Consider the following 72089-nt stretch of genomic DNA (forward strand, 5'->3'; position numbering starts at 1 on the left):
ATCATAAACATAAAGATATAAATAATAACCACTTTATTATTGCCTCTAGGGCATATCTCCTTCAAAAACGAGGCAAAATTAGACAATTCTGGGCTGGCCGGTCCCTGGCCCGGTCGGACCGGGTCCCTGACCGGATGGTCCGGTGGACCGGGCGGCAACCGGGGTCTGGGCCGGGTCGGCCGGTCACCAGCCCGGTCTGACCGGACATCTGACCGGTCGCGCAGCCTACTATATATTGGGGAAGGGATACCCCTTGGGGTCATCTTCCCCATTGTTCCCCAATCTCCAACCTCCATGGCCGGCGCCCTGACCATCTCCACCACAGCCTAGGTCTTTCCCACCATTAGTTCCTCCCCAAACTTCGCCCAACCGTAGATCGGGGTCTCTCAAGCTTCTTCACCGAGGGATTTGGTCCTTCTCGAGTTCGTTTGGGAGATCTTGGGGATTTGGCCCTCAAGCCCTCTTCACGTGTTCTTCTTGCTCACTTGGGCAACAAGGACAATGTCATCGGGTAAATCTCCCTTCTATTCCCTCTCCTTCTTGCTTTTCCTCTCCCATTGCCTCATGTTGAGGAAATTTGAGAAAACTTAGGGTTAGGGTTAAGATTTGTAAGTCCTCATGCCTTTAGAGTGTCTCACACCACAATGCACTTCTCCACTATATTGCTATAGTCTATATTCAAGTTTATGAGCTTTTGCATGGTTTTGTGGTAGAAAATCTGGGCACAACATCACAAATCGACAGACCCGGTCACCAGCCCGGTCGACCGGCCGCTCAACCGGCCGGCCCGGCGTGCGGCCCGGTCAACCGGTCGCCAACCGGATCGTCCGGTCTGCTGCCCGGTTGGACCGGCCTGTGCGCCGGGTTGCCCAGTTTTCGCACAATCTCATCAATACACTTGGATATATGCTATGCTTTTTGGATTCCCTCTTATTGATGACATGTACACTTACCCCACTGCTATCCTTGCTCTATTTTCTCATTCACAGGTAGTTGGAGTGGTGAGCCACCACGTGGCAGTGTTGCCAAGCGAGGTAGGACGGCTGATCCTCCCCGCCGTTCTAGTAGTCGTGCACCCCCTCAAGCTCATCAAGGAACTGACACTAGCAGCTCAGCTCGGGGTAGAACCAAGTCTGTTGCTACCAAGCACAAGGATAAGCATGTTGCCCAAGAGGATGATGAGGTAGTGCCAACCATCAATGTTGGGGCTGCAAACCGTCTTGAGTGGCAGGAATGGAGGACAGTGAATCCGTATCGCTTTGAGAAGCCAACTTACACTCGTGCGGACAAGGCATTCTGGACCAACACACAAGCAGCTCTCTGGGAGGGTTTCTATGATTCTCATGAGTATATGAAGCATGGTAATATTGTATCACCCAAGGCCATCAATCCTGACGAACTTGCCTTGCATGATGCCACAAAGTATCGTTTTGTGGTTCAAACCTTGAAGAATCTGGGATTGTATGACCTTGTGTGCCTCAAGCCTGATGATACCCAAGATGATCCTACCTTTTGTCCCCTCCTTGTCCGTCAGTTTCACTGCACAGTCTTCTTCCATGATGATGAGGACCGCACCCTCACCTGGATGACCGGCAAGACGAAGTACTCATGCTCCTACTCTGAGTTCCGTGCAGCCATGGGTTGTGGTGATGACAGTAATCCAGGGTACAAGATTCATTCACGGTCCAGGCTTACTAGGGGTGACATCTCTTTCTGCTATCCTGCGAACCCTTCGCCTGGACCTCCCACTATCTCTGGGATGTACTACTCCTATCTGGTACTTGCCAAGCTGTTCCGTGAGAACCTCATCAGCAAGTCTGGCGACCACAGTGAAGTCCGGAACTATCACCTCAACTTGATGTACTATTGTCATCCTGACAGGGTAAGGAAGATTGATGGCTGTGATCTTATCTACTGTGAACTAAAGAGAGCAATTATGGACCGCATGACTCCCAACTACGCCCAGTATGTTCAGCGGCTCATCAACTATATTGTTCCCGCTCCTCGGAACGCTATTGGTGAAAAAGTCATCATGGATCCATTCAGGTTCCCCATTCAGGAGGCCACTCGTTCAGACGTTCCCTCCATGATGCCCACCACTGAGCGCCGTTCCAAGGCACACCATGATCATGATGCTAGCTCCAGTCACTCTCGGCGCTCCCAGCATGGGGCCACTCGATTCTTCACATGCATGTTCCAAATGTGCAAGAACAGCAATGATGTTGCACATCGGACCCTTTCTATGACCCAGGAGACACGGAGGCGCCAGAATGAATTCATGGCCTCAAGGAACCACCCTGTTCCTCCTCCTGGACCTGAGATGGAGCCTGTGATAGCACCTCAGTGGGAGATGCCTCTTCTTACCGATGAGATGCTCCAGAACTTCGACTTCTCCGTGTACGCTCATGGTGCTCTCCCTACTAGGACTGCTCGTGCTCCCACTCCTACTGCTGATGATGCTGATGATGATGCGGGTGATGATGATGCGGGTGATGATGATGCACGCGAGAGCTCCTCCTCGCTTGGGTTTGGTCACTACTGATGGGTGCGATAGCATCTCTCCTCTTTTCTTCGCCTTTTTGTGTTCCGATGCCAAAGGGGGAGAAGAGAGTAGAGTCTAGACCACGGGGTTCTTTGATTGCCACAAGCCATGGGAGTTGCTTTATTTGGATTTTATATGGCTTGTGCTTGTTTACTTTGAGTTTTTCAAGAACCATTTGCTATTTCCAATAATTCGTGTATGGATGTGTATGGACGACTATTTTGTGTGCTACTCTATGTTAGGATGATTATGCTATGCTTATATATCTTGATATGCACATCTCCATACCATGCTTGTTTCCTAAAGATATTGGGGGAGCTTCTCATGTTTCACAAAATGGTGCACTTTGCATTCAAACGCAAATTCTCCAAGTGCACACATTATGGGGGAGCTTTCGTAATATCTTATATGGAATCAAGGTTTAGAGCTTATCATAATATCTATTTGTGACTCTAGCTCGGTTTGTCATCGTATACCAAAAAGGGGGAGATTGTAAGGGTATTTCACCCTTATCCATTATTTTGGTAACGATGACACCGTGCTAAAGTATTTGGCCTAATATGTTCTTAAGGATAATCTCAGGTATTAGGCAATGAGGCATAAATGGTGTATCAAAGGAACAAGAAGGCTAAAGGAGACCCCCCACTTCAACAACAATCGAAAAGGGGTCTACAGCAGAAATCCGGTCTGCAGCCCGGTCCAACCGGGCCAGCAACCGGCCTGTCCGGCGCACAGCTCGGTCAACCGGTCGCCAACCGGGGAAGTCCGGCGCACGACCCGGTCGGCCGGTCGCCAACCGGGCACTTCACCAGAACACTGCAAATCCAGTTGCCGACCGGTCAACCGGCCTACGGACCGGCGAGTCCGGCGCACGGCCCGGTCGACCGGTCGCCAACCGGGCGCCAACCGGCCGCCAACCGGAGGAGCTCCAGGACCAGCAAAAGGTGTCCGGTCACTGGTCCGGTCTGACCGGCCTCACCACCGGGCTGTCCGGTCTGTGGCCCGGTCAGACCGGGTTTGTCGAGGAAAAGCTGAGGTGGCAAGTGGCAACGGCCATATTTCGAAGAACACTATAAATAGCCCTTCTCCTACCTCTAGACAGTTAGGCACTACACTACAAGCTGTTCTTGAGCTCTCTCTCTCTTACTCCATTGCTAGAAACACCAAAAGCCTCAGATCTCCCTCCTCCTCCACCCAAACTCAAATCCCTCCGGGGAATCGTTAGAGGAGGACCCGATCTACCGTTCTACCAAGCCAAATCTCATTCCCCCTTGTATTCATTGAGAAGCTTGCTTCCTAGAGTTCCTTGGAAACCCTAGGTGGGCAAGAGGAGTCCGGAAGCATCCGGGCTGTGGATTTGCTCCGGGCAAGATTGTGAAGGTTTGGAGGCTACCTCAAAGTCTACCACAAGTGAGTGAGCTATTCCTTCGTGGGATAGGCTCCGGAGAATAGGGTGAGCCTTTGTGGCGCGGGGAATCCTTCGTGGGACCTCCACTCCTCCAAACGTGACGTACCTTGTTGCAAAGCAAGGGAATACGGGAATACATCCTCGTCTCCGCGTGCTATCGGTTATCTCTAAACCGAACTCCTTACTTGTGATTTAACTGCCTGTGAGAGCCTTCGTGCTTGAGTTAGTTGTATCCTCATATAGGTTGCCTCACCTAGTTTGCATTAGGCTCACCTTTATATTCCGCAAAGCCTAATATTGCAAAGAAAGAATTAAAATCTGTAGAAACCTATTCACCCCCGCCCCTCTAGGTTTACCATCTCTATACTTTCACTTATCTGACTGTAATTTAGAGGATTTGGGTTTCTCGGGAGATTGTTTCACATGGAAGAGAGGACGAATCCGAGAGAGGCTAGATCGGGCAGTGGCAAATAATGCTTGGTCTTTAATGTTCCCTGGAGCAAAGTTACAACATATGGATTATTGAAAATCTGATCACAGAGCTCTCCTTCTTGATACTGACTTCCAAGATGGAATTGCATCGCAAGGTACTGGTCCAAGAAGATTTGAAGCCCGTTGGCTCCATGAAATTTTTTTCCGTGAGGTGGTCCAGAGGGCCTGGCAGGATGCTTCATCAATGTCAGACGGGGGAGTTCTTGGGAAACTTTACTCCATGCATCGAGCTCTTCATGAATGGGATCAAACAGTCCTAAGGAGACCCAAGAAACGCCTCAGGAAGGCCCAACGTGATTTTGAAAAGGTGGTGTCCGGAGTTATATCGGATGAGAACTAAGCTAAAGCAAAAGAATTGGCTAAATTGATTGAGCTCCTCTTAGAGCAAGATGAAATCCATTGGTTGCAAAGATCACGTGCGAACTGGTTAAAGTTTGGGGATCGGAATACCTCCTTTTTTCATAATTTTGCCACAGCTAGAAGGAAGAAGAATTATATTAAGCGATTAAAAAATAGTTCAAACATTTGGGTGGAAGGTATGGATCAGTTAAAACCCCTAGTCTTTGATTATTTTTCTGAACTGTTTACTTCTGAAGTTCAGGATACAGACCCAATACTTCTAGAAAAAGTGCAACCCCGGGTGACTACTGAAATGAATGCGATGCTTGTTGCGCCATTCACTCCGGAGGATGTTAAGAAGGCTGCATTCAGCATTGGAGATTTTAAAGCCCCTGGCCCCGACGGTATTCATGCCGTTTTTTATAAAAAATTATGGGATATATGTGGTGATGAAATAACTACGGAAGTTCTACAAGCCCTTAACTCGGGTACAATTGCAGAAGGATGGAATGATACAACGGTTGTCATGATACCAAAGATTGATGACCCAGAATTCATAACTCAATTCCGTCCTATTAGTTTATGCAATGTGATCTATAAAATTTTGTCAAAAATGCTAACCATCCATCTCAAGGCTATTTTACCTGAGGTGATTTCCCCAATGCAGAGTGCTTTTGTCCCAGGAAGGCTAATTACTGATAATGTGTTGGTGGCATATGAGAGTATTCATTCTATCAAAAATAAAAAGAATGGGAAGATAGGATCTTGCGCAGTCAAGTTGGACATGCATAAAGCTTATGATCGCGTGGAATGGATTTTCTTGGAGAATATGATGAGGAAAATGGGTTTTGATGAGAGGTGGATTACACAGATGATGGCTTGTGTCAAGTCGGTCAGATATCAGGTTCGCTTCAATTCTAAAGAGACAGAGATGTTTGTCCCTACTAGAGGTCTCCGCCAGGGAGATCCTCTTTCTCCTTATTTGTTTCTGTTGTGTGCTGAAGGTCTCTCTAGTCTGTTGTTGTATGAAGAGGAAGTTGGTGGCATCGATGGGATACGGGTGTGCAGAAATGCACCGTCAGTTTCACACCTTTTATTTGCTGATGATTCCCTTATTCTCATGAGAGCGGATATGACAAATGCAACTTCTCTACAGCAAGTTCTAGATACCTACTGTGCTAATTCAGGACAATTGGTGAGTTTGGCAAAATCTAGTATTTTCTTTTCTCCTAATACCTGATACGCGTTCAACACGCGTCCGTTGGGAACCCCAAGAGGAAGGTGTGATGCGTACAGCGGCAAGTTTCCCTCAGTATGAAACCAAGGTTATCGAACCGAGTAGGAGCCAAGAAGCACGTTGAAGGTTGATGGCGGCGAGATGTAGTGCGGCGCAACACCGGGGATTCGGCGCCAACGTGGAACCTGCACAACACAACCAAAGTACTTTGCCCCAACGAAACGAGTGAGGTTGTCAATCTCACCGGCTTGCTGTAACAAAGGATTAACCGTATTGTGTGGAAGATGATTGTTTGCGAAAAACGAGTAGAACAAGTATTGCAGTAGATTGTATTTCGAGTATAGAGAATTGGACTCGGGGTCCACAGTTCACTAGAGGTGTCTCTCCCATAAGATAAACAGCATGTTGGGTGAACAAATTATAGTTGGGCAATTGACAAATAAAGAGGGCATGACCATGCACATACATATCATGATGAGTATAGTGAGATTTAATTGGGCATTACGACAAAGTACATAGACCGCCATCCAACTGCATCTATGCCTAAAAAGTCCACCTTCGAGGTTATCATCCGAACCCCCTCCAGTATTAAGTTGCAAAGCAACAGACAATTGCATTAAGTATGGTGCGTAATGTAATCAACAACTACATCCTTAGACATAGCATCAATGTTTTATCCCTAGTGGCAACGAGCACAACACAACCTTAGAACTTTACGTCACTCGTCCCGGTGTCAATGCGGGCATGAACCCACTATCGAGCATAAATACTCCCTCTTGGAGTTACAAGCATCTACTTGGCCAGAGCATCTACTAGTAACGGAGAGCATGCAAGATCATAAACAACACATAGATATAACTTTGATAATCAACATAACAAGTATTCTCTATTCATCGGATCCCAACAAACGCAACATATAGAATTACGGATAGATGATCTTGATCATGTTAGGCAGCTCACAAGATCCGACAATGATAGCACAATGGGGAGAAGACAACCATCTAGCTACTGCTATGGACCCATAGTCCAGGGGTAGACTACTCACACATCACACCGGAGGCGACCATGGCGGCGTAGAGTCCTCCGGGAGACGATTCCCCTCTCCGGCAGGGTGCCGAAGGCGATCTCCTGGATCCCCCGAGATGGGATCGGCGGCGGCGGCGTCTCTGGAAGGTTTTCCGTATCGTGGCTCTCGGTACTGGGGTTTTCGTCACGGAGGCTATTTGTAGGCGGATGGGCAGGTCAGGGGGCCACACGAGGGGCCCAGATGACAGGGCCGCGCGGCCAAGACCTAGGCCGCGCCGCCCTGTAGTCTGGCCGCCTCGTGGCCCCACTTCGTCTCCTCTTCGGTCTTCTGGAAGCTTCGTGGCAAAATAGGCCCCTGGGCGTTGATTTCGTCCGATTCCGAGAATATTTCGTTACTACGATTTCTGAAACCAAAAACAGCAGAAAACGACAGAATCGGCACTTCGGCATCTTGTTAATAGGTTAGTTCCGGAAAATGCACGAATATGACATAAAGTGTGCATAAAACATGTAGATAACATCAATAATGTGGCATGGAACATAAGAAATTATCGATACGTCGGAGACGTATCAGCATCCCCAAGCTTAGTTCTCGCTCGTCCCGAAGCGAGTAAAACGATAACACGAGATAATTTACGGAGTGACATGCCATCATAACCTTGATCATACTATTTGTAAAGCATATGTAGTGAATGCAGCGATCAAAACAATGTATATGACATGAGTAAACAAGTGAATCATAAAGCAAAGACTTTTCATGAATAGCACTTCAAGACAAGCATCAATAAGTCTTGCATAAGAGTTAACTCATAAAGCAATAATTCAAAGTAGAGGCATTGAAGCAACACAAAGGAAGATTAAGTTTCAGCGGTTGCTTTCAACTTATAACATGTATATCTCATAGATATTGTCAACATAGAGTAATATAATAAGTGCAATAAGCAAGTATGTAGGAATCAATGCACAGTTCACACAAGTGTTTGCTTCTTGAGGTGGAGAGAAATAGGTGAACTGACTCAACATTGAAAGTAAAAGAATTGTCCTCCATAGAGGAAAAGCATCGATTGCTATATTTGTGCTAGAGCTTTGATTTTGAAAGCATGAAACAATTTTGTCAATGGTAGTAATAAAGCATATGTATCATGTAAGTTATATCTTATAAGTTGCAAGCCTCATGCATAGTATACTAATAGTGCCCGCACCTTGTCCTAATTAGCTTGGACTACCGGATCATCACAATGCACATGTTTTTACCAAGTGTCACAAAGGGGTACCTCTATGCCGCCTCTACAAAGGTCTAAGGAGAAAGCTCGCATTGGATTTCTCGCTATTGATTATTCTTCAACTTAGACATCCATACCGGGACAACATAGACAACAGATAATGGACTCCTCTTTTATGCATAAGCATGTAACAACAATTAATAATTTTCTCATTTGAGATTGAGGATATATGTCCAAAACCGAAACTTCCACCATGGATCATGGCTTTAGTTAGCGGCCCAATGTTCTTCTCTAACAATATGCATGCTTAACCATAGGGTGGTAGATCGCTCTTACTTCGGACAAGACGAACATGCATAGCAACTCACATGAAATTCAACAAAGAATAGTTGATGGCGTCCCCAGGTGAACATGGTTATCGCACAACAAGCAACTTAATAAGAGATAAAGTGCATAATTACATATTCAATACCACAATAGTTTTTAAGCTATTTGTCCCATGAGCTATATATTGCAAAGGCGAATGATGGAATTTTAAAGGTAGCACTCAAGCAATTTACTTTGGAATGGCGGAAAATACCATGTAGTAGGTAGGTATGGTGGACACAAATGGCATAGTGGTTGGCTCAAGTATTTTGGATGCATGAGAAGTATTCCCTCTCGATACAAGGTTTAGGCTAGCAAGGCTTATTTGAAACAAACACAAGGATGAACCGGTGCAGCAAAACTCACATAAAAGACATATTGAAAACATTATAAGACTCTACACCGTCTTCCTTGTTGTTCAAACTCAATACTAGAAATTATCTAGACCTTAGAGAAATAAAATATGCAAACCAAATTTTAGCATACTCTATGTATTTCTTCATTAATGGGTGCAAAGCATATGATGCAAGAGCTTAATCATGAGCACAACAATTGCCAAGTATCACATTACCCAAGAGATTTATAGCAATTACTACATGTATCATTTTCCAATTCCAACCATATAACAATTTAACGAAGAATAAACTTCGCCATGAATACTATGAGTAGAAACCAAGGACATACTTGTTCATATGCTACAGCGGAGCGTGTCTCTCTCCCATAAAGTGAATTCTAGGATCCATTTTATTCAAACAAAACAAAAAAACAAAAACAAACCGACGCTCCAAGAAAAACACATAAGATGTGATGGAATAAAAATATAGTTTCAGGGGAGGAACCTGATAATGTTGTCGATGAAGAAGGGGATGCCTTGGGCATCCCCAAGCTTAGACGCTTGAGTCTTCTTGATATATGCAGGGGTGAACCACCGGGGCATCCCCAAGTTTAGAGCTTTCACTCTCCTTGATCATGTTGCATCATACTCCTCTCTTGATCCTTGAAAACTTCCTCCACACCAAACTCAGAACAACTCATTAGAGGGTTAGTGCACAATAAAAATTAACATATTCAGAGGTGACACAATCATTCTTAACACTTCGGACATTGCATAAAGCTACTGGACATTAATGGATCAAAGAAATTCATCCAACATAGCAAAAGAGGCAATGCGAAATAAAAGGCAGAATCTGTCAAAACAGAACAGTTCGTATTGACGAATTTTAAAATGGCACAGACTTGCTCAAATGAAAATGCTCAAATTGAATGAAAGTTGCGTACATATCTGAGGATCACTCACGTAAATTGGCTTAATTTTCTGAGTTACCTACAGGGGAAAACAGCCCAGATTCGTGACAGCAAAGAAATCTGTTTCTGCGCAGTAATCCAAATCTAGTATGAACTTTTCTATCAACGGCTTTACTTGGCACAACAAAACACCGAACTAAGATAAGGAGAGGTTGCTACAGTAGTAAACAACTTCCAAGACACAAAATAAAAACAAAGTACTGTAGGTAAAAACATGGGTTGTCTCCCATAAGCGCTTTTCTTTAACGCCTTTCGCCTAGGCGCGAAAAGTGTGTATCAAGTATTATCAAGAGACGAAGTGTCAACATCATAATTTGTTCTCATAATAGAATCAAAGGATAACTTCATTCTCTTTCTAGGGAAGTGTTCCATACCTTTCTTGAGAGGAAATTGATATTTTATATTACCTTCCTTCATATCAATGATAGCACCAACAGTTCGAAGAAAAGGTCTTCCCAATATAATGGGACAAGATGCATTGCATTCAATATCCAAGACAACAAAATCAACGGGGACAAGGTTATTGTTAACGGTAATGCGAACATTATCAATTTTCCCCAAAGGTTTCTTTGTAGAATGATCAGCAAGATTAACATCCAAATAACAATTTTTCAGCGGTGGCAAGTCAATCATATTATAAATTTTCTTAGGTATAACAGAAATACTTGCACCAAGATCACATAAAGCATTACAATCAAAATCTTTAACCTTCATCTTAATGATGGGCTCCCAACCATCCTCTAGCTTTTTAGGAATAGAGGCTTCACGCTCTAGTTTCTCTTCTCTAGCTTTTATGAGAGCATTTGTAATATGATGTGTGAAAGCCAAATTTATAGCACTAGCATTAGGACTTTTAGCAAGTTTTTGCAAGAAATTTATAACTTCAGAGATGTGGCAATCATCAAAATTCAAACCATTATAATCTAAAGCAATGGGATCATCATCCCCAATGTTGGAAAAAAATTCAGCAGCTTTATCACAGGCAGTTTCAGCAGTTTTAGCAGTTTCAGGCAGTTTCTCGCGCTTTGCATTAGAAGTGGAAACATTGCTAATGTGACGCCCCGGAACCGGTACCATGAGGATTCCAGCGAACCCGCCGAAATCCGCACGATATCGATTCAGAGACGCCCTCCGACACGACGTGCGCGACGAATCACACACGTGATGCCAGAGGAATTAACACGAGCGATAACATTACAACAGGATTACAATAGAGCCCACAAGATACATATATTACAACAACAACTCCAACGAGTCAAGATACAAATATACAATACAAAGATCCAAATCATACGAGAAGAGCGAATACATCCGAGTACGGACAAGATACAAATTGGACTAAGAGTCCCGAAGATAACCAGATGGCGTCCATAACCCCGCCTGAGGCCAAGCCGGAAGGGTAACCTTGCTAACGTCGTCTTCATCGAACATATCTTCATACCTGCCCGGTTATATCCCGTAGAAGCGACAATAAGTACGGGTTCGTACTTAACAAGACTTCAAGACGTATAAGCATTCGTCAACCGGTCGTCCTTTGTACTTGAGGCACGCAGGGGACTTAGAGGACGCAAGAGGAACGTCATAGGCAATATGGTGGGTTAAGCGGCGACGCGCAAGCACTAAAAACCTATAGAGACACTCTACAACATTCGTCTAATCAGAGAAGATGAGAGAGCGCATAAACTAACAGTTCTATACTCTGCAAACATAACACAGCCAAAGCGTTCCCCCCTCGCAAGGAAGTACTTACAAGGCACTCACACGGTGGACAAGTTTTACCCATTTATTATTGAAGTTGTGCTAACTTACTACACCAGTTATTATGATTGAAACAACAGGTGTAAGTTGTCTATGATCGAGTCATACAGCTCCAAGTCGTCCATAACCGCGGACACGGCTTATCGATAAGATGTAACCTGCGAGGGTGCCCAAATGTGCCCACACGCACGATCAACCCACTTACGACAGGTGGATATCACGACACGCACTCTCCTTCACTACAACAATGTCCAGGAAGCCACCTAACTAAGTTAAACCCGTTCGAAGTCCGCCGTGCTCCGAAGCGGACTCAGCTATGTGCGTCAGCGTACTAGGTGATCAGTGCCCAGCGGGATGACCACTTCGCAGCGGCTCCGCAACCTACGAACGTGCAAGAGACAACGGGGTACAAGGCCCCAAAAGTAACATCATATTATCTGACCACAAAGAAACAAGCTTGCACGCCCGAGAGAAACAAACAAACATCCAAACTAATTGTGGCCACTGGACAAGGCTGTAGATTCCGGCAGTGGTTGAGGGGAGACCCGGTAAGCATACCCACGTGTGGTTAGAGCGCTCAGTCTCGGAACAGATAACAAGAACTCGGGGTCCTAAAATATTTAGGAAACACAAGTGAGCTGTCACAAAACGAGCAGCTGACCCACCGATGCCTCCGCTAAACAATTATCAACAACTAAAGTAACCATGATTATTCCCAGCATATAACCCGATAAGATAGCAGATACTTGATAACGAGATAAAACAGCACTAGCATGCACTACGACTCGCAAGGCAGACTCGATAACCAAACAATAGCCGTAGGAGGTGGTGGTGGCAATATGGGCTGCTTGAGGTAAGAAGTGGAAGGGACACGTGACAAGAACGCAACTTAAGGATAGCATGAGGGAGAAGGCAAAATAAAATAGGTGAGCGACTCCTGCAGGGACAGGAGTATAGGGGAAATGCTTGCCTGTTAAAGCTTGCCGAGGAACATCCGGAGAACTTGTCGTATCTCACCACACCACTTCGCGTTCCTATCCGGGAAGAAGAAAATGCTGGAACAAACGACGCATGCAATTCTTACTACTACGGATAAAGAAGAATCAGCATGAGCAAGATGATATGCATGACATGGCAGATATGGTGCAATGCAACTTATCCATATTAATTGGAATCGGAACCCCGGACAATCAATTAGAGTTGGAGTTGCATTTTCTACCGACAAACTTAAGGGTGGATTAACATAGCAAACATGGCAGGGGTGAGCTACATCAAAGTTAAATGGAACCGGGGCAACATTTATATAATACCCCACATATTCCATATGTTACATATTAGGTGGTAATGCAAACTAGCACGGAATTATATGATGCATGATGCAACAGCAAGAATGGATGGCATATTCATGATCCTCGTGTTTTTCTGATCAACTTTCATATAAATCACTTTTCATTTCGAGTTATGGTTCAAGAGATATGAATTTTGCAAGATATAGACATTTTCTGTAATTTTTCAGATAAAGAAAACAGGCAGGGGACGAACTGGGCTGAACCTGTGCTGTCCTGGGCCGGATCTGGCCTGCTGCTGGCGCAGGATAGTGAAGTGGCGCCGCGAGAGGAAGTTGGGCCAAGGGCCATCCACGGATCTGGAGAGAAACAACAACAAAAAGGTGTGGCTTAATTGCCAGATTTGGGATTTGAACCTTGGTCTCACAGGAATTGGATCAAGGGTAGAACCAGACGGGCTGCTACGTGGATGTTGAACATGATGGGCCGCAGTTGCTCTTGAAGCAGGCGAAACGGAGACCTTGGACAGAACTTCCATGTCTGGGAGGATCTGGTCGAGCACGAGCCCGACGATTCGAGGCGAAGCGGGACAAGGCGCTAGGCGTCGGGGATGCGCGAGAACACAAGGAAGCCGGAGGTGCGCTCGGTTTGGCCGGAGAAGGACGAGGGTGGCCGGAATCGGAGAAGAAACATGAAGTCCGGCGAGAAGAATCGGCGACCTTGCGCTCAACTCGGGGCCTCTCGGGACGATTCCGCGCACCAGGAGGTAGAGGACGACGAGGCGCATCCGCCGGTGCCCTCAGAACGGCGGGGGATGGTGTGTAGCGGCGGCGCCATGGTGAGGTGGGTGGTTACTGTGGGGTTTCTCCTTCGTTGCTTACAGAGAAGAAGAAAAGAGGGGAAGTTGCTGGTGGCGGCGGAACGAGGAGGAAACGTAGAGGAGGCTAGGGTTCCAGGGGGATTAAAAGGGGAGGAGGGAGGCGCGGTGGTTGTGGTGGTGGAGGTCCACTGCCTCACGCACCTTGCGTGATCTCTCGACGGGGAAGACGACAACAGAAGGACCGTGGCGTACCGGTTCGGTGGGGATGGGTTGGGCTCAGCGGGCTGGGCTGACTTGGGCCGCCGGGGAGAAGGGAAAAAGGCCAGGAGGAGAGAGGGGAAGGAAGTGGCCCAGAGAGGGAGAAAGAGGACGGGCCAGAAAGAAAAGAGAGGCCCAGGGAGGTTAGGGGTTTTCCTTTTTCTGTTTTTGTTTAAAATCATTTTGATTTCAAATTCTTTTTCTGTTTTGAATTTGAAACAAAGGGGAGAAGGAGATTTTAAAAATAGTTAGAGAATAGTTATTTTATTGTAACCAAAACAAAGCATATTATATTCAAAAACTTCTTTGTTGGAAAATATTAATTATAAAATAAGTAATAAGACAAAGAGAGAGATTAGAGTTTTATTTGAAAGAAGAGACAAGGGGGTTTATAAAAATAGTTTTATTTAATAAAATCATGGATGATATGATGCATGATGTCATGACGATGCATAAAAGAAAATAACAAACAAATCTAATTAGGGGTACTACCCGGGGCCGTTACAATCGACACCACTAACAAGGGATCGCGCCCCGAGATCCCACGTCCAGGTACGGGGGAAGAGAGGTGAACTATCGGGTCTTCAGGCGACGTGTCGACCTCCTCGACACCACTAACAAGAGTTCTTGCTCCACATAGGTCAGTCGACACCGCTAACAAGAAGTCATTGTTCCGTTGTTGATGATGCACTTCCGTCGAGATCCTCCAAAGATCGGACCTATTAGGTGAGGGGCAAAGAACGTCCAACCCGCGTCGGAACCTAAGACTCAGAGAACTCACATAAGAAAGAAGACTCAAAACTCACATAGGTAAGAAGAGAAAGAATAGAGGTAAGGAGAAAAATCAGAGCTAATCAGATCTATCCAACGAATTTTAGAAAATAGTTTTGACACTCTAAACTTAACGACCGTTGGCAAGGTTATCCTACAGGCTGGACTAGTGGGGTACCGTCAACCTGAGCTCTGATACCAACTTGTGACGCCCCGGAACCGGTACCATGAGGATTCCAGCGAACCCGCCGAAATCCGCACGATATCGATTCTGAGACGCCCTCCGACACGACGTGCGCGACGAATCACACACGTGATGCCAGAGGAATTAACACGAGCGATAACATTACAACAGGATTACAATAGAGCCCACAAGATACATATATTACAACAACAACTCCAACGAGTCAAGATACAAATATACAATACAAAGATCCAAATCATACAGAAGAGCGAATACATCCGAGTACGGACAAGATACAAATTGGACTAAGAGTCCTGAAGATAACCGATGGCGTCCATAACCCCGCCTGGGCCAAGCCGGAAGGGTAACCTTGCTAACGTCGTCTTCATCGAACATATCTTCATACCGCCCGGTTATATCCCGTAGAAGCGGCAATAAGTACGGGTTCGTACTTAACAAGACTTCAAGACGTATAAGCATTCGTCAACCAGTCGTCCTTTGTACTTGAGGCACGCAGGGGACTTAGAGGACGCAAGAGGAACGTCATAGGCAATATGGTGGGTTAAGCGGCGACGCGCAAGCACTAAAAACCTATAGAGACACTCTACAACATTCGTCTAATCAGAGAAGATGAGAGAGCGCATAAACTAACAGTTCTATACTCTGCAAACATAACACAGCCAAAGTGTTCCCCCCTCGCAAGGAAGTACTTACAAGGCACTCACACGGTGGACAAGTTTTACCCATTTATTATTGAAGTTGTGCTAACTTACTACACCAGTTATTATGATTGAAACAACGAGTGTAAGTTGTCTATGATCGAGTCATACGGACTCCAAGTCGTCCATAACCGCGGACACGGCTTATCGATAAGATGTAACCCTGCAGGGGTGCCCAAATGTGCCCACACGCACGATCAACCCACTTACGACAGGTGGATATCACGACACGCACTCTCCTTCACTACAACAATGTCCAGGAAGCCACCTAACTAAGTTAAACCCGTTCGAAGTCCGGCCGTGCTCCGAAGCGGACTCAGCTATGTGCGTCAGCGTACTAGGTGATCGAGTGCCTGGCGGGATGACCACTTCGCAGCGGCTCCGCAACCTACGAACGTGCAAGAGACAACGGGGTACAAGGCCCCAAAAGTAACATCATATTATCTGACCACAAAGAAACAAGCTTGCACGCCCGAGAGAAACAAACAAACATCCAAACTAATTGTGGCCACTGGACAAAGTCTGTAGATTCCGAGCGGTGGTTGAGGGAGACCGGTAAGCATACCCACGTGTGGTTAGAGCGCTCGATCTCGGAACGGATAACAAGAACTCGGGGTCCTAAAATATTTAGGAAACACAAGTGAGCCGTCACAAAACGAGCAGTGACCCACCGATGCCTCCGCTAAACAATTATCAACAACTAAAGTAACCATGATTATTCCCAACATATAACCCGATAAGATAGCAGATACTGTAACGAGATAAAACAAGCACTAGCATGCACTACGACTCGCAAGGCGGACTCGATAACCAAACAATAGCCGTAGGAGGTGGTGGTGGCAATATGGGTCGCTTGAGGTAACAAGTGGAAGGGACACGTGACAAGAACGCAACTTAAGGATAGCATGAGGGAGAAGGCAAAATAAAATAGGTGAGCGACTCCTGCAGGGACAGGAGTATAGGGGAAATGCTTGCCTGTTAAAGCTTGCCGAGGAACATCCGGAGAACTTGTCGTATCTCACCACACCACTTCGCGTTCCTATCCGGGAAGAAGAAAATGCTGGAACAAACGACGCATGCAATTCTTACTACTACGGATAAAGAAGAATCAGCATGAGCAAGATGATATGCATGACATGGCAGATATGGTGCAATGCAACTTATCCATATTAATTGGAGTCGGAACCCCGGACAATCAATTAGAGTTGGAGTTGCATTTTCTACCGACAAACTTAAGGGTGGATTAACATAGCAAACATGGCAGGGGTGAGCTACATCAAAGTTAAATGGAACCGGGGCAACATTTATATAATACCCCACATATTCCATATGTTACATATTAGGTGGTAATGCAAACTAGCACGGAATTATATGATGCATGATGCAACAGCAAGAATGGATGGCATATTCATGATCCTCGTGTTTTTCTGATCAACTTTCATATAAATCACTTTTCATTTCGAGTTATGGTTCAAGAGATATGAATTTTGCAAGATATAGACATTTTCTGTAATTTTTCAGATAAAGAAAACAGGCAGGGGACGAACTGGGCTGAACCTGTGCTGTCCTGGGCCGGATCTGGCCTGCTGCTGGCGCAGGATAGTGAAGTGGCGCCGCGAGAGGAAGTTGGGCCAAGGGCCATCCACGGATCTGGAGAGAAACAACAACAAAAAGGTGTGGCTTAATTGCCAGATTTGGGATTTGAACCTTGGTCTCACAGGAATTGGATCAAGGGTAGAACCAGACGGGCTGCTACGTGGATGTTGAACATGATGGGCCGCAGTTGCTCTTGAAGCAGGCGAAACGGAGACCTTGGACAGAACTTCCATGTCTGGGAGGATCTGGTCGAGCACGAGCCCGACGATTCGAGGCGAAGCGGGACAAGGCGCTAGGCGTCGGGGATGCGCGAGAACACAAGGAAGCCGGAGGTGCGCTCGGTTTGGCCGGAGAAGGACGAGGGTGGCCGGAATCGGAGAAGAAACATGAAGTCCGGCGAGAAGAATCGGCGACCTTGCGCTCAACTCGGGGCCTCTCGGGACGATTCCGCGCACCAGGAGGTAGAGGACGACGAGGCGCATCCGCCGGTGCCCTCAGAACGGCGGGGGATGGTGTGTAGCGGCGGCGCCATGGTGAGGTGGGTGGTTACTGTGGGGTTTCTCCTTCGTTGCTTACAGAGAAGAAGAAAAGAGGGGAAGTTGCTGGTGGCGGCGGAACGAGGAGGAAACGTAGAGGAGGCTAGGGTTCCAGGGGGATTAAAAGGGGAGGAGGGAGGCGCGGTGGTTGTGGTGGTGGAGGTCCACTGCCTCACGCACCTTGCGTGATCTCTCGACGGGGAAGACGACAACAGAAGGACCGTGGCGTACCGGTTCGGTGGGGATGGGTTGGGCTCAGCGGGCTGGGCTGACTTGGGCCGCCGGGGAGAAGGGAAAAAGGCCAGGAGGAGAGAGGGGAAGGAAGTGGCCCAGAGAGGGAGAAAGAGGACGGGCCAGAAAGAAAAGAGAGGCCCAGGGAGGTTAGGGGTTTTCCTTTTTCTGTTTTTGTTTAAAATCATTTTGATTTCAAATTCTTTTTCTGTTTTGAATTTGAAACAAAGGGGAGAAGGAGATTTTAAAAATAGTTAGAGAATAGTTATTTTATTGTAACCAAAACAAAGCATATTATATTCAAAAACTTCTTTGTTGGAAAATATTAATTATAAAATAAGTAATAAGACAAAGAGAGAGATTAGAGTTTTATTTGAAAGAAGAGACAAGGGGGTTTATAAAAATAGTTTTATTTAATAAAATCATGGATGATATGATGCATGATGTCATGACGATGCATAAAAGAAAATAACAAACAAATCTAATTAGGGGTACTACCCGGGGCCGTTACAGCTAACACCAATTATTTTATTATTATTAGTAGGAGGTGCAGCAACATGTGTAGCATTAGCATTACAAGTGGTGGTAATGGTCCAAACTTTAGCTACATTCTTCTCTTTAGCTAGTTTTTCATTTTCTTCTCTATCCCACCTAGCACGCAGTTCAGCCATTAATCTTATATTCTCATTAATTATAACTTGGATGGCATTTGCTGTAGTAACAATTTTATTATGATGATTTTCATTAGGCAAAACTTTCGATTTCAAAAGATCAACATCAGCGACAAGACTATCGACTTTAGAAGCAAGTATATCAATTTTCCCAAGCTTTTCTTCAACAGATTTGTTAAAAGCAGTTTATGTACTAATAAATTCTTTAAGCATGGCTTCAAGTCCAGGGGGTGAACTCCTATTATTGTTGTAAGAATTACCATAGCCGTTGCCATTATTATAAGGATATGGCCTATAGTTGTTACTAGAATTGTTCCGGTAAGCATTGTTGTTGAAATTATTATTTTTAATGAAGTTTACATCAACATGTTCTTCTTGTGCAACCAATGAAGCTAATGGAACATTATTAGGATCAATATTAGTCCTATCATTCACAAGCATAGACATAATAGCATCAATCTTATCACTCAAGGAAGAGGTTTCTTCGACGGAATTTACCTTCTTACCTTGTGGAGCTCTTTCCGTGTGCCATTCAGAGTAGTTGATCATCATATTATCAAGAAGCTTTGTTGCTTCACCAAGAGTGATGGACATAAAGGTACCTCCAGCAGTTGAATCCAATAAATTCCGCGAAGAAAAATTTAGTCCTGCATAGAAGGTTTGGATGATCATCCAAGTAGTCGATCCATGGGTTGGGCAATTTTTAACCGAGAGATTTCATTCTTTCCCAAGCTTGAGCAACATGTTCAGTATCTAATTGTTTAAAATTCATTATGCTACTCCTCAAAGATATAATTTTAGCAGGGGGATAATATCTACCAATAAAAGCATCCTTGCATTTAGTCCATGAATCAATACTATTCTTAGGCAGAGATAGCAACCAATCTTTAGCTCTTCCTCTTAATGAGAACGGGAACAATTTTAGTTTAATAATATCACCATCTACATCCTTATATTTTTGCATTTCACATAGTTCAACAAAATTATTAAGATGAGAGGTGGATTACACAGATGATGGCTTGTGTCAAGTCGGTCAGATATCAGGTTCGCTTCAATTCTGAAGAGACAGAGATGTTTGTCCCTACTAGAGGTCTCCGCCAGGGAGATCCTCTTTCTCCTTATTTGTTTCTATTGTGTGCTGAAGGTCTCTCTAGTCTGTTGTTGTATGAAGAGGAAGTTGGTGGCATCGATGGGATACGGGTGTGCAGAAATGCACCGTCAGTTTCACACCTTTTATTTGCTGATGATTCCCTTATTCTCATGAGAGCGGATATGACAAATGCAACTTCTCTACAACAAGTTCTAGATACCTACTGTGCTAATTCAGGACAATTGGTGAGTTTGGCAAAATCTAGTATTTTCTTTTCTCCTAATACCTGATACGCGTTCAACACGCGTCCGTTGGGAACCCCAAGAGGAAGGTGTGATGCGTACAGCGGCAAGTTTCCCTCAGTATGAAACCAAGGTTATCGAACCAGTAGGAGCCAAGAAGCACGTTGAAGGTTGATGGCGGCGAGATGTAGTGCGGCGCAACACCAGGGATTCCGGCGCCAACGTGGAACCTGCACAACACAACCAAAGTACTTTGCCCCAACGAAACAGATGAGGTTGTCAATCTCACCGGCTTGCTGTAACAAAGGATTAACCGTATTGTGTGGAAGATGATTGTTTGCATAAAACGAGTAGAACAAGTATTGCAAGTAGATTGTATTTCGAGTATAGAGAATTGGACTGGGGTCCACAGTTCACTAGAGGTGTCTCTCCCATAAGATAAACAAGCATGTTGGGTGAACAAATTACGAGTTGGGCAATTGACAAATAAAGAGGGCATGACCATGCACATACATATCATGATGAGTATAGTGAGATTTAATTGGGCATTACGACAAAGTACATAGACCGCCATCCAACCGCATCTATGCCTAAAAAGTCCACCTTCAGGTTATCATCCGAACCCCTCCAGTATTAAGTTGCAAAGCAACAGACAATTGCATTAAGTATGGTGCGTAATGTAATCAACAACTACATCCTTAGACATAGCATCAATGTTTTATCCCTAGTGGCAACAAGCACAACACAACCTTAGAACTTTCGTCACTCGTCCCGGTGTCAATGCAGGCATGAACCCACTATCGAGCATAAATACTCCCTCTTGGAGTTACAAGCATCTACTTGGCCGCAGCATCTACTAGTAACTGGAGAGCATGCAAGATCATAAACAACACATAGATATAACTTTGATAATCAACATAACAAGTATTCTCTATTCATCGGATCCCAACAAACGCAACATATAGAATTACGGATAGATGATCTTGATCATGTTAGGCAGCTCACAAGATCCGACAATGATAGCACAATGGGGAGAAGACAACCATCTAGCTACTGCTATGGACCCATAGTCCAGGGGTAGACTACTCACACATCACACCGGAGGCGACCATGGCGGCGTAGAGTCCTCCGGGAGACGATTCCCCTCTCCGGCAGGTGCCGGAGGCAATCTCCGGATCCCCCGAGATGGGATCGGCGGCGGCGGCGTCTCCGGAAGGTTTTCCGTATCGTGGCTCTCGGTATCGGGGTTTTCGTCACGGAGGCTATTTGTAGGCGGAAGGGCAGGTCGGGGGCCACACGAGGGGCCCAGATGACAGGGCCGCGCGGCCAAGACCTAGGCCGCGCCGCCCTGTAGTCTGGCCGCCTCGTGGCCCCACTTCGTCTCCTCTTCGGTCTTCTGGAAGCTTCGTGGCCAAATAGGCCCCTGGGCTTTGATTTCGTCCGATTCCGAGAATATTTCGTTACTAGGATTTCTGAAACCAAAAATAGCGAAAAACGACGAATCGGCACTTCGGCATCTTGTTAATAGGTTAGTTCCAGAAAATGCACGAATATGACATAAAGTGTGCATAAAACATGTAGATAACATCAATAATGTGGCATGGAACATAAGAAATTATCGATACGTCGGAGACGTATCAATACCCATGTCATCTTAAGATCAGAGATTTGTGAGGTGTTACACATAGATACAGAAGCTTTATCTGACAAGTATCTGGGACTTCCTGCTTTGGTGGGAGCTGATAGAAGCGACTGTTTTAAACATTTTATTGAAAGAATTATACAACGAATTAATGGGTGGAAGGAAAAACAATTATCAATCAAAGGAAAGGAAATTCCGTTAAAGGCCATAGCTCAAGCAATCCCAGTTTATGCAATGTCTGTGTTCCTTATTCCCAAGGGTATTTGTAAGAGTATGATGGATGCAATTGCAAAGTTCTGGTGGGGTGATGATGAAAATAGCAACAAAATGCACTGGTTCGCTTGGTGGAAATTATGTTTCCCAAAAAATGAAGGTGGAATGGGATTTAGAGACTTCCAGTCTTTCAATCTGGCTATGTTGGCTAAGCAGGTGTGGAGGCTAGTTAATGAACCTAATTCTCTATGTGCTCAAGTCCTTCGGGCAAAATATTATCCCCAAGGAGATATCCTTAAGGCGGGTCCGAAAGCGGGATCCTCGTTCACATGGCAAAGCATTGTGGCCACCTAGCAACCTTTAAAAGAGGATATATTTGGCGAGTGGGGGACGGTGAGAGCATCAATATTTGGACGGACCCTTGGATACAGTCTAGCCCAAACAGAATGGTGACCTCGGGGAGGGGAACTACTTTACTGACCAAAGTCTCTCAGTTGATTAAGTAGCTTCGCACGAGCCCTTGTAATAGGTCCAATCCGAACTTCATTGGACTTGAGCTTCACAACAGCTTCATCTTCATTTGGTAATGACGGAGGTAGTAGTGTGGTAGGGATGTCCTCACCAGGAAGAGTCCTGAACTCATATAATGGGAAGGACGAATGAAACAAAAATCTGCGGTGGAGGCCTTGGACGGAACGGACGAAACCACGGAAACGATTCGTACTTGATTATTAGGTATAGATATAGATTATAGATAAGGATGTTAAGTGTGTGTCAACTGAAAAAAGCACACCTTCTGTATCTCCCACAAGCCGAAGTTCATGGTACTCCTGTCGACAATGACGTTTGAGCTGAATGAAATTGTAGGAGTTAATGGAGGAATAATGGTAAAAGATAAAATTTTATTGCTCTACTCAAAAAGTAGACTTCTACCAAATATTAATGATTATGTGTCAAGAGGAGTTGTGAATGATGGTAACCTTTCTGCTCATATCTATCATATGAACAATCATGAAGTTGCTGCAATTCATGTACTCCACTTGTAGAGCAACCAAGGAAGATTCATGGAGGAGAGAGATTTATTGGATCTGGATCCGACCGCCTTATTATTCGTCGGGGAAAGAAAAGCTGAAAGCAAACCTACTACTAAGAGAAGCCAGACCCCCTCCCACTCGTCGTCGCCCACCATGGCCGTTCGCGATCAGGGAGAGAGAGGCCGGCGAGGGAGTCAAGAGAGGAAAATCTCAAGCCGAGCATGTCTCCACATGGGTATTCTCGAGAGGATGAGAGGAGTCTGTTGATACCTCCCTTTGGGTAAGTGAGGCTTACTCAAGGATTGGTGGATGAAGTTGTTTTTTGCCACCGTTTACTTTGCTCTTTTATCTTTCGCCCTCTTCCAAGCTTATGTACAATGACATTTTTGCCCACATGGATACTCTGATACAGATAGAATCGAATAAGGGAGGCAACTCCTCTTCTCCAAACACGATCTCCCCTTGGCAGCGATCCCGAGCGCGAAGCCGCGAACCCGGCCGAGCCCATCGTGTACCCCGTCGTCTGAGCCTCCTGGAGGCTGCGCCGGTTGAGGTGTTGGCGCGGAGTAGCAGGCCTCAAAAGGGTACATCGAGGCAACCTGCGCCCGCGGTAGCGCGGCGAAGTCAAGATGGGCGAGTTCTCTCGTTCTTTTCGGCAAGGACTCTGTGGGGTACTCATGTTGTGCCGTCACCTTCTCCAAGACCACCACCGCTTAGTTCTTCCTCCCTGTCTCCCCTTGATTCCCCTCTCCTCCCACTCATACCGTCGCTCGTCGTCCTCGTTGGCTCGTCGGCCTGCCTGTGTGAAGAGAAGTAGATACGGTGGGGTAATTTAGTCTTTTGTTTTTAGTCTTGTCCTCGAAACAAAAGAAATAACTTAGAATAATTCGAAAGGGCAAAAGATAAAAGACCAAAGTAAACGGTGGCAAAAAAATCAATCACAAAGTAAACATGGGCAAATAGTAGAAAGTTCCAAGTTAATGAGGGCAAAAGGTAAAATTCCTTGATTTCCTCCCGTCCAAGAACCACCTCGTTCAGTTCCGCCTCATGCAGGTTCAGGCTCCTCAGGAGCTCCTGAACGTCGACATCCTTCTTCCCCTGCCCGCCCCTCGCTCTGGAACTTTCGGCCATAGCGATCGATCCACACCAGTGTGTGCCGCGCTAGGAAACCGCCGCCAACCCTAATCTCCCAAGGCCGGGTAGTCAGGCAAGCCGGCCCCTTGATCAGCCCGAGTCGACAGGGAGGCAGAGAGGATCCCCGCGCCGGGGAACAGCCGGAGAAAGGAACTAAGGCTGACTTCTTTTGGGCTTATAGAGCAGCTTCTAGGTGGCAAACCGCTGAAGCCCAAAAGATCAGCCCAATTTCTGCCCAGCTTCCTCCCACCGTAAAGCCCGTTTTCTGTACATAGCGAGAAACTGGTCGAGACCAGTTTCCAGGAGTTTCCCGAGCTTCTCCAGCCCAAATCGACGAGCGAGACCACGCCCAGCCCCGCATCGCTCGAGAACCCCCACCTCCCGCATCGCTCGTTACCCCCACCTCCCATGGCGATTCTGACCCCGACCTAGGGTTCCGCCGGCGCCGCCGCTCCCCGACCGCTGACCCCGCCGTCGTCCCTGCAGCTCCGGCAGGGCAGCCGCGCCGCCGCCCCCCGCCGCATCCCTCCTTTTCTCGCCCCGCTCCGGCCGCTTCTCCATCTGCAGCAAGGACGGAGCCCGCCTGCATCCGCGGCGACGATCTCTCTGCTCCGCTCCCGCCGGCCGACCGTCGACGTGTTTCTCCTCCGGTGGTGATCTTCCCCACCGACGCCGACCTACAGCTCATCTAGTTCGAGCTCGCCCCAAGGACCTCGATCTCTCTGCTCCGCTCCATCGATGTCGTCCTCACAGCCACCGGTACTAGCTCCTTCCAACGTTTGTTCTTGTTAAATTCACATTGTGCTAGTCATTGATCTTCTGCATATAGATGATTCTACTAGTAATGCCCGCTGTGCTAGTCATTTGGTCCTTGTATGATATCTGTGACAACCAGTATATGCAAGACAAAAAATATATAACTTCACACAAATGTACTTCTACTTTCGTTGCCCACAGAATATTGCATTAGTATAGTTGCTATGAATGATGAATCTTCAGCCACAAGTATTGTTGTTGTTAAAACTCCAGGAATGAAAATTAATCTGCTTAAATTTCCATTTTGAGATTGTCTAGCAAACAGTCACCTGCAGGGGAAAGTAACAGCTGGATTCAGGGAAAATGTTCGTTTATGTTGACACTTGACAGCTATGTGATGACATCCGTGAGCATGTATACTAGTAATGACAACCAGTAATTTGACTTTGTGCTATGTAATTTGACTAGTAAATAAATTATACTAGTAATTTGACTTTGTGCTATGTATTTGTATGACAACCAGTATATGATATATGTGAGCATTTGGTATAAATGTGTGGATAATGAGTGATGTTGTCATGCATATAGATGGAAAAGGCAAAATACGTGAAAGCTACTTGGGATGCTGTTGCTCACCGTGTTTTTCTTGATGTGTGCATCGAGGAAGTGAATGCCAATAATCGCCCCGTGCAAGTTTTGAATGCACTTGGTTACAAAAATTTGGTTGAAAATTTTAACAAGCGCACAAAGAGAAATTATGATCGCAAGCAAATGAAAAATAGGTGGGAAACTCTCAAAAAAGATTACACAGTTTGGAAGGGATTGATCCAACATGCATCCGGTCTAGGAAGAGATCCAATCACTCACAACATTGATGCTAGTGATGATTGGTGGGCACATGAGATACAGGTACCCTATGCACCCAGAACATTGCCTTTGATGACAGGGATACAATATGTCGAAGAGAGGATGAAGAATCCGAAGAAATTCTACAAGTGTTTTAGAATGAGGAGGTCAGTTTTCACAATGCTACATGATACTCTTGTTGCTAGCTATGGTCTGGAGTCAACTTCTCAGATGTCCAGTAAAGAATCACTTGCTCTCTTCCTGTACATGTTGGGGGCTCTCGGGTCGAATAGTCAAGCTGCGGACCGGTTTGAGCGTAGTGTTTCTACTCGTTAGCAAAAAGTTTCATCATGTGCTAGATTGTGTAGACCGTATGGCGGGTGATTATATTACACCTAATGATCCCACTTTCACCCAAGTACATGATAAATTGAAACAACCAAGATTTTGGCCCCATTTCAAAGATGCCATTGAAGCGATAGATGGAACACATATTCCTGTCCAAGTTGCCGAGAAGGACAAGATAAAATACACTAACAGAAAAGGTTTTACAAGTCAGAATGTCCTTGCAATATGCGATTTTGACATGAGGTTCACATTTGCTGTTCCTGGATGGCCTGGGTCTGTTCATGATACCCGTGTATGGACTGATGCTCGGCCTAGGTTCCACAATTATCCGCACCCTCCTTATGGTAATCCTTTTGTACATGTAGTTACTACTCATAAATATCATAGTTTACTTCTGATATTTTTTCTACTTGTAGGAAAATACTATCTTGTTGATTCTGGATACCCAAACAGAACCGGTTATCTTGCTCCTTTCAAAGAGCAGCGGTATCATGTTCCAGATTTCCAAGGTGCGCCTCCGCAAAACATGCAAGAGAAATTCAACCATCTTCATTCGTCTCTACGAAATGCCATTGAAAGAGCATTTGGCGTTCTAAAGTTGAAGTGGCGCATTCTGCTTTCTATACCACATTACCACGACCCTCTGACACAAACAAAGATCATCACTGCATGCATGTGTTTGCACAACTTCATCCGAGATAGCAAGCTATATGACGACCATTTTGACAGGATGGAGAGAAGCTCATATATCTACGAGGAAGTATTGCTGAAAGTGTGGTTGCTTGAGTGGTTATTATTGTAGTTTCGGATCCACTAAGACACTTATTTATTTTATTTCGCATGTAATAAACTATGACACCTTGATTTTATTATCATCCGACTTTTCATAATTTTCTTGATTCAATTCTAGCTCATTATCTACTAAAACGCAACATATATATGATATCATCACTTATTTAAATCACATATCAAATCTTGGGTCTTTATAGACATTTTACAACTCAACACAACAAATAAGCTATAATTTCAGAAGCCCAAAAGAATAGGCATAACTAGCTTCTGCTTCTAGCCACCACAGTTTCTGCCCACCGAAACACAGAAGCCGGCTTATGCATAAGCATAAGCCCAAAAGAAGTCACCCTAAGGCGGTGATCGCCGCCGAATCGCCTAACCCTAGAGAGAAACCCTAGGTCCTCCTTTCCTTACACCTAATCTGGTGGGTCATACTAACTTCTTTTACTACGTGTGGGTCACCTCTATCGTGTCAGATGGCAGAACCGGGCCGTGCTTTTTCGTGGAGTGAGGCATGCAGGCCTGTCCGGCCCGGCACGAAAAAAATCGTGCCCGCCTGGGCTGTGCGTACCTGGGCCGTGCCTGGCCGGGCCGATGGCCACCATTAGATGTGCGAGTGGATGAAACGTAAAATAGGACAGACATCCTTTTCTCCGTTCACCCAACTGCGCCTCTCGTTTTCTGTCAACCAAAAGCAAAAAAGAAGAAAAGAAAACTTCGTCTCATCTGTAGGGACAGAGAGGGAAGGGAAGGGGATCCAGAGAGCGAGAGAGCCACCGTGTTCTAGGGTTTTCTCGCGCGGCGATGGTGATGGCGGCGGCGATGGCGGCGGCGAGGGCGGCGGCCAGGACACCCGTCAGCGCGGCGACGAGGATCGTGCAGCGGAGGCTCGGCACCTCATCCACCGGCAGGAAGGACGACGCCGACAACGTCGACATCATCAACGTATACCCCCGCGCCTCCTCCTCCCTCCCCCCTCTAGCGCGACTTATGGCTGCAAGATGATTATTCCGGCGACGCGAATCCGTCTTTGAAACTTCGGTTACTTCAGCCTGTGTAGGGCTTGCGTTTTTGATGTTTAGGCTCGAGTTTCGTCCTCCATGAACCGTCTGCTCGTGGTGACCTTCCAGGATGCGTGGAAAGTTCCATCGGGTTGCATAGTTGGTATGTCGAAGATGGATTGCTGTTTGATTGTGTAAAAACCCTAGTAACAATACCCTTATTTGGGAGTTTGACTGTACCCTTGGCAGCAAACCAGGCACACCCTGTAGATCCGTCTCTGATCTGATGTTCACTTCTTCCATTGTTAATCTAGGGCAATTTTTCGCTGGTAGACTTGGATTTAGTGCACCATTAGGCGAGGCTTCTACACCACTTGTTTTGTACTTCCGTGTGTCTGTTTGTGCGCATGCTGCATGCTCAAATGTTACCTTTAATTTCATTATGGTGTAACACAACTAGCAAACAGTCACTTGATTGTGGTAATTTTCTGTATGTTACTAGCGGTTGGCTTTAGCATTTGGATAGGTTTCATGATCTTGTTTGATTGGTTCACGGGCTCTGTGAGCAGTAGAGAATGTCTTGTGGAGTATTTTTGATTTTCTACTCCTGGGTGCTATTTCGATGAAGCTATTTGCTGCTTTGTTTCAAGCCAGCAAAGTAGTTTCCCAAAAATGGAATATACTTAGGGTAATGTTTCTACTTCCTTGTTCAGGTAACTACTGAATGTAACACGGGAATGTGGTCAGCTAGTTCACTCTGTAAACTGCTTGTCCTGTCACATACGGATACTATTGTAGTTGTCAGATTAGAAATTTCTAAAGGAAATTTTGGTGTTCCTGGTCTTCAGATCTTCTTTTAAAGGAGTGATCTTCAATATTGCTCTCATTATTTTTGTACATCTAGTACTTAAAATGGTGCCTTAACTGTTCTAAGTGCTGTAGTGTGCAACTGTGTAGCTTGGTGTGAAACTGTGATCCTTCATGGGCTTGGTTTGCCAGACATAGTTTGATTGTATGTCTAATGTCAAAATCTCAAATAGTGCTTCCCTTGTGCCGGACTTTGTCCAGGAATGTTGATTTTTCCATTGATAAAAGAAACGCGTTTTGACTCTCACGGTCAAAGATAACTTGTACTTCTGCTGTTTAAAATTATGCTGCTTGAACCTTCCAAATAGTTTGGTATTCCTCTGCAACCAATTACTTCCATCTAGTATATGATAGCGTCAAGATTTGCTGTCAGTTTAGTTCTAGTTAGTTTAAGCTTACTCTGCTATGGCCAATTAGATGGCCGTATTATTCTCATGTTCCTCATTGTTCCTGTTGACATGGCTCTTTTGAATATTTCCACTGAGTAGTGAGTACTGAGTACGATACACTTGTAGGGTAACTGTGAGTTTTGTTCTGCTTGTCCTGCTCCGTGGTAATTAATCTATAAATACAGTTATGTCCATACCAACGACGTGATTCGGTAGTTACAATAGGCTTGAAATATGTCCCAATGATATATGATCGTGTTTCTTTCGGTTTCATCAATGATTTAGTTCCATTATCAGCGTGTTTTTCTTGATTAACACATCTGTAGATTGAAAACAATATCAATATTTTTTTGTTTGCTTCCTTGATCTGTTAGTTATATCCGGGGCTGGTCCTTGAGATTTTTGGGGCCCAGGGCGAAGCTAATGCCCAGTGCCCTTGATATAAATATCAGTATATAGCAGTTATATTTACATGTTAAATGTTACCTTGTCTGGTTTCAGCTAAGACTTATTGATGGACAGTTAATCTACTCAGTTCATCCATTTTCTTTTCTCATGCACACTTATTAGATGATATGGCCGTGCTGAAATTTAAAGAGACAATTAGTAAAAAAGCTAGCGCAGAGCTCCAAAGACACTGGATCATCATGGCAAAATTGCATACTCCCTTCGTCCACAACTAAGTTTACTTCTAGCCTTTGTCTAACTGTGTAGTATGCTGTCAAACTAGGATGCTTCATACACCTTCTTTTCCAAACTTAATTTGATTGTCGTGGTAATACGTTTTGGGAGTTCAATTGATTTCCCAAATGTCTTATATTTAGGATAGAGGTAGTACTATAGTTCTCAGACTTGAAACATCTCAAGGACATACAAGTGCTTCCGGTCTTCAGTTATTCTTTTTAAGGATGGTTCTTCAATATTGCTTTCCTTATTTTTACAGATCTGATGGCACCTTAAGTGTTCCAAGTTATGTAGTGTCTAACTGTGTAGTATGCTGTCAAACTAGGATGCTTCATACACCTTCTTTTCCAAGCTTAATTTGATTGTATGTTACACTGTTGAAAAATCTCAAATAGAGCTTCCATTCTTCCAAACTTTATCCAGGAATTGTAATTAAATTTGTTTTGACAGTTGCTATAAAATTTACCTTTGTACTTTTGCTGTTATATTTTTTTTGCTGGTTGAACCTTCCAAACAGTTCTGTATTTTTCTGCAACCATTTACTGGTATCTAGTGTATCATAGTGCAAATCAAGATTGTTTTTGGTTTACTTGTTAGTTTATGCGTACACACGTATGGCCTTTTGCATAGATTTATCAGTCATAAAACCTTCAGGATGACATGTGCTCATATTAGTTGTTGTCGCTGGGTGTGTATGCCTAAATCTGAATGTCATTCTCCCCTTTGTTCCTGCTCAATATTTCCAGAGTAACTGTTGTGTGGTAACTTGATTATCTCATTTGTAGAGTAGGGACAGTATCGATAATGTTTTTTTGTTGTAATACTTCTAGTGTTATAAGAGGATTTTCTGTAGTTGTTAGTTGATGAGTGGTAAAATATTTGTATTATTATAGAGTTGTCTCTTACTTGTTTTATCTTTTTTTCCCTTTTTCTAATGTATCAGCAAGCAATTACATTGGCAAAGAGTAGTGATGGAAAGAAGGTGGTGAACAGCATTCTGATCACACTTGGAATCACTTCTTTCGTTCATTGGACTGTGTCGACACTTACAGCTCACGCTGAAAATGAAACTGGTGAGAAGGTGATACAGCAAGATGAGTCCAATAAAGCATTTCAATTTGGGATCGAAAAGGAGCCGCTGCAGCTGGATACCAAACTCTGAATCATTCTCGGATGAGAAGGTTGCCGCTCAGTCATCAGCATGGTGGCCTTGAGAACAACAAAACATATAATTTGTACTAGCAGCTCGGTACCTGGTGGTGTTGAAGAACCGCATATAATTCCCAGGATGAGAACATGTTTATTATATTTCTCTCCGTTAATTCAAACTTCGGTTACTCTATGCCTATTTATCTCGTGTTGGCTGTACTAGTAGCTTACACTTTGGTTGTTGTAGAGCCTATGCACTCAGGGCATCTCCAACCCTGAGAACATGTTTATTATATTTCTCTCCGTTAATTCAAACTTCGGTTACTCTATGCCTATTTATCTCGTGTTGGCTGTACTAGTAGCTTACACTTTGGTTGTTGTAGAGCCTATGCACTCAGGGCATCTCCAACCCTGCGACCCAAACGGACGCGCTGCGCCGTTCGTTTTGGGCTGTTTGGGTGGCCGCGCGGACACCTGGCCCGCGTCTGCGTGTCCGTTTGGGTCGCACGCTGCACCCAACGCGCGGACGCAGCGCAAATGTAAAAAAATAAAAGAAAAAAAATGAAAAAGGTAAACAACAAAAAAAAAATTAAACTAGGGGCTCATTAAACTTAGCCCTATTTTGGGCAATTTTTACACAAAATACAGCCCTATATGGGCTTTAAACTATACAAAAATAGCAAACCCTAGGCTAGGGTTTGGGAGCACGGTGGCCGCCGGTGCGCAGTACTACTCCCAGTAGTACTCGTCGCCGTCGATGAGAACGACGCCCCCCCCCCCCCGGCGGCGACGCGCTGTTCCGGCTGGACACGCCGGAGGGTGCCGGGGACTCCGGCCAGGGCGACCACTGCGCCCTTTCCCAGGCGGAGTGCGGGTCCGGAGGGCTCGCCGGTCTACGCATGCGTGCCCTCCGCGCGGCCTCCTTCCGGAGCTGCTCCGCCGCTGCGGCCTGCAGCTCCGCCTCCTGCCGGAGCGCGGCCTGGCGCTCCTCCTCCTCCCGGAGCGCCGCCTGGCGCGTGGCCTCCTCCTCCCGGCGAGCCATCTCGAGGAAGGCCCACGCCTCCGCCTGGGCCTTCCTGGCCATCTCCTCAAGCGCGGAGGCGTGCAGCGTCTCGGCGAGGTCTGGCCATTTGGCCAGCTCGTCGAGGTCGCTGAGCTCGCGGGACGCCGCGAGCGCCGCCTGCAGCTCGGGGTCGTCCTCCTCCTGGGGCTCGGGCTGCGGCTGGGGCTGGGGCTGTGGCACCGCCGCGGCCTCGTTGATGTAGAGGTCGCCGGGGCGGCTGAAAGAACATCTCTCGGATTATGTTTTAAATGTTTGATGTCAATATATGTGATACACTAATGTTTGATGAAGTGGTGCAGAGAATGTATATGGTTGTTTTGTGTGGAAAAACAAGACAAAAAGAAGCAGGTTGATAATCTCCAGGCCGGATATTCGCAAAATATCCCCCCCCCCCCCAAAAAAAAATCGGGTAAGGACTTTTAGAGATGTGGCGCAGTAATACCCTGGATAGGGGCCGAACTTTTGCCCGGAAATTCCCAGAGGCCGGATTTTTCGGGGGGGGGGGGGGTGATAATCCGGCCCTCACTTTCAACGGATAATCCGGCCCTCGAAATGTTCCAACGGCTGGATTTTGGAAGGGGGTATACCCCCTTCTTCCTCCTCCCCAAGCTGCTCAATCATTGCACAAGTTCATCACCATTAGAGCCAACTCAAGAAACACAAGAATCAATTTGCATTTCCCCCTCATATGCTTGAGGGCCCATTTGCTAGTGTTCTCTTTTGAGAAACACTAATTGTTTGTAGTTGATATTGTTCTTCTTGTTGTTGTTGTTACAGATTTGGGAGCCTCCAATTTGGTTGTGGATGTGTGCCCCAAGAACCTTGTAAAGGCCCGGTTTCCGCCTCGAGGAAATCCCTTAGTGGAAGTGGGCTAGGCCTTCGTGGTGGTGCTTGATGCGTGTGGTTGGCACGTCCGTTGGGAACCCCAAGAGGAAGGTGTGATGCGCACAGCGGCAAGTTTCCCTCAGTAAGAAACCAAGGTTTAATCGGACCAGTAGGAGTCAAGAAGCACGTTGAAGGTTGATGGCGGCGAGATGTAGTGCGGCGCAACACCAGGGATTCCGGCGCCAACGTGGAACCTGCACAACACAACCAAGATACTTTGCCCCAACGAAACAGTGAGGTTGTCAATCTCACCGGCTTGCTGTAACAAAGAGTTAACCGTATTGTGTGGAAGATGATTGTTTGCAGAAAATTGTAACATCCCAAAATTTTCCTAATTTTGGAATGTTAAAATTATTAAATTAATTTGATTGAATTGTTTGACTTTGATTGGAATTATGAATGAAAAGAAAATTTTGGCGACTTATTTGAATTTTTTCCCAACCCTTCTTTAATTATTCTTTGTCTATATGAGTGGATTAACATGACTATCCAAGTTGTTGAATTTGAGTGGCATATAAAATCTTCATCCAACCATATCTGTATTATTAATGAGAGGGAATAAAATGACTTTCCCAAATTATGGTGGATTGATGCTTATGCCCGTTTGATTATTATTTCAATTCTTGAATCTTTCCAAATATTTTCCAATATTTCACGAGAGGAAATAATATGACAATTCCAATTAAAAGTAAAGTTTTGGAGAAGCTTCTGTTCGGTGTTATTTGCATCATATCATCATGGCATACTATTTTAAAAGTTGCATATTGATTTCCAAATTACTTCAAAATTATGCTTAGGCTGAAATCTAAATGAAGGATTTACTTTCGCAGATTTTTATCTAATTTTTGTTTTTCTCTTTTCAAATTTGTCAAACTCATAGGAGATAAGAAACAAATAAAAGAAAAGACAAAAAGAAAAGGAACGATTGCATCACACTTACCAAACAGAGCCACCTTCCTCCGCGCACGCACGCACGACCGATCGGCCAGGACGGCCAGCTAGGCAGCGGAGACCAGCTCTCTATCTCTTCCGTTTTTTTTTTCCTCCAACGCTGACGCTGACAGCTGGGCCTGCTTATCATCTTCAACCTCCGGCCTGAGTTTCACGGACTGAGATCCGGTGCCTCGCCTTAAGCAAGGCACGCAGCGCCTTGAGGCACCGGATCAGCCACTCAAGCCCCATCCAACGGATGAAGCAGGTCAGCACTCAAGTCAACAGGCCAACAGCCCACTTCATCTCCTCACGGGAAAAAAGAACGACGCGCGGCTCCTCCAGGGCAGAGCACTGCCTCCGCTCGCCGCTCGCCGCCCGCTCCCGCCGCCCGCCGCCGTGGCCCGCTCCCGCCGCCCGCCGCCCGCCGCCGTGGCCCGCTGCCGCCGCCCGCTGCCGCCGTGAGAGCGCGCGGTTCTCTCCGACCTGCCTCCCTTCATCCAGTGCTCGCTCCGCCTCTCCCATCCGGCGCCGATGGCTGGCACCTCCGGCTCACTCCGGCCGAATCCCATCCAGCGCCTGCCCTCTGGCCGCCACGACGGCCCCATCCTCCCTCCTCCTCTGCGTCACTCCTTCAGTCTGCTCCGTTCATCAATCCCAGAGTTCACAGGAACAAGGCAAGGAGGAGCAGCAAGTTTTACACAGGAATTGCAATTTCAGTTATGTAGAGGCAAATGAACTACAGATAACTACATATAATACTGAAAAATGAACTGAAAAAAGGCAGAGCTCAACTCATGTTTTAGCAGGAACCTGATGCATACATTATATAAATTGAACAATAGACAAACTTTGTGGAATTTCACTTCGAAATCCCACAACAATCTGCTCTTACATACTCCTTGAAGTGCATAAACTTGGCCAATCTACTTGTACATTTAGGCCACAAAAGACTATAGTTAGTCCCAAAATCCAAAATACTATAGTCACCCTGTCCAAAATACTATACGAAGGTCAACCATGTCCAATACGCTATCTAGCAAATTTGGACAAGCTAGAACATATCTTCACCATAAACACCATAGGAGGGAGCTGTCAAGAGTTCCGTGAAACTCATAATCGGGTTACACTGATGAAGCTCCAAATTTGCTCCTTTACCGCTGCCATCTTTCTTCTCCACTCCCACTTGAGGCTCTACACCATCTTGCTGCAACGAAAATTATAGTAAGCACTTTTGGAATGAATGGTAAGAACATATCGTGTACAAATTTCTATGTACCTTTGCTCCTTTGTTTTTGGATGCGGAAACTCTAGTTGGCTTGCGCTTCCCCTTGAGTAACTTGTCAAGCCAAGTTTTCTTTCTCCTCAAATTCTTTGACGGAACTTCTTTTTTCTTTAGCTTTGCGGCACTAAGAAACTCATTTGTTTGTTGCACATTTGGATCATTATTTTCTTGATCATTGCATGGCCTATCCATAGCATTGGTAGTTGCATTGAGTTTATCTTCTATTTGGGGACCAACACAATCAAGTGCATTTTCTAACATCAAACAACACTCCACGGAGTTGGCTACTTTCTGTGCCAAACTATGAAATTTGTGAGATATATTCTTGTACCGGAGTTGAGCTTCCAACTTTGGATTTTCTACCACATTTCTTCCATTTCTATCTTGTATGCTTCCATTGCGCGCTTCTCTAGTCCATCTCTTTAAGATATAGTGTGTTGGCAATGTCTTTATATTCATCAAATCAAGAACTTTGATACCATGTCCACACAATATTCCCGTCCTATTGAACATTGCACAACTACATGAAGCAGTTTTAGTCAAAGGATCACCAATCACTATGCGCTCCTCCTCAAATTTTAAATCACCATGGAAACTTGCAATAGAAACCGCAAACTTGTTATCTTCATCCAAAACTCTAGTACACGCAGCCATGGATCTTTCATATTCACCTTGGAAAGCTTCAAAAATAATTGGAGTGTACTCTTTGCTTGCTTGCACCAACATAGGTGTGTGCATCTTGATTCTTGGTACATTCTTCCTTGCCTCAAATTCAGATTGCAATTCTTGTGTTCTTTTTACCTCCACTGTCCTCTCAAAATGCATCAAGAACCGAACAATATGAAAATCTGATTTCAAATGGTTTTTCAATGAATTGTTGAAGCTCTCACTAAGTTGTGTACTTCGGACTCCCAAACTGAACACTTCTCTCATATAACATTCGGCCCACTTTTCTTTCAACTTGTAGATGCTATCTAACCAAGTTTGCTTGTGCACTTTATGTCTCATATTATCAAATGCTTCTTGAAATTCTGCTTTGTCCTCATAGCCATACATGCATTCACTAAAATCTGTGAGAATATGAGACTCTTCCTCCTCTTCTTCCTCTTCCTCTTTCCCTTCATCTTTCTCTTTCCGTGAAGATAAATGTTTGACAGCATTTTGCATTATATGGAAGGTGCACAAACCATGATATGATTCCGTGAAGACTTTCCCTATAGCTTTCCCCATTGCGGCATCTTGATCTGTATAAATAGTTCTAGGCTGCCTCCCATTATGTGTAGCTAGAAATGTCTCAAACAGCCATACAAATGAGTCACAAGTTTCATCAAATAGAAGTGCAGCACCAAAAATGGTGGTTTCTCTAAACTGATTAAGCCCAAGAAAAACACCAAAGGGCCTATATTCTTTGTTTGTGCCAAAAGTTGTATCAAATGTAACAACATCACCAAAGTGTGCATAGTCTAGAACCATTTTAGCATCAGCCCAGAATATGTTGGATATATGCTCCTCACAATCATACTGCAAGTCATATTGGAAAGATGGGTTCTCCTGGATCTTGTCATGGAAATACTTCAACATACTACCTGCCTGTCCAAAAGCCAACTCTCGCTGCCGTTTGCCTCGCAAATGATTCTTTTGGTCACGACAAGTGTAGCCGAGGTTAAATGGTCCACCAACTCGACGACAAGCTAACTCATGTGCAGCTTTGGGCATGATTCCAGAATCCTCGGCGGCTTCTATTTCAAAAGCTTGTACTTCAGAAATCTTCCTTTGCGATGCCATCAAGTGGCAGGTTTGCGGCAATTGAAGGTAATGATTGTGTTCAAGCACAAAATCTGTGACTTCGTAATTTTTTGGCACTCGATCCAATGATATAGTCATCCGAGCTTTGCAATTTGTTCTTGTTTCAGCTCTGATACGCTTTGGCACATGGTCCATTGTTATCCCTTTTTTCCGTATGCCTTCATTGGCGCAAACAAATGTGCATGAGGTCACTTGACCATCCATCTTGCTTGTATGTTTGTTTCTCTTCCTCACATCAAATCCTGCACGACCTCCATATGCAACCCAAAACGCCCAAGCTTCATCCGGATTTCTAAATTTCATACCAACTTGAGGCATCCCCTTGTCAATTTCTCCCATTGCACAACACTTGCAAATGCAGAACACTCACAGCTGCATACCACAACACTTCAATCAGCAAGAGTTCAGTCTTGACAGTAACCATATCGATCAATTACAAATAAGACAATAGGGGCTTAAAGAACAATCCATATGACTTAGAAAAAATTCTGTAAAAACTGTATAGTACAAACTAAACAATACAGTCAACTGACAAGCTGCAACTAAACTGAAACAACCAAATACTAACAAGAACAATCGTGAAGTATGCATGTAAAGAAATACGAAAATACACTTGCAGTTCAACTACATACTGCAATCCGACGATTTTGATGGCGCCCAGCGACAGTCCCCAGCGACGCGGAGTCTGGGAACGGCGGAGGAGCAAAGCAGGCCGTCGGATGGACTCTCGCCGGCGGCCGGCGGCCGACGGCCGACGGAAGGGCAGAGCTAGCCGGATGGGGCGGAGGACCAGCTGATGCGGAACGAGCAGAGGGAGGTGAGTGCTGGGCGGTGGCGGCGGCGACGGGCGGCGGCGACGGGCGGCGGCGACGGGCAGCGACGGGCGGCGGCGCTGCTCTGCCCGGGAAGAGCCGCCCGCGCTCTTTCTTTTTCCCGCGGAGCTGCTCTGGCTTGCGCGCGCGTGAGATGAGGCTCGTTCTTTTTCCAGGGAGGGCTGTTGACTTGCTGCTGACCAGATACTTTGCCTGCTGTCCGTTGGATGAAGCTTGAACGGCTGATCCGGTGCCTCAAGGCGCTGCGTGCCTTGCTTAAGGCGAGGCACCGGATCTCAGTCCGAGTTTCACAAGAATACGGGACTACTTACCGACTCGAAAATCCTCAGAAGATCGCAACGATTCTGTTCAAATTCTTGACTCCTACTCCACGAAAACCTCACCATAAATACCGCCTCCTCCTCCCCTTTTTGTTTTTCCGAAAATCGCTCAATCTCGATGTCCTGCACCACCAAATAGATCTGACGGAGTTCTTCGTTTCCAAAGTTTTGAAGATGAGTTTTCTGTTGACTGCAGTAGCTTCCTAACTCTTCATCTCCCGTCATCTCCTCTGTTTTTAATTCCTTGCTCGACACCCTTTTTCCCATCGTTTCGATCTGCAGAATGATGCTCACATTATCACTAATGTTTTGCCAGAGCTCCGTTGTCACAAACTCACAACCACAGACAGGCTTCACGTACATGGGAGTTGAGAGCAGGAGACTGAAGACAACGTTCGTGTGGCCACCGCCACGGAGACGCCGGAGCTTCACTTGAGATGGAGCAATTCAGCCACCAACCGCCGCTGTTCGGAACTAGGTGAATCGCTGAAGAGGATGTGAACCCGATCATCTCGTCGAGCCGCACCTCATCGTCACGTTCGTAGAGCTCGGAGACCACAGTCGCCAACCACGTCCGAATGCCGCGTCCGTCTCCTTCGTCCGCCGAGCACCACCACGCGGTAATGCACCCAGCACAGGCACATGTCCTGCAACGTTTTTTTCTTTCTTTCTTTCCGTATGATGCGACGATCCAATCGATCAGTTCCAGAGGAGAATAGAGCTAGCTTCACTCAAACTTTAAAATTTTGTATCTTTAAATCTATAGGTCCGTTTTAGATTTTATTTCTTGCGTTGAATTCGTAATTAAAAGATCTATCTAATGGTATTAGTTTTTACAATTATAGATTTTATCAAATCTGCAAGTTTTAAATTTAATTTTAAATATCGTTTTGGCTATTTCTAAAATTTGTGAGTTTGGTTCAAATTAAATTCCTTGCGTTAGTTTCCATTTCCTTTTACAAATTAAGTTGGTCAAATCGTATCACGCAACGTCAGAGTTGCAGCTGAAGATCAACCGAAGCTTTTCGAGACGGAGCAACAATAGTCGTCAGATCAAGATCCGATGCTCCAAGATGCTTCACGTTGTTGCTTAAAACATTAGGATCTAAATACTTTGAAAAATCATAGTTAAATAACCGTAACTCCGTTTTGATCGATTCTTTTTGCGTTAGTTTCAGAATTTTATTATCTACACTTTGGCGTTGGAATTTTCAAATTATAAATAACTAATTTTCACGTTTGTAATATTGGATCTTAAACCTCAATTTGAACATATATAAATCCTATTAAATTAATTCCTTTTGCAAATTGGTACTTGTGATCATATATAACCTCCTTTGATCAAACATAACTACGTAACACGAAATAAATATATTATTTAATATTATTTTGTATTTTTCTTTGTTTTACATGATTATGGGTTTTATTTGGCTCTTTATTTGCAATGGTTGTTTATTGCGTGTAATTTTTTTATGCGTTAGATTTATTCGGAGTGCGAGCGAAAGTCACAAGGAAGAAATCATCATCAAATATTACTAAGGCAAGTTACACCTTTGTTCATATGTTTGTCCCAAGTTTTCTATGCATGTCTTTTTCCTTCAAATAATAGTATGCATGTGTAGGATGTTTTGGTAGATTTTACTTGGTAAATATTTTACAAGTTCGCGTGCTATTTTGTAGATTGCCATGAGTAGAAGTATTACTTAGTAATATTTCCACTTGATATCATGGTCATAGGAATCCCTAAATTTTTCTAAGTGCTATGCTTATGCTCCGTAAGTATCAAAAGGGGTTCGAAACAAGAAAATTTTCTAAGTACTTGAGCTCTGTTTATGAGCGCAACTTTTCTCCCAAAAGTCTTCTTCAAAATAAAACTAAGTTTTCTTCTGGGCGGAATGGTTTTGACGGGACAACGAGTGTGGAGATTGGTGGAGGACTGCCGCCCAGGATCAAAGAAGTCTGCCATGTTCCAGATGTCAGAAGCTTCCAGTGCAACCACAATACAATATGGGCTCTGTCTTGGCTAAGTACTTAGTGGGAAACCTCGCCTGGGTACCGCCATTGGGAGGAATTTTGGGCACGGGCGGATCCGGAAGGTAGAGGGGCTGCTAAGGAAAAGCTTCGTCGTGACCTCGTCCTAGCCTTAATGAAGATGAAGAATTTTGGCAAAAAGGCTTGGTTGTGAATTGTGGGTAAAGAGCGCAACCTCTCGAGAGTGTTAACCTGATCGATCAGCCGTGTCCACGGTAACAGGACAATTTGAGCATCTGAAGGATGGAGCCTCTGAATGATTTCCTCTCTCTTTTCAAATGAGTTTTCAAAACCCTATGGCGTGTGTAATATCGTTCATAGGTGGGTTTTTTGGGCCTTGGTGTGTAATATCCAAGTGCTCGGGACTTGGTGTGTAATATCCAAGTGTTTGGGACTTGGTGTGTCATATCCAAGTGTTAGGTTGATTTGGACACTTGGTGTGTAATATCCATGTGCTCCACTCGGCCAATATTACTTTATCAAAATTTTACAAAGTAGGATAAAAGAATTTTATCTACTTCTTAAGTAAAAAAAATTGGCTTTACGCAAATAAAACTCAAGCCTTCTCTTGTCTGCCTTGCATGTAGATGTAGTCAATTTTTCCCTTCTTGGTGTAATTTGCCATACATTCAAAGTATTGACCAAATGTTTTTGGCTGCACTCATGTGCAGAATACGAAGGTTGAAGAAAGGTGCGCTAGGATCGCGGGTCTACACTCAATGAGCCTGTGGCGTTGATGGACTCAATTTATCTTAAGTTTTCCGTTGCTTTTATTTGAGCTAGCCTTTGGCTATGCAAGTTGTAATTACTTACTCTGGATTATTCGAATCGTGTAATAAAGACTTGTGTTTTACATGATTATTCATCGACTGTGAGTGCTAGCTAATGATCCAGGGACTAGCATGTTTAATCACAGGGGCTTTGGATCCTACCAGATCCGAGGTCGTTACAGATGGTATCAGAGCACATGTTGACTGTAGGACGTGACCTTTAGCCATGGAAAACCATAGGACTAATAATTTCTAAGTAATTTATGAAATACTCTAGTACCACTCATCTTCTATCTTGAGAGTATGAACATTTTCTAATTTCTTATCTTTTCAAAATTAATAGTTGACCATTGCCCATTTGAAGAGACTTCTCAAGAAAATATCTTACACCAAGTCAGATCTACGATGTTCCCGGCAATGAAGCTTCAACAATAATCTACTGAATACTCTGAAGACCTTGAAGCAATATGAAGATTTAGAAGACTACAAGACTACGTAGACACTTCTCAAGACTATGAAGACTCTGAAGATTTCAAGTTCCCTATTAGGAACCAAACCTAGATAGACTCCGCTACAACGTTAGGTGCGATAAAATGTGAGTTGTCATTTTATTGTTTTGTTGACAACAACAACAAAAAAATCAAAATAAAATTGTTTGTATGGGGTATCTGTGTCTCTTTCTCGTTTCTCACTAGTCTATTCTCTCCTATCTTAAACCCTTTGAGAGTGAAACACGATGAAGATGACTTGGAGATCTGCAAAATGGATTCAAGACATATTCACGAGTCCAATGCTATCAATGTGGACGAACAAAAGATAGTCTACCGTATTGATCAACATTTAGCGAGAGAAACACTTCAACATGGCGGGAGATGCATGCAATATTCGACGACCAACAAAAGGAATCATCTCAAAATACTCCATGTAGACCTTGGACGGTTTCACTTTGCCATTCATACTTAAACGACACAAGATGATGACATCCGGACGTGCTTAAAGATAGATGAATTGAAGAACTTCAAACGATGGAGCAAAATTCTGGCATACCCTAAGCGACTTTCTTTTAAGGGTGGTAGCAACCTAGTCTGTCTAAAACCCTTTCATTCTTTCTAGCCTTCTCAAATCTCGAGGACGAGATTTCTTTTAAGGGAGGTAGTCTGTAACATCCCAAAATTTTCCTAATTTTGGAATGTTAAAATTATTAAATTAATTTGATTGAATTGTTTGACTTTGATTGGAATTATGAATGAAAAGAAAATTTTGGCGACTTATTTGAATTTTTTCCCAACCCTTCTTTAATTATTCTTTGTCTATATGAGTGGATTAACATGACTATCCAAGTTGTTGAATTTGAGTGGCATATAAAATCTTCATCCAACCATATCTGTATTATTAATGAGAGGGAATAAAATGACTTTCCCAAATTATGGTGGATTGATGCTTATGCCCGTTTGATTATTATTTCAATTCTTGAATCTTTCCAAATATTTTCCAATATTTCACGAGAGGAAATAATATGACAATTCCAATTAAAAGTAAAGTTTTGGAGAAGCTTACGTTCGGTGTTATTTGCATCATATCATCATGGCATACTATTTTAAAAGTTGCATATTGATTTCCAAATTACTTCAAAATTATGCTTAGGCTGAAATCTAAATGAAGGATTTACTTTCGCAGATTTTTATCTAATTTTTGTTTTTCTCTTTTCAAATTTGTCAAACTCATAGGAGATAAGAAACAAATAAAAGAAAAGACAAAAAGAAAAGGAACGATTGCATCACACTTACCAAACAGAGCCACCTTCCTCCGCGCACGCACGCACGACCGATCGGCCAGGACGGCCAGCTAGGCAGCGGAGACCAGCTCTCTATCTCTTCCGTTTTTTTTTTCCTCCAACGCTGACGCTGACAGCTGGGCCTGCTTATCATCTTCAACCTCCGGCCTGAGTTTCACAAGAATACGGGACTACTTACCGACTCGAAAATCCTCAGAAGATCGCAACGATTCTGTTCAAATTCTTGACTCCTACTCCACGAAAACCTCACCATAAATACCGCCTCCTCCTCCCCTTTTTGTTTTTCCGAAAATCGCTCAATCTCGATGTCCTGCACCACCAAATAGATCTGACGGAGTTCTTCGTTTCCAAAGTTTTGAAGATGAGTTTTCTGTTGACTGCAGTAGCTTCCTAACTCTTCATCTCCCGTCATCTCCTCTGTTTTTAATTCCTTGCTCGACACCCTTTTTCCCATCGTTTCGATCTGCAGAATGATGCTCACATTATCACTAATGTTTTGCCAGAGCTCCGTTGTCACAAACTCACAACCACAGACAGGCTTCACGTACATGGGAGTTGAGAGCAGGAGACTGAAGACAACGTTCGTGTGGCCACCGCCACGGAGACGCCGGAGCTTCACTTGAGATGGAGCAATTCAGCCACCAACCGCCGCTGTTCGGAACTAGGTGAATCGCTGAAGAGGATGTGAACCCGATCATCTCGTCGAGCCGCACCTCATCGTCACGTTCGTAGAGCTCGGAGACCACAGTCGCCAACCACGTCCGAATGCCGCGTCCGTCTCCTTCGTCCGCCGAGCACCACCACGCGGTAATGCACCCAGCACAGGCACATGTCCTGCAACGTTTTTTTCTTTCTTTCTTTCCGTATGATGCGACGATCCAATCGATCAGTTCCAGAGGAGAATAGAGCTAGCTTCACTCAAACTTTAAAATTTTGTATCTTTAAATCTATAGGTCCGTTTTAGATTTTATTTCTTGCGTTGAATTCGTAATTAAAAGATCTATCTAATGGTATTAGTTTTTACAATTATAGATTTTATCAAATCTGCAAGTTTTAAATTTAATTTTAAATATCGTTTTGGCTATTTCTAAAATTTGTGAGTTTGGTTCAAATTAAATTCCTTGCGTTAGTTTCCATTTCCTTTTTACAAATTAAGTTGGTCAAATCGTATCACGCAACGTCAGAGTTGCAGCTGAAGATCAACCGAAGCTTTTCGAGACGGAGCAACAATAGTCGTCAGATCAAGATCCGATGCTCCAAGATGCTTCACGTTGTTGCTTAAAACATTAGGATCTAAATACTTTGAAAAATCATAGTTAAATAACCGTAACTCCGTTTTGATCGATTCTTTTTGCGTTAGTTTCAGAATTTTATTATCTACACTTTGGCGTTGGAATTTTCAAATTATAAATAACTAATTTTCACGTTTGTAATATTGGATCTTAAACCTCAATTTGAACATATATAAATCCTATTAAATTAATTCCTTTTGCAAATTGGTACTTGTGATCATATATAACCTCCTTTGATCAAACATAACTACGTAACACGAAATAAATATATTATTTAATATTATTTTGTATTTTTCTTTGTTTTACATGATTATGGGTTTTATTTGGCTCTTTATTTGCAATGGTTGTTTATTGCGTGTAATTTTTTTATGCGTTAGATTTATTCGGAGTGCGAGCGAAAGTCACAAGGAAGAAATCATCATCAAATATTACTAAGGCAAGTTACACCTTTGTTCATATGTTTGTCCCAAGTTTTCTATGCATGTCTTTTTCCTTCAAATAATAGTATGCATGTGTAGGATGTTTTGATAGATTTTACTTGGTAAATATTTTACAAGTTCGCGTGCTATTTTGTAGATTGCCATGAGTAGAAGTATTACTTAGTAATATTTCCACTTGATATCATGGTCATAGGAATCCCTAAATTTTTCTAAGTGCTATGCTTATGCTCCGTAAGTATCAAAAGGGGTTCGAAACAAGAAAATTTTCTAAGTACTTGAGCTCGTTTATGAGCGCAACTTTTCTCCCAAAAGTCTTCTTCAAAATAAAACTAAGTTTTCTTCTGGGCGGAATGGTTTTGACGGGACAACGAGTGTGGAGATTGGTGGAGGACTGCCGCCCAGGATCAAAGAAGTCTGCCATGTTCCAGATGTCAGAAGCTTCCAGGTGCAACCACAATACAATATGGGCTCGTCTTGGCTAAGTACTTAGTGGGAAACCTCGCACTGGGTACCGCCATTGGGAGGAATTTTGGGCACGGGCGGATCCGGAAGGTAGAGGGGCTGCTAAGGAAAAGCTTCGTCGTGACCTCGTCCTAGCCTTAATGAAGATGAAGAATTTTGGCAAAAAGGCTTGGTTGTGAATTGTGGGTAAAGAGCGCAACCTCTCGAGAGTGTTAACTCGATCGATCAGCCGTGTCCATGGTAACAGGACAATTTGAGCATCCGAAGGATGGAGCCTCTGAATGATTTCCTCTCTCTTTTCAAATGAGTTTTCAAAACCCTATGGCGTGTGTAATATCGTTCATAGGTGGGTTTTTGGGCCTTGGTGTGTAATATCCAAGTGCTCGGGACTTGGTGTGTAATATCCAAGTGTTTGGGACTTGGTGTGTCATATCCAAGTGTTAGGTTGATTTGGACACTTGGTGTGTAATATCCATGTGCTCCACTCGGCCAATATTACTTTATCAAAATTTTACAAAGTAGGATAAAAGAATTTTATCTACTTCTTAAGTAAAAAAATTGGCTTTACGCAAATAAAACTCAAGCCTTCTCTTGTCCGCCTTGCATGTAGATGTAGTCAATTTTTCCCTTCTTGGTGTAATTTGCCATACATTCAAAGTATTGACCAAATGTTTTTGGCTGCACTCATGTGCAGAATACGAAGGTTGAAGAAAGGTGCGCTAGGATCGCGGGTCTACACTCAATGAGCCTGTGGCGTTGATGGACTCAATTTATCTTAAGTTTTCCGTTGCTTTTATTTGAGCTAGCCTTTGGCTATGCAAGTTGTAATTACTTACTCTGGATTATTCGAATCGTGTAATAAAGACTTGTGTTTTACATGATTATTCATCGACTGTGAGTGCTAGCTAATGATCCAGGGACTAGCATGTTTAATCACAGGGGCTTTGGATCCTACCAGATCCGAGGTCGTTACAAAAATAGTAGAACAGTATTGCAGTAGATTGTATTTCAGTAAAGAGAATTGGACCGGGGTCCACAGTTCACTAGAGGTGTCTCTCCCATAAGACGAACAGCATGTTGGGTGAACAAATTACAGTTGGGCAATTGACAAATAAAGAGAGCATGACCATGCACATACATATCATGATGAGTATAGTGAGATTTAATTGGGCATTACGACAAAGTACATAGACCGCCATCCAAGCTGCATCTATGCCTAAAAAGTCCACCTTCGGGTTATCATCCGAACCCCTCCGGTATTAAGTTGCTAACAACGGACAATTGCATTAAGTATTGCGCGTAATGTAACTAGTGACTACATCCTTGAACATAGCACTAATGTTTTATCCCTAGTGGCAACGGCACATCCATAACCTTAGAGGTTCTTGTCACCCCTCCGGATTCACGGAGACATGAACCCACTATCGAGCATAAATACTCCCTCTTGGAGTTACTAGCATCAACTTGGCCGGAGCATCTACTAATAACGGAGAGCATGCAAGATCATAAACAACACATAGCATAACTTTGATAATCAACATAACAAGTATTCTCTATTCATCGGATCCCAACAAACGCAACATATAGAATTACGGATAGATGATCTTGATCATGTTAGGCAGCTCACAAGATCCGACAATGATAGCACAATGGGGAGAAGACAACCATCTAGCTACTGCTATGGACCCATAGTCCGAGGGGTAGACTACTCACACATCACACCGGAGGCGACCATGGCGGCGTAGAGTCCTCCGGGAGATGATTCCCCTCTCCGGCAGGGTGCCGGAGGCGATCTCTCGGATCCCCCGAGATGGGATCGGCGGCGGCGGCGTCTGCGGAAGGTTTTCCGTATCGTGGCTCTCGGTACTGGGGGTTTCGTCACGGAAACTTTTTATAGGCGGAAGGGCAGGTCAAGAGGCGGCACGGGGGCCCCACACCACAGGCCGGCGCGGCCAAGGGGGGGGCCGCGCCGCCCTATAGTGTGGCTCCCCTGTGGCCCCTCTTCGTCTCTCCTTCGGACTTCTGGAAGCTTCGTGGAAAAATAGGCCCCTGGGCTTTGATTTCGTCCAATTCCGAGAATATTTCCTTACTAGGATTTACGAAACCAAAAACAGCGAGAACAACGACAGCGGCACTTCGGCATCTTGTTAATAGGTTAGTTCCGAGAAAATGCACAAATATGACATAAAGTGTGCATAAAACATGTAGATAACATCAATAATGTGGCATGGAACATAAGAAATTATCGATACGTCGGAGACGTATCAGCATCCCCAAGCTTAGTTATGCTCGTCCCGAGCAGGTAAAACGATAACACAGATAATTTCTGGAGTGACATGCCATCATAATCTTGATCATACTATTTGTAAAGCATATGTGGTGAATGCAGCGATCAAAACAATGTATATGACATGAGTAAACAAGTGAATCATATAGCAAAGACTTTTCATGAATAGCACTTCAAGACAAGCATCAATAAGTCTTGCATAAGAGTTAACTCATAAAGCAATAATTCAAAGTAGAGATATTGAAGCAACACAAAAGAAGATTAAGTTTCAGCGGTTGCTTTCAACTTATAACATGTATATCTCATGGATATTGTCAACATAGAGTAATATAATAAGTGCAATAAGCAAGTATGTAGGAATCAATGCACAGTTCACACAAGTGTTTGCTTCTTGAGGTGGAGAGAAATAGGTGAACTGACTCAACATTGAAAGTAAAAGAATGGTCCTCCATAGAGGAAAAGCATCGATTGCTATATTTGTGCTAGAGCTTTGATTTTGAAAACATGAAACAATTTTGTCAACGGTAGTAATAAAGCATATGCATCATGTAAATTATATCTAATAAGTTGCAAGCCTCATGCATAGCGTACTAATAGTGCTCGCACCTTGTCCTAATTAGCTTGGACTACCGGATCATCACAATGCATTGTTTTTACCAAGTGTCACAAAGGGGTACCTCTATGCCGCCTGTACAAAGGTCTAAGGAGAAAGCTCGCATTGGATTTCTCGCTATTGATTATTCTTCGACTTAGACATCCATACCGGGACAACACAGACAACAGATAATGGACTCCTCTTTTATGCATAAGCATATAACAACAATTAATAATTTTCTCATTTGAGATTTGAGGATTATTGTCCAAAACTGAAACTTCCACCATGGAGCATGGCTTTAGTTAGCGGCCCAATGTTCTTCTCTAACATATGCATGCTTGACCATATGGTGGTAGATCTCTCTTGCTTCAGACAAGACGAACATGCATAGCAACTCACATAAAATTCAACAATGAAAAGTTGATGGCGTCCCCAGTAAACATGGTTATCGCACAACAAGCAACTTAATAAGAGATAAAGTGCATAATGACATATTCAATACCACAATAGTTTTTAAGCTATTTGTCCCATGAGCTATATATTGCAAAGGTGAATGATGGAATTTTAAAGGTAGCACTCAAGCAATTTACTTTGGAATGGCGGAAAATACCATGTAGTATAGGTAGGTATGGTGGACACAAATGGCATAGTGGTTGGCTCAAGTATTTTGGATGCATGAGAAGTATTCCCTCTCGATACAAGGTTTAGGCTAGCAAGGCTTATATGAAACAAACACAAGGATGAACCGGTGCAGCAAAACTCACATAAAAGACATATTGAAAACATTATAAGACTCTACACCGTCTTCCTTGTTGTTCAAACTCAATACTAGAAATTATCTAGACCTTAGAGAAACCAAATATGCAAACCAAATTTTAGCATGCTCTATGTATTTCTTCATTAATGGGTGCAAAGCATATGATGCAAGAGCTTAATCATGAGCACAACAATTGCCAAGTATCACATTACCCAAGAAATTTATAGCAATTACTACATGTATCATTTTCCAATTCCAACCATATAACAATTTAACGAAGGAGAAACTTCGCCATGAATACTATGAGTAGAAACCAAGGACATAGTTGTCCATATGCTACAGCGGAGCGTGTCTCTCTCCCATAAAGTGAATGCTAGGATCCATTTTATTCAAACAAAACAAAAACAAAAACAAACCGACGCTCCAAGAAAAAGCACATAAGATGTGATGGAATAAAAATATAGTTTCATGGGAGGAACTCGATAATGTTGTCGATGAAGAAGGGGATGCCTTGGGCATCCCCAAGCTTAGACGCTTGAGTCTTCTTGATATATGCAGGGGTGAACCACCGGGGCATCCCCAAGCTTAGAGCTTTCACACTCCTTGATCATGTTGCATCATACTCCTCTCTTGATCCTTGAAAACTTCCTCCACACCAAACTCGAAACAACTCATTAGAGGGTTAGTGCACATTATAAATTGACATATTCAGAGGTGACACAATCATTCTTAACACTTCTGGACATTGCATAATGCTACTGGACATTAATGGATCAAAGAAATTCATCCAACATAGCAAAAGAGGCAATGCGAAATAAAAGGCAGAATCTGTCAAAACAGAACAGTTCGTATTGACGAATTTTAAAATGGCACCAGACTTGCTCAAATGAAAATGCTCAAATTGAATGAAAGTTGCGTACATATCTGAGGATCATGCACGTAAATTGGCTTAATTTTCTGAGCTACCTACAGGGAGGTGGACCCAGATTCGTGACAGCAAAGAAATCTGGAACTGTGCAGTAATCCAAATCTAGTACTTACTTTTCTATCAACGGCTTAACTTGGCACAACAAAACACAAAACTAAGATAAGGAGAGGTTGCTACAGTAGTAAACAACTTCCAAGACACAAAATAAAAACAAAGTATTGTAGGTAAAAACATGGGTTGTCTCCCATAAGCGCTTTTCTTTAACGCCTTTCAGCTAGGCGCAGAAAGTGTGTATCAAGTATTATCGAAGGGTGGTACTTCGTCAGCGGGGTGTGGGCTTTTCTCAACCAGGCATAGTATATTAGATACATAAGTTTTAGCATCTCCCTTTTCATTAGTCTTAGGCGTGCTACTCTCATCAAACAAATTTTCAGGAACAAGCCAAGCATAGTTATTTTCTAGTGCATCATTCATAGCTAGGAGCTTACATGGTATTGGTGCTTTGATCTCCCCTCCATCATCAATATTATTAGTGAATCTTATTCTATCCATATCCATCTTTTCAAGGAGACTAACAAAATTAGTAGGAGAACCAAGCATATTAAATTTAGCAAACACCTTTCTAGCTTCTCTTGCTAGACCACCAAATTCTCTAAGAAGGGTTTCTAATACAAAATCTTTCTTTTCCCCTTCTTCCATATCGCCAAGTGTGAAGAACATGTGTTGGATTATAGGATTAAGATTAACAAATTTAGTTTCCAACGAGGCGAACTAAATGTGCAGCAGCAATTTCATAAGTAGGCGCAAGGTCTACCAAGTGTCTATCTTCAAAATTTTCAATAGTACTAACATGATTGAAAAATTCTTCTATATTATTTCTCCCAACTATAGACCCACGTCCTACCGGTATGTCTTTTGTGGTAAAATTTAAAGGAAACATGATGAAATAAATAAAGTAAATGCAAGTAAACTAAATTTTTTTGTGTTTTTGATATAGCAAACAAGATAGCAAATAAAGTAAAACTAGCAACTAATTTTTTTGTATTTTGATTTAGTGCAGCAAACAAAGTAGTATATAAAACTAAGCAAGACAAAAACAAAGTAAAGAGATTGAGAAGTGGAGACTCCCCTTGCAGCGTGTCTTGATCTCCCTGGCAACGGCGCCAGAAATTTGCTTGATGCGTGTGGTTGGCACGTCCGTTGGGAACCCCAAGAGGAAGGTGTGATGCGCACAGCGGCAAGTTTCCCTCAGTAAGAAACCAAGGTTTAATCGGACCAGTAGGAGTCAAGAAGCACGTTGAAGGTTGATGGCGGCGAGATGTAGTGCGGCGCAACACCGGGGATTCCGGCGCCAACGTGGAACCCGCACAACACAACCAAGATACTTTGCCCCAACGAAACGAGTGAGGTTGTCAATCTCACCGGCTTGTCTGTAACAAAGAGTTAACCGTATTGTGTGGAAGATGATTGTTTGCAGAAAACAGTAGAACAGATATTGCAGTAGATTGTATTTCGGTAAAGAGAATTGGACCGGGGTCCATAGTTCACTAGAGGTGTCTCTCCCATAAGACGAACGACATGTTGGGTGAACAAATTACGGTTGGGCAATTGACAAATAAAGAGAGCATGACCATGCACATACATATCATGATGAGTATAGTGAGATTTAATTGGGCATTACGACAAAGTACATAGACCGCCATCCAACCGCATCTATGCCTAAAAAGTCCACCTTCGAGGTTATCATCCGAACCCCTCCAGTATTAAGTTGCTAACAACAGACAATTGCATTAAGTATTGCGCGTAATGTAACTAGTGACTACATCCTTGAACATAGCACTAATGTTTTATCCCTAGTGGCAACAAGCACATCCATAACCTTAGAGGTTCTTGTCACCCCTCCAGATTCACGGAGACATGAACCCACTATCGAGCATAAATACTCCCTCTTGGAGTTACTAGCATCAACTTGGCCGGAGCATCTACTAATAACGGAGAGCATGCAAGATCATAAACAACACATAGCATAACTTTGATAATCAACATAACAAGTATTCTCTATTCATCGGATCCCAACAAACGCAACATATAGAATTACCGATAGATGATCTTGATCATGTTAGGCAGCTCACAAGATCCGACAATGATAGCACAATGGGGAGAAGACAACCATCTAGCTACTGCTATGGACCCATAGTCCAGGGGTAGACTACTCACACATCACACCGGAGGCGACCATGGCGGCGTAGAGTCCTCCGGGAGATGATTCCCCTCTCCGGCAGGGTGCCGGAGGCGATCTCCTGGATCCCCCGAGATGGGATCGGCGGCGGCGGCGTCTCTGGAAGGTTTTCCGTATCGTGGCTCTCGGTACTGGGGGTTTCGTCACGGAGACTTTTTATAGGCGGAAGGGCAGGTCAAGAGGCGGCACGGGGGCCCCAAACCACAGGCCGGCGCGGCCAAGGGGGGGGCCGCGCCGCCCTATAGTGTGGCTCCCCTGTGGCCCCTCTTCGTCTCTCCTTCGGACTTCTGGAAGCTTCGTGGAAAAATAGGCCCCTGGGCTTTGATTTCGTCCAATTCCGAGAATATTTCCTTACTAGGATTTCTGAAACCAAAAACAGCAGAAAAACAAGAATCGGCACTTTGGCATCTTGTTAATAGGTTAGTTCCAGAAAATGCACAAATATGACATAAAGTGTGCATAAAACATGTAGATAACATCAATAATGTGGCATGGAACATAAGAAATTATCGATACGTCGGAGACGTATCAGTGCTCACTGGAGACCTCAGTGAAGCCTTCGTGGCGTTGGTTTGGCTTTCGTAGCAACCACACTCCTCCAAACGTAGACGTACCTTCTTGCAAAGGAAGAGAACTACGGGAATCAACTCCGTGTCTCCGCGTGCTCCACTCTCCGTTACCTATATCCGATTATCTCTCCTATATTGTGTAGCTATATCCTGCTTAGTTGTTAACCTTGTCATATAGGTAAATTCACATAGTCGCATATCTAGATAATTTACCTTTGTGTCAAGCCTAAATTAAAAAAGAACTAAAAATTGGTTAGCACCTATTCACCCCCCCTCTAGGTGCGGCATACGTTCCTTTCAATTGGTATCAGAGCCTCGGCTCTTATTTTGGGCTTAACCACCTAAGAGTATGCCAGAACATGAGGGCACAGAAGGGGCTGCAAAGCCGGTCTCCATGGATGATCTCAAGTCGGTGGAAACATCTTTGAGGTCTGCCATGGAAGCTCAAATGGAAAGCTTGATGAAAATGATTTCCGACCGCTTGCCATTGGCTCCCTCCGTGGCTCCCGTCATAGAGGAAAAGGACAAGGGTGCGTTAGAAGAGGGAGGTGCTTCGACATTACCCTCCTCTACCAATCCCTTGAATGGTGATCACTTAAACACAATTAAAAACCCCATTGCTTCTCCTAGGGCAACTAGTGGAGGTGTGAGCTACAATAATGTGGCTCCACCTTTCCGCTCTCCCGATATCCCGGTTCCCCATCCTCATATAAACACTAGGGGTGATCCACCCAAATTTAATGATAAAGATTTTAGTACATGGCAATTTGAGTTTAAATCTTATGTGTGCAGTGCCTCCAATGAACTTTGGAGAATTATCTTGGAAGGTTACAAGCCTTACAACCCCGAAAGGTTGACTAGAAGAGAAGAAGTTGATAACCAACTCAACTCAATTGCCTTGCACATGATTCAAACTAGTGTAGGGACACAAGACTTGTCTCTTATTCGGAACTTCTCCACCGCCAAGGAAGCATGGGAGGGTTTGGACACAAGCTTCATGGGAAGTGAAAGCATGAAGAGAAACAAGTATAGTGCTCTCCGGAATCAAGCCGAAGGATTCATGAGGTTTCCGGATGAAGATCATCAAGTCATGTATAGAAGACTTATCACAGTTGCCGATGCTTTTTCAGAATGTGGGTGCCAAACATATTGATGATTTTTGGATCAAGGATAAGTATATTGATTGCATGATGCCGTTTGAACCCATTGATGCCAAGACTCTCGTTGGGAGAGAAAGCTTTCCTTCTCTCACCTCACAACAAGTGGTGCACGAGTTGCAAGCTCTCAAGGTGCTCGAACAAAACTCTCAACATTCTCGCAATCGTGCCATTGGGATGTCAAGAGGGACCAACCTTGCCTTGACGGTCAATACCATGGAAGAAGTGAACCCTCAATAACCATATAGGACATCTTGGAGTATGTCTTATCCTGATGATTTGGAATACCACTGCAATGACCACATGGCATTCCATGCAAAAACCTTTTGGGTTGATCCATCCAAGGCCAAGGAAGACAATATCAAGAGAAACAACTCAAGAGGGTTCAAGAGTTTGGGCCCAAAAACAAGATCGTGCTACAATTGTGGTGACAAGAACCATTTCATCGCCCAATACCCCTATGAGCATAGGGAAACTCGCGGTGGAAGGCTCATTCCCAAGGTCAAGAGCAAAGATTCAAAGGCTCCCAACAAGAAGTTCTACAACAAGAGTAAGAAGGACAAGAGGCCTTCAAGGATTGTGCTAATGACCAAGGAAGAGTATTCTTCCGATGAAGTTGAAAGTAGTAATGATGAAGAAGAAACCTCAAAGGAAGTGGCCGCCATTGCCACCACCAATATTCCCTCTTCATCTCTATTTGAATCCCCCAATGAGAACCCTCACATCAAGAATGCACATTGCTTCATGGCAAGGTCCTCCTTGGACACATCTATTGTGATGGGATTCGTAGCATAGAAAACAAATAATTTCCTACCGCAAGAACGAAAACCAAGCCAAGATGCAATCTAGAAGATGGGAGCAACGAGAAGATCATGAGACTAACCCTCGAAGATTTCCAAAGCCTACGAGATTAGATCTCGTTGTTGCAGAAGATGATCACTTGCCGCTTTCAAAAGCGCGTAGAAGATCTTGACGGTGCCACAGTCGGGCAGCACCTCCGTACTCGGTCACACGTTCGGTGTTGATGACGAGTCCTTCTCCCCGTTCCAGCGGGCAGCGGAAGTAGTAGATCCTCCTCGGAATCCCGACAACACGACGGCGTGGTGGTGGTGGAGAACTCCGGCAGGGCTTCGCCTAAGCACTACTAGAGGTGTATGAGGAGGAGGGGCGGCTAGGGTTTGGGGAGAGGGGGGCGCCGGCCTTTGTGCCTCTAAGGGGTGCGGCCAAGGTGTGTTTGGTGTGGCCGGCCCCCTCTCCTTGTCCCTCATTATATAGGTGGAACCCCCAAGGGTTTGCCCAAAGTCTTCGAATAAGACCCCAATTCAAAAACTGCCATATGGACGAATCCTACTTGGGGTGGGAGATGCTGTCCAGGACTGGCGCGTGGTTGACGAGGGAGGAAATCCCTATTGTGTAGCTTTCTGGTCCCCGGCAACGGCGCCAGAAAATAGCTTGATGTCTACGTTCCCCCTCCTTTCCTGTAGACAGTGTTGGGCCTCCAAGAGCGAGAGGTTTGTAGAACAGCGGCAAGTTTTCCCTTAAGTGGATCACCCAAGGTTTATCGAACTCGGGGAGGAAGAGGTCAAAGATATCCCTCTCATGCAACCACTGCAACCACAAAGCAAGAAGTCTCTTGTGTCCCCAACACACCTAATAGGTGCACTAGTTCGGCGAAGAGATAGTGAAATACGAGTGGTATGAATATATAAGAGCGAGTAGCAACGGTGCCGAGAAAATAGCTTCCTGGCGTGTAGTTGATGGTGGTAGTATTGCAGCGATAGTAATGCAGATAAAACGAGTAAACAAGCGGTAGTAACGCAGCGGTATTTAGGAACAAGGCCTAGGGATTAGACTTTCACTAGTGGACACTCTCAACATTGATCACATAACGAGAATAGATAAATGCATACTCTACACTTTTGTTGGATGATGAACACATTGCGTAGGATTACACGAACCCTCAATGCCGGAGTTAACAAGCTCCACAATAATGCTCATATTTTAGTAACCTTTAGTGTAAGATAGATCAAAAGACTAAACCAAGTACTAACATAGCATGCACACTTGTCACCTTCATGCATATGTAGGACGAATAGATCACATCAATATTATCATAGCAATAGTTAACTTCGCAATCTACAAGAGATCATGATCATAGCATAAACCAAGTACTAACACGGTGCACACATTGTCACCTTTACACACGTGCAGGAGGAATAAAACTACTTTAATAACACTGCTAGAGTAGCACATAGATAAATTGTGATACAAACTCATATGAATCTCAATCATGTAAAGCAGCTCATGAGATTATTGTATTGAGGTACATGAGAGAGATGAACCACATAGCTACCGGTACAGCCCCGAGCCTCGATGGAGAACTACTCCCTCCTCATGGGAGCAGCAGCGGTGATGAAGATGGCGGTGGAGATGGCAGCGGTGTCGATGGAGAAGCCTTCCGGGGCACTTCCCCGTTCGGCGGCGTGCCGGAACGGAGACTCCTGTCCCCGGATCTTGGCCTCGCGATGGCGGCGGCTCTGGAAGGTTTCTGTGGGTTTCGTCGAACGTCGTAGGGTTTTCGCGACGGAGGCTTTAAATAGGCGAAGAGGCGGCGCAGGAGGGCTGAAGGGGCGACGACACTATAGGGCGGCGCGGCCAGGGCCTAGGCCGCACCGGCCTATGGTGCAGGGGCCCGATGACCCCCTCTCGGTCCTTCTCGTGTGTTCCGGATGCTTCCGGTGAAAATAGGAACACGGGCGTTGATTTCGTCCGATTCCGAGAATATTTCGTTACTAGGATTTCGAAACCAAAAACAGCAGAAAACGAGAACCGGCACTTCGGCATCTTGTTAATAGGTTAGTTCCGAGAAAATGCACGAATATGACATAAAGTGTGCATAAAACATGTAGATAACATCAATAATGTGGCATGGAACATAAGAAATTATCGATACGTCGGAGACGTATCAGCATCCCCAAGCTTAGTTACGCTCGTCCCGAGCGGGTAAAACGATAACACATATAATTTACGGAGTGACATGCCATCATAACCTTGATCATACTATTTGTAAAGCATATGTAGTGAATGCAGCGATCAAAACAATGTATATGACATGAGTAAACAAGTGAATCATATAGCAAAGACTTTTCATGAATAGCACTTCAAGACAAGCATCAATAAGTCTTGCATAAGAGTTAACTCATAAAGCAATAATTCAAAGTAAAGGCATTGAAGCAACACAATAGAAGATTAAGTTTCAGCGGTTGCTTTCAACTTGTAACATGTATATCTCATGGATAATTGTCAACATAGAGTAATATAACAAATGCAATAAGCAAATATGTAGGAATCAATGCACAGTTCACACAAGTGTTTGCTTCTTGAGGTGGAGAGAAATAGGTGAACTGACTCAACATTGAAAGTAAAAGAATTGTCCTCCATAGAGGAAAAGCATCGATTGCTATATTTGTGCTAGAGCTTTGATTTTGAAAACATGAAACAATTTTGTCAACGGTAGTAATAAAGCATGTGTATCATGTAAATTATATCTTACAAGTTGCAAGCCTCATGCATAGTATACTAATAGTGCCCGCACCTTGTCCTAATTAGCTTGGACTACCGGATCATCGCAATGCACATGTTTTAACCAAGTGTCACAAAGGGGTACCTCTATGCCGTACGTACAAAGGTCTAAGGAGAAAGCTCGCATTGGATTTCTCGCTATTGATTATTCTCAACTTAGACATCCATACCGGGACAACATAGACAACAGATAATGGACTCCTCTTTTATGCATAAGCATGTAATCAACAATTAATAATTTTCTCATATGAGATTGAGGATGTATGTCCAAAACTGAAACTTCCACCATGGATCATGGCTTTAGTTAGCGGCCCAATGTTCTTCTCTAACAATATGCATGCTTAACCATAAGGTGGTAGATCGCTCTTACTTCGGACAAGACGAACATGCATAGCAACTCACATGAAATTCAACAAAGAGTAGTTGATGGCGTCCCCGATAAACATGGTTATCGCACAACAAGCAACTTAATAAGAGATAAAGTGCATAATTACATATTCAATACCACAATAGTTTTTAAGCTATTTGTCCCATGAGCTATGTATTGCAAAGGTGAATGATGGAATTTTAAAGGTAGCACTCAAGCAATTTACTTTGGAATGGCGGAAAATACCATGTAGTAGGTAGGTATGGTGGACACAAATGGCATAGTGGTTGGCTCAAGTATTTTGGATGCATGAGAAGTATTCCCTCTCGATACAAGGTTTAGGCTAGCAAGGCTTATTTGAAACAAACACAAGGATGAACCGGTGCAGCAAAACTCACATAAAAGACATATTGAAAACATTATAAGACTCTACACCGTCTTCCTTGTTGTTCAAACTCAATACTAGAAATTATCTAGACCTTAGAGAAACAAAATATGCAAACCAAATTTTAGCATGCTCTATGTATTTCTTCATTAATGGGTGCAAAGCATATGATGCAAGAGCTTAATCATGAGCACAACAATTTCCAAGTATCACATTACCCAAGACATTAATAGCAATTACTACATGTATCATTTTCCAATTCCAACCATATAACAATTTAACGAAGGAGAAACTTCGCCATGAATACTATGAGTTAAGAACACATGTGTTCATACGAACCAGCGGAGCGTGTCTCTCTCCCACACAAGCATGATGTAATCAAATTTATTCAAACACAAACAAAAACAAAAACAAACCGACGCTCCAAGAAAAGCACATAAGATGTGATGAAATAAAAATATAGTTTCAGGGGAGGAACCTGATAAATTTGTCGATGAAGAAGGGGATGCCTTGGGCATCCCCAAGCTTAGACGCTTGAGTCTTCTTGATATATGCAGGGGTGAACCACCGGGGCATCCCCAAGCTTAGAGCTTTCACTCTTCTTGATCATAGTATATCATCCTCCTCTCTTGACCCTTGAAAACTTCCTTCACACCAAACTTCTCATAAACTTCATTAGAGGGGTTAGTACATAATCAAAAACTCACATGTTCAGAGGTGACACAATCATTCTTAACACTTCTGGACATTGCTCAAAGCTACTGGAGTTTAATGGAACAAAGTAATCCATCCCACATAGCAAAAGAGGCAATGCGAAATAAAAGGCAGAATCTGTCAAAATAGAACAGTCCGTAAAGACGAATTTCTAATAAATACTTCCGTTGCTCAAATCAGAAAACTCAAAACTAATGAAAGTTGCGTACATATCTGAGGAACACGCACGTAAATTGGCATATTTTTCTGATTTTTCTACAGAGAGAAAATCCCAGATTCGTGACAGATAGAAATCTGTTTCTGCGCAGAAATCCAAATCTAGTATCAACCTTCGATTAGAGGCTTCACTTGGCACAACAAAACACAAAACTAAGATAAGAAGAGGTTGCTACAGTAGTAAACAACTTCCAAGACACAAAATAAAAACAAAGTACTGTAGCAAAATAACACATGGGTTATCTCCCAAGAAGTTCTTTCTTTATAGCCATTAAGATGGGCTCAGCAGTTTTAATTGTGCACTCGCAAGAAATAATATTTGAAGCAAAAGAGAGCATCAAAAGGCAAATTCAAAACACATTTAAGTCTAACATGCTTCCTATGCAAAGGAATCTTGTAAACAAACAAGTTCATGAAGAGCAAAGTAACAAGCATAGGAAGATAAAACAAGTGTAGCTTCAAAAATTTCAGCACATAGAGAGGCATTTTAGTAACATGAAGATTTCGACAACCATATTTTCCTCTCTCATAATAACTTTCAGTAGCAACATGAGCAAACTCAACAATATAACTATCACATAAAGCATTCTTATCATGAGTCTCATGCATAAAATTATTACTCTCCACATAAGCATAATCAATTTTATTAGTTGAAGTGGGAGCAAATTCAACAAAGTAGCTATCATTATTATTCTCATCATCAAATATAGGAGGCATATTGTATTCATAATCAAATTCATCCTCCATAACAGGTGGTAACAAAAGACTACTATCATTATAATCATCATAAATAGGAGGTAAAGTATCATCAAAGTAAATTTCCTCCTCAATGCTTGGGGGACTAAAAAGATCATGAAAACCAGCTTCCCCAAGCTTAGAACTTTCTATATTATTATCAACAATGGTGTTCAAAGCGTTCATACTAATATTACTACCGAGCATGCAAATAAGATTCCATAGGTTTTTTAATTTTCGCATCAAACAATCCATGTTTTAAATCAGGAAATAGAATAAGAAGATCATTCTTGTCCATTATGCCAAACTAGTGTAAACAAGAAATAAAAAGTTGCAATTGTAGGATCTAAAGGAAATAGCTTTGAGTACTTACAATGCGCCGGAAAATAGCTTGGTAGCCGAGGTCCGGAGTGTGAGTACCTTTTACCTTTCCTCCCCGGCAACGGCGCCAAAAAATACTTGATGCTGTCCAGGACTGGCGCGTGGTTGACGAGGGAGGAAATCCCTATTGTGTAGCTTTCTGGTCCCCGGAAACGGCGCCAGAAAATAGCTTGATGTCTACGTTCCCCCTCCTTTCCTGTAGACAGTGTTGGGCCTCCAAGAGCAGAGGTTTGTAGAACAGCAGCAAGTTTTCCCTTAAGTGGATCACCCAAGGTTTATCGAACTCAGGGAGGAAGAGGTCAAAGATATCCCTCTCATGCAACCCTGCAACCACAAAGCAAGAAGTCTCTTGTGTCCCCAACACACCTAATAGGTGCACTAGTTCGGCGAAGAGATAGTGAAATACAGGTGGTATGAATATATAAGAGCAGTAGCAACGGTGCCAGAAAATAGCTTCCTGGCGTGTAGTTGATGGTGGTAGTATTGCAGCAGTAGTAACGCAGTAAAACAGTAAACAAGCAGTAGTAACGCAGCAGTATTTAGGAACAAGGCCTAGGGATTAGACTTTCACTAGTGGACACTCTCAACATTGATCACATAACAGAATAGATAAATGCATACTCTACACTTTTGTTGGATGATGAACACATTGCGTAGGATTACACGAACCCTCAATGCCGGAGTTAACAAGCTCCACAATAATGCTCATATTTTAGTAACCTTTAGTGTAAGATAGATCAAAAGACTAAACCAAGTACTAACATAGCATGCACACTTGTCACCTTCATGCATATGTAGGAGGAATAGATCACATCAATATTATCATAGCAATAGTTAACTTCGCAATCTACAAGAGATCATGATCATAGCATAAACCAAGTACTAACACGGTGCACACACTCGTCACCTTTACACACGTGCAGGAGGAATAAAACTACTTTAATAACACTGCTAGAGTAGCACATAGATAAATTGTGATACAAACTCATATGAATCTCAATCATGTAAAGCAGCTCATGAGATTATTGTATTGAGGTACATGAGAGAGATGAACCATATAGCTACCGGTACAGCCCCGAGCCTCGATGGAGAACTACTCCCTCCTCATGGGAGCAGCAGCGGTGATGAAGATGGAGGTGGAGATGGCAGCGGTTGATACGTCCAAAACGTATCTACTTTCCCGAACACTTTTGCTATTGTTTTGCCTCTAATTTGTGTATTTTGGATGCAACTAACACGGACTAACGCTGTTTTCAGCAGAACTGCTCTGGTGTCTCGTTTTTGTGCAGAAATCCAACTTTCGGGAAAATCTTCGGAATTTATGCAGAAGGCCCTATTTTCCCAGGAAACTAACGGAGCCAGAAGGACAATTAAGGTGGAGGCCCGAGGGCCCCACACCATAGGGCGGCGCGGCCCAGGGGGGGGCCGCGCGGCCCTGTGGTGTGGCCCCCTCGGCCGGCCTCCGACGCCCTCCTTCGGACTACTTATCGGCCTCGACCTAAAAACACACAAAAGGGAAGTCGAAGTCGCCAGAAACCCTCCAGAACGCCGCCACATCGCGAAACTCCGTCGCGGGAGCCAGAAGTCTCCGTTCTGGCACTCCGCCGGGACGGGGAATTGGAGGAGATCATCGCCGCCATCACCGCCAACGCCTCTACATCAACCAGCAATGTTTCCCCCATCCATGTGTGAGTAATTCCCCCGCTGTAGGCCGAAGGGGATGGTAGGGATTGGATGAGATTGGTCATGTAATAGCATAAGATTGTTAGGGCATAGTGCCTAGTGTCCGTAATCGGTACTTTGATGATATTGTTGCAACTTGTTATGCTTAATGCTTGTCACTAGGGCCCGAGTGCCATGATCTCAGATCTGAACATGTTATTGTTTCATCATGATATTCATTGTTTATGGTCTTACCTATAAGTTGTATACACATGTCGTTGTCCGGAACCGATGGCCCCAAAGTGACGAAATCGGGACAACCGGAGGGAATGGTAGTGATGTGGGGATCACATGTGTTCACGGAGTGTTAATGCTTTGCTCCGGTACTCTATTAAAAGGAGTACCTTAATATCCGATAGTTTCCCTTGAGGCCCGGCTGCCACCGGCTGGTAGGACAAAAGATGTTGTGCAAGTTTCTCATTGCGAGCACGCACGACTATATATGGAACACATGCCTATTGATTGCTTTGTACTTGGACACCGTTTTATTATTATCCGCAAATGCCCTGCTATGATTGTTACATGAGTTTCTCTCATCCATGCAACGCCCGTCATCCGTCCCCGTGCCTACGATATTTTAATCCTGCTTGTTTACTAAAATCACTACTGCTGTCTCGTTACTCTGCTGCTGTTATTTCTCTACTCGCTATCTGCTATAAAGCTGTTACTATCGATAAACCCTTGCGAGCAAGTCTGTTTCCAGTGCAGCTGAATTGACAACTCCGCTGTTAAGGCTTCCAAGTGTTCTTTGTCTCCCCTTGTGTCGAATCAATAAATTGGGTTTTACTTCCCTCGAAGACCGTTGCGATCCCCTATACTTGTGGGTCATCAAGACTATTTTCACGGCGCCGTTGCCGGGAGCATAGCTTTATTTGGAAGTTCACTTGGATTAATATTGTTCGCTGCAAATTCTCCATCATGGGTAAACCTCGCGATACTAAGATCGCCATATTACCATCCACTACAAGAAAAGGTACAATTCGAATACCTCTGCTGCTCTTGATTCACCATCTGTGATTGATAAACTTGTTTCACCGCCACATGCTTCGCATGCGGGTACATCTGCTGAATCTGAACACTCTCATAATATTGATAATGTTTCTGCTGTGCTTGATGATAGTGGTTCATTGGGATCTTTTCTAGATGCTACAATTGCTAGGTCTAGACAAATTGAAAATACTGAAACTCCTAATGCTACTACACCTGTTAGTTCACCTGAACTTGATTATTTTAGTGATGATCCTGAGGAAGATTATGTGGAGCTTAATGATGATTTTATTGAAAAATGCAATGCTACTACTGATGCAAGAAAAATTAAAAAGTTGCTTGCAGAACATGCTCGTTAGATATAAAGCTGTCTCCTGATCCTAAGTTTGCCACATCTCCTATAAACATTAGGGATAAAGATTATGATTTTTCTCTTGATCTATCTCATATAGCTATTGTTGAGAAAACACCCTTTTGTGGTACTGAAAAAGAAAGTGCTGTTGAACACATGACTGAGCTATCTACTCTAAGTAGCTTGTTTTCTGATGATGTCAAGATGCGTACTTACTTTGTTGCTAAAATCTTTCCATTCTCATTAAAGGATGACGCTAAAACTTGGTATAATAATTTGCCACCAAATTCTATTAAAAGTCCGAAAGAATTGCTTGATGTTTTCTTCCGCAAATACTTTCCTGCTAGTGCTCAACATATTGCCTTGCAGAGAATTTATAATTTTGACCAGGGAGATGAAGAGAAATTGCTCGAGGCTTGGGCGAGATTTTGCTCTCTTATTAGAGCTCGACTCGAGCATGATCTCGGAAAAGCATGATTTACTTGATATATTTTATAGTGGACTAACCATTGAGTCTAGGGCATACTTGGATAGTTGTGCTGGTTGTGTTTTCGGGAAAAGAACTCCGGACGACGCTCGAAGAATTATTGGCTAAAATAAGCCGGAATCATGATGATTGGACTACGCCTGAACCGACTCCAACTCCAATATTGAAGAAGAGGGGTTTAATTAAATTGAATGATGAAGATATGAGGGAAGCCAAGAAGTCTCTCAAGGAGAAAGGTATTAAATCTGAGGATGTGAAGAATCTACCTCCTATAGAAGATATATGTGAGATAATTCCCCCTTCATCCATGATTGAGGTAAACTCCCTTCAACGCTTTACTAGGGAAGATATTCCGTATTCGAAACCTCCTGCACAATGCTTAGATGAGTTTGATAATTATATTGTTAAGCAAGAAAATTTTAATATGAGAGTAGAGGATCATTTAATGGAAAATTCTCGAGCTATTAGTGAATTGCATGATATTGTGGAGAGAACCTCCAATGATGTTAAGATGCTTGTTAAACATTTTCATATGATTCAAACTCAAATTGATCAACTCACTAAAGTGCAAAATGACTTGTTAGGGAATAATTCTAAAGAGAAACATGCTTATGAAGTAACAACTAGAGGTGGTGTCTCTACCCAGGATCCTCTATATCCTGAAGGGCATCCCAAAAGAATTGAACAAGATTCTCAACGCATTGAACCTAGTGCTCATTCTAGGAAGAAAAAGAAGAAGAAACATAAAAATGTTGTAGAATCCTCCGAACCTGTTAATGATCCTAATAGTATTTCTATTTCTGATGCTGAAACTGAAAGTGGTAATGAACATGATAATGGACATGATAATGATAAGAATGATACTCCTGATAAAGAAGAGGTTGAAGAAGGACCTGAAAAGCATGCTAAAAATAAAAAGTATACTAAAGAAGACTTTATTGCTGAGAAACATGGTAATGAAAGAGAACCTTGGGTGCAAAAGCAAATGCCTTTCCCTGCTAAGAAACTAAAATCAAAGGAAGAAGAACACTATAATAAATTTTGCGATTGGATGAAACCTTTATTCTTGCAAATCCCTTTGACTTATGCTATTAAATTGCCTCCTTATTCAAAGTATATGAAAGATATTGTTACTAACAAAAGGAAAATCCCCAATGAGGAAATTTCCACTATGCTTGCTAATTACTCTTTCAATGGCAAAATTCCAAAGAAGTTGGGCGACCCAGGTATACCTACTATTCCTTGTTCTATTAAGAATAATTATGTTAAAACTGCTCTATGTGACTTGGGAGCCGGTGTTAGTGTTATGCCTTTTTCTCTTTATAAGAGACTTTACTTAGATAAGTTGATACCTACTGATATATCTTTGCAAATGGCTAATAAATCTACTGCTATTCCTGTTGGTATATGTGAGAATGTTCCTGTTCAAGTTACTACTAACTGCTTGATATTAACTGATTTTGTTGTGTTGGAAATGCTCGAAGATGATAATATGTCTATTATTCTTGGGAGACCTTTTCTTAACACCGCAGGGGCTATTATTGATTGCAACAAAGGAAAGGTTACTTTCAATGTTGATGATAGGGAGCATACCGTTTATTTTCCCAAGAGGATTGAGAAAGCGTGTGGAGTTAATACTATTTCTAATGTGAGAACTATCAAAGTGGGAACTATTGATTGTCCTATATATGAGCCTAAAGAAGAATATCAAACTCTCGTGATTGGATCCATATCAATACAATTCAAGGTAACATGATTGATTTGAGGTTTATTTCTTCTTATGCTATGAAAAAGTTATTTGGTGACAAGACTTGATCAACCTTGTTAACGGATACTTTTTATATGCATAGAGGAGGTAAACAACATATCTTTCTTCCTCCACTTGCTCTAGTTGCTGTAGCACTTTTAATTTGCAAAGTTCTTTAGTTATTTGAAGATTTCGAAATTTTTCCTGACCAGTAATAATAAACTAAATACCCAGAAATGTGCGTTTTTCAAAGTTTTCAAAAATTCACAAAAATTATACCGTTGGTCCTATTTTTCGACGAGGCACACGGGAGCACCAGAGGATGACCTGTGGGGCACCGAGAGGCGCCAAACCACAGGCCGGCGCGGCCAAGGAGGTGGCCGCGCCACCATGTGGTGTGGGCCCCCCTTTGCCCCACTTTGTCATCTCTTCCTCCCAGCACCTTCTCTCTCCCGAAAAAACTCGTACCAAGTTCCTCTCTCTCGCGTTTTTGCTCCAGAGCTCCAGATTTCTCGATCTCTTTGCTCAGCCCAGATTTCTGTCTGAAATTTGGCACATTTGCTCTTCGGTATGTGACTCCTCCACCCATCCAAGTAGAATTTCGTTTGGTTGAGTATATCTTGAATATTTTGCTGCTGTAGGTAACATGTTTAGTGAGCTTGCATGCTTGTTCTAAGTGGTAGAAACTAGTTTTGATGCATGATTACTACTCTAGCAAGTTCCTATGGTAGTTTCCCTCAATTATATGTCACCAAATCAAATTTTTATGTCATTTGTTGAAAATTTCAGAGAAGCTATGAAGAAGTTCAGCTTTGGAGAGTTGTTCAAGAAAGGGACAACCAGCACCGGGAGGCCTTCTAGGGCCGCCACCCGGATTAGGCGATCATACAATGAAGACATCATCGCGCCTAGCTTCGCGCCCGAAGAGGACAACGGGCCTCCTAATGCTTCTACTTTTCGATGCTATGATTTTCTAAGGAATGCAGGGATATTGGAGGATTTCTTAACCCTTGTCAACAGGGCAGGGTTAACCACCTATATGGGAGATGAAAGGGAGCAATACTACTTGCTCACCAAAATCTTCGTCGAGAGTTTCCAGTTCAACAACAAACAATATGAGCCAACGGTTGCATTCAGGATCTATGGTAATCCTGTTACTATGCCATTGAAGGATTTTTGTCGTGCCTTGGATATTGCCCCTGTAGGTACAGCAAGTAGGATTGATGACAACCCCCGGGACTTGTTGGAGCTCTACCGAGGGATCACCGATGATGATTGTCGCACCATTCAGCGGGGCAAGATAAGGAACATTCAACTCCCCGCCATTAAGTATTTTGCATACTACATTGCTACTAGCATTCTTGGTAGGGAGAACACTAGCAACATTTCTAGTTACCATCTTGCTTTCTTGAATATTGCACTTACTGGTCATACATCTTATCACCTTGGTGCTCTTATTGCTCGCCGCCTGACTACCAGGGGGCCTATTTTTGGAGGAACTATCGCACTGCGTGTTTTAACATATCTTAATCTTCCTATTGATCCTAATGATGTGCCATTGGCCCCTAGGAAACTTGATATTGTTGCTATGAAGAGTCATCATTTTGTTACCACTGACTCTACTTTAGATAATATGGTGTATAGAATGTTGTTTTCTGACGGGGATGAGAAAGAAATTCCTCTTCCCCAACTAGGTTTGTTAAGTATTGACAGGCAATCATGGTCGTGCACTAAGGAGGAAGTGGATGAGCATTTGAAGATAAAAGACTTCCACCAGCAACATGACTCCGAGGACGCCGGGGCCTCCTACGACCACACCGTCACATATCCGGGTGCTTCTTCTAGCACATACCCGGAATACGACCCATCTTCGTCATATTACGGAGACACTACCTCATGGGATCGATGGGATTGAACTCCACTTAGGCCAAAAGCCTAAGCTTGGGGGGAGGTATACCAGCATCACTCATTCTTTGCATATTATGGTTGCTGGATATTTGCACATACTTGTTTTGTTCATTTGAGTGGTTTTCTAATGAGAGGAAGATGATATTTGGGGAAGTGCTGCCTGAAAACAGATTCTGGAGCGTTACCGTAAAAATTCTTAAAAATATCCAGAGCGTCATTTTAAGCTGCCAATTTTTGTGCAGGTTCCCCAGGTTGTTATCTAACTTTCATTAGTTGAACACTTTTCGATCTGAGCAACGTAAGATTTTTGTAAAAATCGATTTCTGTACTGCTGTCAGGTTTTGGCAGATTTCTGCCATCTCGCTTTTCTGTGTTTCTTTTAGTTTGCTATTTCTTGTTTTTGTTTTGTTTCCTTCCCAAAACACAAAAAGACCAAAAATATTTCTGTTATTTCTCTTCACCATTTGTTTGCTTTAGTTTCTTGCATTTGTCTCACTTTATTTGCTATCGCTAGTTTGCTATAAGAAAACCCAAAAAGATTTTACTTTGTTTGTTTGTTTCTTTTTGTTCTTGTTTCTAATTCGAAAACACCAAAAATATTTGCTGTTCTTCTTCAGTTTGTAAAGTTCTTTATGAGTTCAATGGTCTTCGGTGGCTGGAGCGTGGTTTTCATTTCATATTATCCAAGCTGCACAAGTGAAAAGGCAATAATGACGATCTACGACAATCTGATTGTGGTGAGAGGCTGGTATGAACTCTATTTGTTTTCATTTTTGTACATATACTCATCCATGTGAGCATGCTTAGTTGGTTCATGTGAGGTATATGTTATTTGAGAAAGTCTAGTAGTTTATGATTTCTCATGTTTAGCTCCAATTTATTAATATGAGTAGCATGTCATGGATGTTTGCTTGCATTGTTTTATTCATAAGTAAGTATGGCATTGTGGTATCCTCCTCTGAATAATTCATTTATATCGACTTGGCACATGCTCATGCATGCATATGACTGAACAAAAAGTCAATTAAGCCTCGATGATTTATATTGCTTCGAGTTCTTGTATCACTTTTATGCCTCCGTTAATATATTTTGCCGCAAGCATGATTATGACATTTACTGCTCTCTTGATTTGTCGCTCCCTAGTCTATTGCTAGCCTTCACTTGTACTGAGCGGGAACGCTGCTCGTGCTTCCAAACACATGAAAACCAAGTTATTCCAAAGTGTCCACCATAAATACCTATGCATGGCATTTCAAACCATTCCAAGTAAATTCTCATGCGCTACCTTTAAAACCTTCAAAATGCTTCTCAATTTGTGTTTATGTTTCATAGCTCATGAGGAAGTATGTGGTGTTTAGCTTTCAACCTTGTCATTTACTTTTGACGGACTCTCATATGGACTAGTGGCACATCCGCTTATCCAATAATTTTGCAAAAAGAGCTGGCAATGGGATTCCCAGTCCCGAATTAATCTATTATATAATTAAAACACAAGACAAATAAAGGCTCAGATTTAGCACTTGAAAGGGAATGGCTCAGATTTAAAGTTGCCACGCATAATATAACCACGGAGCGTAACATACAGTACCAACATGTATTATTTTGGGCCCAAAAATCTGTCACGTTGCTCCCGTAGTTGTTGTTTCCGATTAGTTAGGATTCTATTAGGATGGATAACCCACCGCTGCCATTAAAACAAGAATAATGTGTCCGCTCAGATCGGTACCTTTTACCTTTTTTCTACCGCCGTGACCGCTGCATCCTAGACTCATACCTAGAGCTCTCTACTTAGATCAATGGAGGTCTCCAATATGTCACCCTAGGTATAGTGACGCAATTTGCACCAGCCAATGTATTCTAGCGTTTCCTCACGTACGCCTGCAGCGGCCGTCGTATTCCGATGACCGCCAATGTATTTTACCGTTTCCTCACATAAGTATGCTGCTTCGGCCGTCGTATTCTGATCCTCCAAGGTGCAGTGTCCTCAGGCATGCTACTGCTATGCCATTGTATTCCGATCGCCCCCAGGTATGCTGCTACCGCTCCCAAATCTCTCCGAGGTTCACTCTGCTCTTATGCTACTGCACAGTTAGTTTGCTTCCAATCTCATGCATACAGTACATAGTGCAGGCAGCCATAATGGATGGATCGATCAATCTAACTAAGACTTGCATCGTGCACACCCTGCCGAACAGCCTAATGCCAGGTGAATAACGGTGAGATTTAATGTCCTTTGAGTGCTGCATCTACTTCTTGACAATACATCGTATATGGTCTTGAAAATTGTCACTTCGGTCTCTCGAGTCTCCGACAACAAACAACAAATGAATGACTAAGATTTGACATGAGGAAGGAACGGCTAAGATCTGAAACAAAAATAAAAAAGGATCCACATCTATTTTTTTAAGATGGTATATCTCCAAGTTTATCGCGTTGTTACAGAGTCCTAGAGCAAAATACAAACTGTTTACCTAACATATCCAGAGGAGTAGATCCAACGTGCCGTCAATGATTCGTCATGCATTTTGTTTTTCTTCCAACGTGCCTTTTGCACTGGTCGTTTTGGAGTTGGGATCCAATCTGGATGGTGTTTGACTTTTGGCTATGCATGTACTTTTTGGCCAGTAATATATGTATCTACCTGTCGCCGCCAATGCCGCATTGACGAGACGGAGCGCCGCGATCTCGATCTTTTCCATGGCGGTAGCCGGCAGTCTCGATCACACCGACGGCATGAAACGCTGCAATCTCGATCCTTTTCATGGCAGCATCGTCTGGGTTGTAGCCGTCAACCATATGCACATAGAAGGTGCCGCTTACGCCCAGGTACTTGCTGATTGAGCCTTTAGAGGCATTCACAGAGGAGGTTATTTGGTCAATGCTACAAACATGCAGGTTCCTTGACCAGGCTCCAGAGAGCGACGCCATCGTGCATCGTATGAAAGGATGTAGATCGCTTGATGCCAGCGGCGATGCAAAGTGAAGGAGAGGCGCGTATAGTAAGTGCATATGCAGATGCATGGAGGGAACTGGGGTTGCTGGAAGAAGCCGCACGGCCGGCCAGCGCTGCCAGGCACGATCTTGCCGACACGCCGTTGCGCCTGCAGCATATACATGTTCACGGTAGATGTCTATATGAATGGAACCACGTGATGAAGACAAATCTGATTTTTTTATATCAGGCCTAAATTCCAAGAGGAGATGAAACCTGTCTCCCCAGATTACTCTTATATTGGTCTTTCGACTTTGCATTAACAGAGCCAGACGTGCCACTCTTCGTGCTAATTGAAGCTACAATCTGCACCACCGTCGCATGCATAATCTTTCATGTTGTACAGCCCTAAAAAATTTAGATGAGGTAACTTATCAAGCATCCTGCTTGATTCAGAATGAATAATTTTTTGTCATGGATGATTGGACTATTCTGTACGTGGCAATTGCAGATCTTCAAGCTAAAATATACTATGTTGCTCTATATCTTTGATGAAGGTGCAACACAAGGGAACGTCAAAAGCGAGGTAATCTCCTTTCATATGTCTAAATTTTTACTTGCCATGAAGTATAGACAGGACAAATTCTTTTAGAGAAAGTAGTCACATGAACACACAGTTGTTAATCTGGTAAGTGCATATTTTTTAAGTAGATGGTTTCGCTTGGCGGGCAGCAAGCATACCTTAACTTTGTTGAACTTTAGTTGTACTTAACGTAAATAATAAGTGAAACTGGGGGTAAATAATAAGCGAAAAACATTACAATGCATCATGAGAAATCAGAATAATTGAGAAAATAAAGCGATCAATTTAACTTTTCTTTTCTACTCTATTTGAAATCAATTAAAAGCTCATAAATTTGGTATATTCTGATGTAACAATAGCAATTGGATGTAAATATGAAACTTAGCAAAAAAAGTGTACTAAATATATGTGCATAATTAGCAATTTGATTATTTTAATCAATTCAGAATGTTTTTGATGCATAAGAGATACCATTTTATTTGTTAATGAAGCGTTTCTCCTGTCAAGAGATTCTTCAATGATGCATCGATGACATCACCCTCTGGAGTCATAGGTTTGAGTAAGCAGACCATAGTTGTATTCATGTCCTGTGTGGCTACTTCCTTCAATGTTATGTGTAGTTTTTATATCTGTTCCTCTTATTCCCCACCCATATAATCTTTCCGTAATTGCTTCCTATTTTGTGTATTGGGACTAACCCCTGGGGGTTGCTTCGAGTAGTATATCAAGCGATGGAGAATCATCTAAAGAAACAACTAGCAAGTAAAAGGTTACCAATTAACTTTAGAAAGAAACTAATATTTTATCAATATACTATGGATGAAAATATTATAGTATAGTCTTCAACATAATATCAATGTAGCTAAAATTGTTAAATTGAATAATATTTAGCCATATATCAAGTTAAGCCACGGAGCAAACAATTCCAAATGTAACATGTATACAAATCTAGCCGCGCAAATGCGCGGGTGACCCTGCTAGTTAACTTAAATAGACACTCCTCCATGGTTTGTGATTGTTGGACGGCACCCGAAGGATTCGGTTAGCCATGGCTTGTGTAAGCAAAGGTTGGGGGGAGTGTCATCATCATAATAAAACTAAAATAAAAAGGCACTCCTTCATGGTATGAGATTGTTGGCGGGCACCCGAGGATTCGGTTAGCCATGGTTTGTGCAAGAAAGGTTGGAAGGAGTGCCAAATAAATATGCAATAATTCATGGGAGCCGCTCTTGAAAGTCCGGTTGGCGAGGTAGTTAGTGTACCCATTACCATTCGTTGACAACAACAAACACCTCTCAAAATAATTTTACTCCTGTCTTTATAAAAATAAAAAGCTCTAGCGCATGTTAATCCCTGCTTCCCTCTGCGAAGGGTCAATCTTTTACTTTTATGTTGTGTCTCCATTATTTCTTTGAGCACTATCTTGAGAGCACAACTGTCATTCTTAGTATAATATGCTTGTCTCAAAATATGATTGATTGTGGTATAACTTTGATGCATTTATCTTTTGACAATCACTACTTCTAGTCTTTCTATGAACTCCAGAGGTGCCCGGGCATTTATGTTTTGCCAATCAAATACAAGCAAGCGAG

The 72089-nt window shown here is 43.3% G+C and overlaps 3 protein-coding genes and 2 long non-coding RNA genes across 5 annotated transcripts; 2 read left to right on the plus strand and 3 right to left on the minus strand.

Moving 5' to 3' along the window:
- Positions 1 to 12701: 12701 nt before the first annotated feature.
- Positions 12702 to 13872, minus strand: LOC124698242. The gene is made up of 3 exons (XR_007000908.1): positions 13438 to 13872; positions 13249 to 13341; positions 12702 to 12751 (listed from the first exon to the last, which is right to left on the minus strand). It is a non-coding gene; the product is annotated as an uncharacterized LOC124698242 (long non-coding RNA).
- A 2872-nt stretch (positions 13873 to 16744) lies between these two features.
- LOC124698243 lies at positions 16745 to 17915 on the minus strand. Its single transcript, XR_007000909.1, has 3 exons — positions 17481 to 17915; positions 17292 to 17384; positions 16745 to 16794 (listed from the first exon to the last, which is right to left on the minus strand). It is a non-coding gene; the product is annotated as an uncharacterized LOC124698243 (long non-coding RNA).
- An 8183-nt stretch (positions 17916 to 26098) lies between these two features.
- Positions 26099 to 26875, plus strand: LOC124695545 (protein ALP1-like). Its single transcript, XM_047228378.1, has 2 exons — positions 26099 to 26417; positions 26490 to 26875. Exons 1-2 carry the CDS (start codon positions 26099 to 26101, stop codon positions 26873 to 26875), a joined length of 705 nt encoding a protein of 234 aa, XP_047084334.1.
- A 660-nt stretch (positions 26876 to 27535) lies between these two features.
- Positions 27536 to 31284, plus strand: LOC124702355. Its single transcript, XM_047234493.1, has 2 exons — positions 27536 to 27810; positions 30750 to 31284. The coding sequence occupies exons 1-2, from the start codon at positions 27670 to 27672 to the stop codon at positions 30966 to 30968; spliced, it is 360 nt and encodes a 119-aa protein (XP_047090449.1). The 5' UTR covers positions 27536 to 27669; the 3' UTR covers positions 30969 to 31284.
- Positions 31285 to 34649: 3365 nt separating this feature from the next.
- Positions 34650 to 37671, minus strand: LOC124698244 (protein FAR1-RELATED SEQUENCE 5-like). Its single transcript, XM_047230751.1, has 3 exons — positions 37557 to 37671; positions 35113 to 37296; positions 34650 to 35040 (listed from the first exon to the last, which is right to left on the minus strand). The coding sequence occupies exons 2-3, from the start codon at positions 37261 to 37263 to the stop codon at positions 34888 to 34890; spliced, it is 2304 nt and encodes a 767-aa protein (XP_047086707.1). The 5' UTR covers positions 37264 to 37296; positions 37557 to 37671; the 3' UTR covers positions 34650 to 34887.
- Between the last annotated feature and the right edge of the window lie 34418 nt (positions 37672 to 72089).

This window comes from Lolium rigidum, chromosome 3 (assembly GCF_022539505.1).
Source record: "Lolium rigidum isolate FL_2022 chromosome 3, APGP_CSIRO_Lrig_0.1, whole genome shotgun sequence".
NCBI lineage: Eukaryota > Viridiplantae > Streptophyta > Magnoliopsida > Poales > Poaceae > Lolium > Lolium rigidum.

Bases quoted from the DNA above. Each gene is read 5' to 3' on its own strand.
- LOC124702355 (XM_047234493.1), top strand. From the start codon at position 27,670: ATGGTGATGGCGGCGGCGATGGCGGCGGCGAGGGCGGCGGCCAGGACA. The intron at 27,811-30,749 runs GTATACCCCCGC...CTAATGTATCAG, and splicing joins ACAACGTCGACATCATCAAC to CAAGCAATTACATTGGCAAA.
- LOC124695545 (XM_047228378.1), top strand. From the start codon at position 26,099: ATGGCGGGTGATTATATTACACCTAATGATCCCACTTTCACCCAAGTA. The intron at 26,418-26,489 runs GTAATCCTTTTG...TTCTACTTGTAG, and splicing joins TTATCCGCACCCTCCTTATG to GAAAATACTATCTTGTTGAT.
- LOC124698244 (XM_047230751.1), bottom strand. From the start codon at position 37,263: ATGGGAGAAATTGACAAGGGGATGCCTCAAGTTGGTATGAAATTTAGA. The intron at 35,041-35,112 runs GTACATAGAAAT...TTTTCGTTGCAG, and splicing joins CCAAAAACAAAGGAGCAAAG to CAAGATGGTGTAGAGCCTCA.